The following is a 72089-nucleotide window of genomic DNA, read 5'->3' on the forward strand; positions in this document are numbered from 1 at the left end:
GCTGATGCTCTCTTTTAACTTGCAACATCCAAATCTTCTCAAAGGCTTCCTTTCAAAGACCTTTTTTTCTAATTCAGCTTAATTGAACTCCTTAAAAAAAGAACAAGTATCTGAGGACTGCTTTCTTGAGAAAAAAACATAAAGCAAAGCAGAAATACAATAAATACTGAAACATTAATTTATTTACATTGCTATACTTCTGCCACTAAAAGAAAACATCTAGGCAAAGCTCTTATGATAAGCAAGCATGATTTATTTCAGCTTATTAACAGGAATAACAAAGATCCTTAAGTATATCATATGCTACACTAAAATTTATTTAAGTTTCAATTATTTGAATAAAACTTTTTTTTTTTTTTTCTATAAATATGGTCTTAGTATTGTACTTCTATCATTTGGTCTGTCATGTTTTGCAGGAGCAGAGATACACATCAACAATGTATAACAAAACAATGGTATAATATATTATGAATTTGTGGAAAAGAAAATACCTCACCAATGTTCTTCAACTTTTACCTTTTTCAGTTGGAACCCAGAACAATTTTCACAGTGGAAACTCAGCCAATCTACAGGATGCTTGAGCACTTGTTCCTTTAGAGCACTGATCAATGTACTTAAATATTTTTCAGAGCAACATTAGATTAGAATACAAATTAAATTGTCTGTATTGGAACCACAATGCAAGTAACTGGTCACGTTACATTGGAGCAAGAATTTCATAGAATTTCTGCTACTTTTCTGAGTGAAGTTTATTAAGCTATGTGACAGCTAGCACAGCTGTCTGGAACTGCTCCGTGGTTATGTGTCCTCTCTGCCAACCACTAAAATAACAAGGAAGGATAAGATTTTTCAGTGTACCTAAAAATACTATTACCACAGCATCTGAGCATTTCAGAATTATTAATGTAATTCTTTACCTCTGAATCAATATTACTTCCTGTTTGAAAGTAAATAATAAGTATAATAATAAAAAAAAAAAAAAAAAAAAGACAACTCTGGAGAGAAAATTTATAAACCTAAAATGTTATGGCACTCATTTTCAAAGGTGATACTGGGACTTGAACAAACTGAGCTCTAATGATGCTTAAATTCTGTAGTAGTACATGACAATAAGATTTAGATAGCTGTGTTGTTCAGGTGGCTTCAAAAGCTTTATGATTCTTCATAATCTTGAGGATGCTCAGAAAAAGGGAGGTAGAAGAAGGAAATGAATCATTGTTTACAAGGCTAGAGGATTTGCTAGTGTAGCACAGCACAAATAATCTGTTGAAAAAAGCATCAGTCCTCTTTCTCTTCTTAGAAATGTTCTAATTTCTGCAACATCCTTTTTCATTATTTTGGTAGCCCATTTTCAATTCTAAGCAATGACAATCTCTTAGTACTTTTACCAGACACACATGAAAGAGTGAGAAAGTTTGAATTCATCCAGAGACATCCAAACCTGGCAAAACAAAATAGCCTGACATGGTTATAAGTGAGGTGTAGTAACTGAAACATTTCATATTCAGGAGCCATTTTCCTCAGTTTAAAAGAAACAAAGATAACTATTCTGTACAAGATTTCTTTTTGTGTAAAAAGATTAGTTATTTCAGTATTTAATTTTTTTATTATGTACTCTTATCTTACATGAAATTACTGTTGATATTTAACTCATTGGAAATGCTGACTCTTTCAGATGGAGTAGTAACTGCTTTTTTTCTGATCTTCCAAGATTCAAATTAAAAATTAATGTAATGAATCATCTGAACATCTTTTCTTGATGTTTATTAACTTGCAGCATAGTACCATATATTCTTTAGAATTTTTTTTTTTATTTTAATATATAAACAAGATTATTATTTTGGGGGTGTTAATATATTCACCACTTACCTGTCATTCAAGACCAATGCATTAACCATCAGAACCTTCTTTTGTTCCTTCACTGTTGAAGGATGATCAAGATGTTATGTCCTCCAAACTCACCTAGTTTTGCTTCAGTTTTGTTTCCACACCTAGTGAAATGATATCTGAATGTGTTATATTTTCATGACAAGTAGGATCATAGTGTCTGCTGTCACAGAAAGTCCATCTGGCCTGGTGAAAATGGGTGTAAGTGCTACTGCAAATGGTTTGACCACAATACCCTTCATCTTCTCTTTCACTTCTGAATGATTACAGACCTACAATTCATGTGATCTGGAATTCGAAAACTTCAGTGACCCAAATTTATTAGTGAGAAGCCAAAAATTATTTCTGAAAGGAAATAACAAAAATGTCTGGGTTTTTATTTTAACAAAAATATTTTTTATTTTAGCAAGATTAAATCAAAAGCGGTTTTCTTTTAAGGAAAAAAAATGAGGATGAAGAGAAAAGAGAGAAACTAGGCATAATCTTAGTCATATCACCTGTTAGGTAATATTTATCTTCAGCTTATGGTATGAAATTTAGTTTTAAATGTCCTTCAGAGGAAATGAGATTAACACTCATTTCTGTAACCTCATTAGACACATAATGAGATTAATACTTCTGTTTCCACAAGCTAAGGAATTACGTCTGTCTTTTGCATATGTTCTTTGAGTTCTTATTTGCAAAACAAGTAGGAAGTAAAATTTAGATATTTTCCAAATACATAAATATATTTGTTTTATTATGGGGGAGAAAGTAGTTTCTTTAAATATCATGGCATCAAAAGCTATTAAATTAATATAGGTTTATCCTCAAGAAAGTGAATTACTAACAAATTGACAGTGAAAATGAATCCATGCATTTGTATGTAAGCAGAAATTAAGCAGACATTTTCAGAAATAAAGAATGGGCTATAATAAGGTCTCATATGCAGGAAAAAGTCAAGTATGGCAAGGAAAAAAAAAAAAAAGCAACACATAAAACAGTCACTGTGATATAAAAAACCCTATTCATTTGCCACAGTGTAGGATAGGCCTATGAGGGCAGGAATTCCAACTCCAATTATTCATGTACTTCTATTATAGATATTACCTTTATGAAAATTACACATATAAAAATTTTATTGTAAAAAATAATTTGTTTGTTTATAAGCATGGGTTTAGAATGGACTTCGTTGAAAGGACAGTTTTTTATGAACTCATAAAAAAAGTTTAAAACTGTAGTTTTTGCATAAGTTTAGAAATTGAGATAGATAACATGGATATAATACATCACTCTCTTTGCCTCATAACAGCTGAAGATATAGAACAATTAATTGAGTCTAAAACCTCTCATGTAAGTCTACTACATTAATGATAATGTATTTTTTAATGCAATTGGCATCTTCCACTTTTCTCTTTTTTTTCCTGTGTATTTGGTACAAAGTGCCTGAAAAATGTCCACAAATCATATTCAGTAAATGCAGCGACTGACCCAAATATAGAATTATAATTAATATTCATTACTTAATTTTTTATTTACTCTCTAACACCTTGCCAAGGAACTAGCAATCCTCCTAATCGTCCTCCAATAGCCATGTTCTACCAATTCATCTTCTATGAAGTATGTCAATGCTGGATTTGATTTCAATATTCAAACCAAAATGAACTTCAAAATCATCCAGAAGAGATTTTTCTAACCTGAAATCTCTTCCCAATATCCACGTCTTTTATTGCTTTAACTGACCATAACTACATTGGTGTTAAAGCAGTAGGCTCAAGAGATTAATGACTTGTATGTTGCTCAAGCTTACCTCTGAACTAACAAAAACTAATCTACTTACTATACATTGAAAAAAAAAAATGCAGAAATCCCACTCAGTAATGGTCAAGTTCCCTTAAAATAGTCAACATCTATGAAGACACTTTGTCCTGATATGAACACATTATGAGTCATGACAATATTGTAAAGGGAAATCCTTATTAGGCATAGAGGCAAGTGAAATGTATTGTATATACATGCAACAAAAGAAAAAGGATAATATTCTAGAGACGGCAGAAGATGCATTACACAGGTTTTGATTTTTGGGAGGCTTTTCAGCATAAGCAATTTATTGCTTTATATTCCAGGGTCAAAGTTTGTGAGACATGCAGAGCAAAGTCAATCAGCTGTATGCCTTTCACCAATCTTCTCCTATGTGCTTTTCAAATAATAGCACATCAACGGATTGACAAATCTAGGTGTGTCAGTTGTCCTCTGTTATCAGCTGGTTTTGTTATGCAAGAACTCATCACAATTATCTCAAGGAAGCTGGATGAGAATTGTAAGAAATTAACACAGTTTATGTAAAACATTAGCATTATTGTCCAGCTTTTTTCCTTGATCTTCAGAGCATGAAGTTGAATCAGACAACACAATGAGAAAAAAAAATGGGCACAGAGAACTGAAAATCATGTATAAAGATTAATCTGTACTCAAGGACAGTACATGTGATGAAAAAAATCAGAAAGCAGACACAAAATAATCAGGCACAATAATAAAAGAATTAGTCATCATAATGAAAGACAGCAGTAAAACTGACTGTCTTTTGGATAATTCTTTGTCTGAACAAAAGGTTTTAATGTTGTTAGATTGTTGGCTAAACATCAGGAGAGGCAATAAAGACATCTCTATGAAAATTTGTTTTCATTTCATTAAGTTAAGCACACCTATATGTTTCAGTGAGGCCCCTAAAACATGGGAAAAATCTGTTGTATCATGGCATTTTTATTTCTTAAAACTTGTATTTATAAAAATTCTACTTTAGTATCATAAGACTTTGAACACTAATGACTGTATTTTTCAAAATCTTTATGCAATATGGAATAAAGAAAACAAAAAATACATGCTATAGCTGATCATCATGTCAGTTTCTCAAGGGTCAGTGTTGAGCCTAATGTTGTTTAACATCTTTGTGGGTGACATGACCAGTAGGATCAAGTGCACTCTCAGCAAGTTAACGACACCGAGCTGTGTGGTGTGGTGACACATCGGAGGGAAGGGATGTCATACAGAGGGATCTGGATGGGCTGGAGAGGTGGGCCCATGCAAACCTCATGAAGTTCAACAAGGTGAAGTGCAAGGTTCTTACCCGTGGACTGGGGCAATCACAAGCACAAATCTAGGCTGGGAGAAGGGTGGGTTGAGAGCCATCTTGTGGGTAAGGACATGGGGATATCAGTGGATGGAAAACTGCCTGTGAGCCAGCAGTGTGCGCTCACAGCCCAGAAAGCCACCTGTGTCCTGGTCTGCATCCAGAGCAGTGTGGGCAGCAGGTCGAGGGAGAGGATTCTGCCCCTCTACTCTGCTCTTGTGAGACCCCCCCCCTACAGTGCTGGGTCCAGCTCTGGGGCCCCCAACATCAGAAGAATACTGACCTGCTCAAATGGATCCAGAGGAGGCCATGAAGATGCTTAGGGGGCTGGAGCACCTCCCCTGTGAGGCCAGGCTGAGAGAGTTGAGAGTGTTCAGCCTGGAGAAGATAAGGCTCCAAGGAAATGTTCTAGTGGCCTTCCAGTACTTAAAGGGGGATACAGGAAAGATGGAGAGGGGCTTTTTATCAGGGAGTGTAGGGATAGAATGAGCAGTAAGAGTTGAAAACTGCCAGAGGGTAGATTTAGATTAGATATTATGAGAAAGAAGTTCTTACCTGTGAGGATGCTGAGATACTGGAAAAGGTTGCCCAGAGAAGCTGTGGTTGCCCCCTCCCTGGAAGGTTTCAAGGCCAGGTTGGATGGGGCTTTGAGTAATGTGATCTAACGGAAGGTGTTCCTACCCATGGCAGGGTGTTTGGAACTAGATGATCTTTAAGGTTCCTTCCAACCCAAACCATTCTATGAATCTATGATTCTATAAATACAAAGATACATCTAAATATTTATTAGATTTTTATTCCAAACCAGGTATCAGTTGTGTGTAGATATAGGAAAAATAGAACACTTCATTGTGTCTTACATTATTTTCCTGTACTAATCTAATTTCAATTGGTGTGCCTTCTACATCACCATAATACTTTTGTTTTCCCAATACTATATATTAAGTCAGTACTGAATATAAAACTCTGATGTAACACCAATCTAGAATATTTGTCTTACTGTTAGAGCAAATCAGAGTATTTAGGCTGGTGTTCTGCTAGGATCAAGAAGCAATTTTTTGATAAAACTTCCTTGTGGAAGGGAAGTGTTTTCTGAAATCCTAAAACATTCCCAGAAAATATTTTGTTTTACACTAACTGGTGCCAAAATATTCAGGGTTAACCACATAGTTCCTTGACATTTCATCTGTTAAACTCTCCATTGCCTTTTTTACAAATTATTGCCAAGGCACTGATCGCCTCAGAAAGTTCAATGCTACCAGAATTTCCAATAAAGAACAAAAAATCCTGTAAAGTTCTGTTGTAGTGTGAGCACTAACTTTAGAAAATTAAAACCTCTAAAGACTCAGGACTGAAATGGGCTCTGAGTGATTCTTGTTTCTGTGCTGTAGGGCTGAAATCCAGCAGTACAAGGGTCCAGTAAGATATACCCTACACTGCTTACTGCGAGAAGAAATATCTCTCTGGAGAGATGAGTGAGCTACTTCTGAGTCAGGGGTAGACTCTTAACATACTTAGGAAAGTCATAATAAATATTTTCTAAATTCCTAGACTGACCTTCCTAAGGAGATATGTGAACTAAAGCCTTTCTTCATAGTACAAAAATTTCTTACGGTACAGAGAATCATAGTTTCAAATACAGCCACTTATATTTTTTCCAAGCCCAGGGGTGGCTATTCTCTCTATGGATGAGAACAATTCAGAAATGATCTAAAAACTGTCAATCCCAACTCTCCCGTCAGACTCATAGTAGTTAGTTACCCAAACTTCCTAAAGAAGATCTTACAGTAAAAGAGGAAGATCCTTAAAAGTTAGAACCTCTGTCATTTTTTTCCTTAAATTCAATAAGGAACTATGTTGAAAGGTTTTTTCAAGCAAATTGAAAGAAGGCATCCCTCTCAGGGCTTCAGTAGTCCAATAGCATAATCTTTGACCTTTTATTTCATGAAGAACTTCAGTGCAGATTTTTTAGGAATAAATGAATCACAAATCTGTTCTGATTATTTTTGTCAAAAAACTGTTCTTGTGTTTTAACATAGGTGGCAATTTGCTTCTTGAGGAAAAAGCAAAACATATTACGAGATACCCACAAAATTGAAATTATCTGTTTGGGGAATAACATATCTTCTGTGCTCAGCAGCATATTTCTTACGATAAGTATGTGTGAAGTTCTTTAATCAGTGTATTTCACACATACTTTTGTTCTTCTCTACTTAAATATGTAGTTGTGGGTTTTTTTTGTTTGTTGGTTATTTTTTTTTATTCACTTCAGATTCTTTTGTCATAATCACTAGTGCTGAAATCCACTAGAAAAGGAAAAAAAATAAACCAACAAACTGAAAATTATTGCTATTGAAAATATCTGTTCTTTACATAATCATTGTGCATTTTATTCTGAGTTTTATACATCTCTAGGTGGTAAAAAAGTATGAATAACAGGAGGAAAAAAATATTTTTTTGAATAAAAGGATGCTGCTTCAGGCTAACTCCAGGACACATATTGTTCATAAGACATAAGACTAAGGAGCCAGCCCTAGATGAATTACTAGACATTTCCCTTTTCCATAGAAACTTTAAAGGAAATAATTGAGAATCACAGCAGGTGGAATCCACAGTGCTTGGACAGATAAGGGCATCCCTCAGAGCTAAAAGACACAATAGCAGATGCCTGGAACTGTACACATCATATACCAAAGCAGAGGACTATTTCACTCATAAACATAGAAGCATAATAAGCAGGATTAAAAATATTATCTTGTAAGAATAATTACTAGAGTAATATCAGCTTGTTTTGAACTCAGGCAAAGAAATACAGCATAAATCTGTGTGTGTGGGTGTTTGTTTGTTTGTTTGTTTGTTTGTTTTTGTTTGTTTGATTGTGGGGGTTTTTTTTTGGTTGGTTGGTTGGTTTGGGTTTTTTTTTTACCTGGTGGTCCAGTAAAATATATTATTATCGTTACTAGGAAGTGGCCTTGGGTCTTACACTAACTATGCCTAATGCTAACTGCTCATGGCTCCAGTCCTGTCCTGTTAGGCTTGTTATCAACCTGTAGCAAGAAACAGAGCTTATTATCACATCATAACAGTGTGTAGCTTAACTGTGGGACAACAGAGAACACCTTAAAAATATGGACACAGAGTCAAAACGGGAGCCCAGAACTAAAATGAGGTCCATTTCCGGGTTGCATTGAAGAAATGGAATCTTGAGAACTGCAAAAGATTTTAATCATGACAAAAAAAATAGAAGCAGCTAAGAAGAAACACGAACAGCTAAGCCATACAGTAAGGCAGCTGTCCTGGCCTGGAAAACACACACACCAGCACTGTGCAGGGCAGAGTCTGGGGAGCAAAAAATAAGGGTTAAGAACCATCTAAAGACTGAATCATCTTGTAAATAAGACAATCTCAAATTAAGAAGGGAGGGAGAGGAAAGACGATTGAGATTCACTACAGTTTTCGCTTCCTTCATCAATGAGCCTGATCACTGTGACTTCAGCAACTAAAGCCACCAAGATTGATACCAGCCCTCTTTTAAAAAACAGGGCCATCTGGCTCTGATATCTTCTCTGATGGGCTTTGTTCCTCTTTACCTGTTCCCAGACCACTATTATCAATACTTTAATTGCAGAAATGAAGTTGGAGAAGAAAGCTTTGTTCTGTTGCCTGAAGCCATGATTTGCTAGTCTTCATCACCCACTCTTTTGAGGATAGTCTTTAGCTGTCCTTCCTTCCTCACATCACAGGAATCAAATTCTTGGCTCTGCATGCTCTCTGTGAAGACCTTATAGATCTCCTGTTTAACTTCCCTGATATTATACAGTCTTCTCATCTCCTTTCATGTTCCCTCACTTGATGACTGAGCACCTCAGCAACAGCACACCTCCCACAGGGGAAATAATTTTTGTCCCCAGCATAAGGTAGAGGTGCCAGGCACTCCCTCTAGTCCAAGATGTGGAGTCTCTCTGGAGCTCTGTCTGCACTGAGATCTCGCATATGTTAGGAATATTTGTTTCAGCCAGCTGCAAAACCATGGACGCCATTGTTTTGCAGCCTCTAGCAGTCTCACAATCTTCAGCAGAGTTTCTGGGCCTTTCTCAACAACTGTTCTTTGCACCATGGGAGCTTCTGGTAACAGTTAGATAGTGGATCCCCAGGCTACAGCTGAGTAAGTGCTTGACATGCTGATCAGATATCAGCTGAAGAAGCAGTTGAAGACAATGCAAGTCCTTACTCTCTAATCTAGAAAGTACTTCCTGTTAAGGCAGACAAAAGCAAAATTCTCCAGAAGCTACCTTCAACAACAGCAAGTCTCTGGAAGATGATTCCTGAGAAATTGTTTCCTGAAGAAAAACTTTGAAAGCTGCTGCAATAACTGTGATGTCTCTTACCGCTGCCTCTCTTTGATCTGTTTGCTGCAAGATCCAAACAATATTTCCTATCTCAGCTACAGGGAGTAGTTACAAATAAGTTTTTCTATCTTCTGTATTAAATAAAATTCATCTGTTACCATTTTAGACTATGTCAATTATGCAGGCCTTTCCTGCCTCTACTTCCAATCCAAAATATTTATATTTATAGAGAGGAAAGGGTTGAAATACCCAATCTGAATATATATCAACGAAAAGGCCAGGATTTAATCACTGAATCATTCTAATGATCTTTGGATCTGAATATTTACTCAGTGAAAATGTTACAGTGAGATGTGTTTATGAATTTAGAGCCTCTTGTTAGGAGCATTGAAATTTCCCTTTTACAAATTCCTGATATTAAATATCTCTCCTGTCTTTACTTTCATATTAGAAATAAGGAATCAAATATATGTTTTAAAATTCAGATTGCTGTAAACGAAGCAAAATATTTTGGCTGTAGTAGAAGTTTTCTGCAAAATCTGACTCTCTCCATTACACAGATAAGACAATTAATAATAGATAAATCTCTCAGAATACGGGGTTATTTAAATTTCTAAAAGATGCTTCTATAATGTAGAAGAGAAAAAATGGGTAGTTAAAATGTAAAATTTTGGGTAATCATTTCTAGAGACAAATGTATCTGAAAAATCTTGTGAAAATAGTGAAATTTTCCAGAGACTTGCCTCAGTGTGGTGAATCACTGAAAGGAGAAAAAAAATATGGAACTATAAATGCAAAATAATTAATTCATGCTAAGGTATTTTCTAGAGATATTTTTTAGGTAGAAGAAATAACTTAAAATGCATGCACATGAAAATCTTCATATTTTATTTTAAATGAAGGAAGATGAGTTTAACAAACTTATCAAACACTTACTCAAATAAATTAAAATAAGGTTCGATACCATGTAGAGACAAAAAAGAAAGACTTAAAGCACAAAATAGCAGTCATAGTCTAGGGTCTATTGGAAAACTGAGTTCCCAAATTAAACATTATGACTTACAATATTAAGAAGTCGAAAAATGGACTGTGATTGATGGAGTCCTTAATTAAGACAAATAGCATTTCATGTTAGCAAAAGTTTCAGTTTCCTAAATAAAAGCCTTACGTACGTCTTCAATGGAAAAGAATATTTTAAGAACCTGTAAATAACATTACACTTGATCTAAATTAGATAACAACATTTATTTATTTTTGTACCCTCATATTTGTAATGACACAGCACAACTTCTGCTTTAACCTTCCAGGACCCAGATGGTTTTAATTCAAGCTTAACTTCAAGTCTATGATCTGGTTTTAATTCTGATTTGGCAGATTTAAGGCAATGGCAGGTTGCTATTTGTCCCAAGAGAAAAAAAAATCATTACATTTAAGCTTTATCTGCTGTAACCTGATGAAGAATAAGAGTTAGAAATTGAACAGGTTTTACATATTTCTAGAAAATAATTGGTCTAGACACACTCAACAACTATATTGGAAACATAAGAATATATGGGTCACTATTTGTGTTGGACAATCTATCTATTTCTAAGGGTAAAAAATAAGAATCTATCTCATTATTGTAGTTTAGTATACAGAGTGAAGTAATCCACTTCAGTGTAAAGTAAAACCATTCTTTTTTGAGACAATTATGCAAAGAGAAAGATTCTTGTCAAAGAATCCTATTACTCTAGAAAAACAGGAACCCTGAAAGCATATGCAAAATTAAAAAACAAAACAAGACAAAACAAAACAAAAAAACAAAACAAAATTAAAAACAAACAAACAAACAAACAAAGCCAAACTTAAAGCAGTAAATCTAAACTAAAAGGAATTGTCAACTATTGCTGTTCTAGAAGCTAGACTAGAAGGGTCAGATCTGATCACGTAAGGATTTTCACAGAATCACAGAATGTCTATAGTTGGAAGTCATCTTGTCCAACCACCCTGTGCCCACAGATCCACCTAGAGCCAGTTGCCCAGGACCATGTCCAGATGGCTTCAGAATCTCTCCAAGGATGGAGACTCCATAATCTCCAAGAGCAACCTGTGCTATCGCTCAGTTACCCTCACACTAAAATAGTGATTTCTGTTCAGGTGGAAATTCCTGTGCTTCAATTTGTCCTGTCACTGGACACAATTTCATAGAAAGAATTTGGTTTGGGCTCAAAATTAGGATTCTATTTGTAAAAACAAGTCAAACTTCTCATAAAATATATATGATGAGGTTTTATTCTCAAGCTATATTAAACAAAACTTGACTTAAATCTCATTCCATTGAACCATATTTCAAGTGTTTATGGGGGCATAGTTACAAAAATAATGAGGAACATTATGAGTTTATTCAACTGTTTGAATTTATTAATTAGGTGTCATAGTTGATTGAATTAGGTTCAAGACGTTCTGTGTTCTTCACACTGAAACTTCTAATGAAACAATAATTTTAATTATATTTTTCTGCACTGCTGCACTATTTTCTGTACAAAATAATGGACATAAAGCCAATCTTTAATATATAGATAAATATATTAATTCTTATATACATATATGTGTGTGTGTGTGTATAATTTATTTGATCTCCAACATAATTACAATTACAGAAAGTTGCACTGGCATGTATCTCAAAGTCTCAGTGTGTCTAGACTACAGCTGACATTTCTTTCACCCCTCTCCCCATGAACCTGGAATTACACAGACTCTTCCTCCCTATCCAAATCATTTAACGTTGTGGCAAGAAACAAAGCTTTTTTGTCATGATAGACAGACTCATACAAGTTTTTGATTCCTCCCACTATAGCTAATTAACTATTTTTTTTTATTTTTAAAGGAGGTAATTTTGTGAATTCTTTGTCCTCTGCTTCTAGTCCTGAAAAATCATAAAGGCATTCTTTTTTCTTCACCCTCTTCCCATGACCTATCATCTCTTCTCTAAGTGTAATTGTCAGAAATCTAATATCCAAGCAGATGGAGCTCCTGCAATGTTTGAAATTCACCCTACAGTTATGCTAAGTGACAGTTTCACCTGAGTGAAAATAAAACAGCTTCACACCATCTGATTCTGGCTAATGTGACAGTCCTTGCTTTAAAGTGAATTAATGTGAAGTTTCTTACATCACAGGAATCAAAATTAGGGCCTAGAGAAAGGGTAATGGTAATTTGATTTCATATATTACAGATGCAGAAATAAAAGGATATTTCACTTCCCTTTTACACAAAACAGTCGTTACCCTGGACTGAAACCAGAATTCAAAGCAGTGCCAAGAGCTGGAAATCTGGTCCAATGAAGAGGTTTAGTACATTATTAGACAAATGTACATTAAAAAAAAAATCTCAAATGTAGTTGTAGACAAAATAAAATGTGTCAGAGAGCTTTTAAAATCCTCAGTTTTGACTTCTTTTGATGATCAAGGCAACTGTATGTATATAAGAATATGCGGAAAAGGATTTTTTTTTTTTTTTTAATAGTACTACTTTATATTGGAAATGATAGCTGATTGGTATGCATTCAGGGAAAGATAACAGTAAAATTATGAGGATGGCCTCCATCATACATTATGGAAAGAAAGAAAATAAAACCTACACATTTAATGAAACCTGAAAAAAATAACTAACAAAACTTGTATTTCGACCAAGTAGGATGAAAGCTGAGGAGATATTTTGGGCTAGAAAAAATATAGATAAAAAGCTGTTTAGAAAACAGATTTCATTTCACGTGAAACTCCACCACTTAAGATTTCTGAAAACTAGAATCTGATTTTTTTCTAAATTCAGTGGCTACACTGAATTGATTCAATACCATAAAAAATCTCATTACACAAATTGACAAATAGTTTTTTTAAAAATATTTTAACTTTTTCATGTATTCATATATAATGTCAAAAGTTTTTAGACTAAATACTACTAATGTCATATAACATCTGCAGACACAGTGTGATAAAATTCACATTTTTATATTGATATGCAACCTAAAAGAAAGCTGAGACAAACAGATCTTTTTTATTATTATTATCAAATTGTGTAAAGGAAACAAATAAAAAAGCATTTTTAGAATTTTCCCCTGTTGTATATGTTAAAGCAAATCTAGTTCCTAAAAAGTTTTGGTTTTAATGAAATTACATTTTCAAACTAAAAGTTCTTATGTTGAAAAATATATTTTTCAGTTGTGTTTTGGTTGTCAGAATACAGGTTCCTACTGCTGACAAGATAGTCAAAACATATCCTATTGAAACCTGTATATTCATTTAAGTCAGTAAATACTGCATTCCATTGTCAGATTGCTTCAGTCAACAAAATAGGTTTGTATACTCCTCCATTTACATAAGAAATAAAGAAAAAATAGATGTAACCTGATTTATTCTAGGGTGATAAGCAACTGTAGTAAATAAATAAGAGTTAAATTACAGCACTTTTCAATTCTTTCCGTTTCAATTCCTCTAGTGTAGTTTGCAATCAAAATGCATCATTTTAATGACTTTAAAGCAGAAATAACTAAAGTCACTAAAATACAGGAACCCCAAATTGAGCCTGTGGAGCTGACCATCTTGAAATTCAGAAACATAGCATGTGTGGCATGAAATAGAACATAATGTTCTTTACAACTGTTACAATTCATGATAAATTTCCTAAAAGTTATTAACAAGGCACTTTTGGGGGAGATTCTAAAAAGCAACAAAAGTCAAACTATTTATAGTACCGATTGGATTTAAGTGCCTTTTACGTGTTCCTTTGAAGATTGTTTTTCTTATCTTACATTTAGAAAACATATATTCCTTTACAGTAACTCTTTGACATTCCTTAATTACTACATGATTTCTTAGGCTAAGATCAACTGACAGTATTACATTGAAAATTTTCATAGAAAAAAAAGGGATTCAAAAATTTGGTACTGACACTTCAGTACTTCTGATACATAAAGAAAATACTCCACTGATCTGCACAGATATAGCTTTCAATATTAATATCATCATAATGTTCTTCTCAGATGCTGAGAAAAGCTAGCTGCAAACTTCTCTGTAAAACTAATCTCCTAAGAGAAATATGCTTTCTATTTATTTATTTAGTTATTTTATTATTTGGTGATTTATTTTTCCTGACTCACAATTGTTCCTCTTTAGAATCATATCAAAAAATTTTAGTAGGCAATTATGACTTAAGTCTGCCCTGTGGAAAAATTGTTCCTCTTTCTCAACTTGTAATTTAGCTAATGTCTTTGTAATATGGTCTTTTCAATATATTAACCACTACACATTTTCATTTTACATATATATATATGTAGTCACTCTATTAAACTCTTGTATTCTGTGAGATCTTGTGATGAGTATCATTGTCTCTATCTGCTATACATTAAAAAGCCTTTTAAAAAAATAAATGTTCTTTCTCCTCATTTCATTGAAAATCTCCTATGACATACTCACATTCAATTATTTTTTATTCATCCTGATCTTCTTGGGAGCATTTTCTAATTGCCAAACACCCTGCAATGGAGCATGGTACAAATATCCTTTCAAAAGCTCCAAATAAATTGTTTATGAAAGTTTATAAATACAGTAAGTTCATATGGTGCTGTACAAAGACATCAGTTTAGGGTTTGTCTGATCTAGTGGGCCATACTTTTCAGCAGACCAAGTGAATCGATACACATCATTGCACTGATCTAACTCTATGGTTTTCAGTCCTTCAGTTTGAGAATGGACGGTGCTGGCTTTCACAGCATTATCTGTTGTTCCCTGTACATTTAAAAGGAAAACATCTTACTCTGTTGTGGTATCAATTTTCTTTCAGGAGCAATTAATGCTGTTTCCTCGTAATAAGAAGGATACATCCATTTTCCCATCATGCAGTCCCGCAGGAATGCTCATTGTTTGAAAGGAATGATTTACACTGAGAAGTAAAGGATTATATGGAATATATTGGTAACTAATGCATGTTACTTAGTTTTGGTACTAATAAACTAAACCAAACCAAAAGCAGTTCCTTACATATAGCATAGCTCTACATATGAAACACATAATATACAGGACATAATGGAAGAGCTCCTACAGAATTTCTGTCATATATAATATGAATGAATTCACATGGATATTTTTGAATCCAGTTATAGCAAATGTATGTGGCTCTAACTAATGTCACAGGATTTTACTTATATACATATTTATCTGTAAATCTAGAATCTACCTGTACTCTGCTAATGACTTCATTTCAAGCAGTTTAAAATATTTCCTTTACTTTTCAAATAATTTTCACATACAGATTTTAACTCATTCAAATTTCCTTGGGTTGTTTGGGCATTTGCTTTTCTGTTAATAGAAATATAAAAGTGTGCTTAAGAACAGAGAGTGAAAAGTGTGATTTGACAAGAGAGACCATAGAAGCTCCTAAGGTCAGGGCAAATATATCATACACATAATGTAACCATCTTTTCTATGAACAAAAGTGTTAACTTTTTATTTAAAGCTGTAATAATTTATCAGGTAAGTCTGCTTGTGACTCTATTATCCCATTGATATATGAAGGAAGTGCACATTAAAATCCCATTAATAGTCTGTGCCATTGATAAAATGGACCCATTTAGCTTACAAATCATCAAAAGTAAAAACAATCATGCTCCATAGACTCATTCTAGAAAACATTATTATTTTGTAGTGTTCAACAAAGTGCTGTGCAAACAAGAAATGAAACAAAGGTCGTTGCACTGAAACATTTTACAGTATAAGAATGGACAGAAAAGCTACATGACTATATACAATGGAGGATTTTGTAAACACAACCATATTATCCCATGCTACAAGAGGCTTATCCTCAGGTTTTTACGTTTCTTGTATTCTAAGCCTACAACAACAAGTCTGCATATGTTCTACAAATTGAGAAGACTTAACAATTATATTCAGTAACAATTATATCTTTCTAAGCTTTGATCCAATTCTGCTGAAGATAAAATAATAGGAGTATTTCTGTCGTGGTTTGAGCCTGGTTGGCAGCAAACCACCACACAGCCACTCGCTCACTCTCCCCAACTTGGGAATGGGGAGGGAATCAGAGGGGCAAAGGGAGACTCTTGGGTTGAGATAAAAACAGAGTAATAAAATAATATGGTGACAATATGAACAGATAATGTACAATGCAATTGCTCACCACCCACTGACTGACACCCACCTGCTCCCGGCTGGTGATCCTGAAACATAAAGACACCGCGACCGCAATCCCAGAAGTGAGAGCACGCTCCATCATGCCCACCCCTCCTTTATATGATGAACATTATGTCACATGACATGGGATATCAGCCAATCCAGGCCCAGTGATCCAGCTCTGTTCCCTCCCTGCTTCTTGCTTGCTTGCACACAGGCAGGGAACGCAGAGCTGGAGAGTCCCTGAAATCTCAGTGTGTCATCATCACTCCTCCAGCTACCAAAAGCGAACACGAAATCTATTCCTGTCTGAACCAGGACAGTTGCATAGACAACTCCTATTCTGCAGTAATTTTCTGCTCTTGAATATCTGTGAAGACAATATCATTAAATTGGAAGGGCTTTCAGGAAAGCACAGAACATAGATAACTTTTCTGAATAAATGAACAGAACAAGAGACAATGGATCTGAGGGTTTAAGTAAAGGAAAAAAAATACATACAAGGGAAAAAAGAAGAGGTAAAGGCTCCAGCATAGGGGCCTTCACAGGATGCAGTGTGAGTATCTGCTCTGGCATGGCCTTCTTCATGGGCTGCAGGAGAACACCATCTCCACCATGGACTTCTCCCTGGGCTGCAGAGGAATCTCTGTTCTGCTGCCTGGAGTACTTCTTCATCTTTCTTCTTCACTGACTTTGATGTTATTAGTGCTGTTACTCATTATTTTTTTTTTCCCTCATTCCTTTGCCTATGACATGTTTTTACCCTTTCTTAAATATGTATTCCCAAAGGTACCACCAGCATCACTGACAGGCCCAGCTGTGGCAGTGCTGGAACAATTGTGGAGCCCCTGGTTCCAACTAGAACCAACTGGAACAGGCTGTGCCTTGATCTCCCCTCACAAAGGCTTCAGCAGCCCTCCTTGCCAACACCTTCCCACCCACACTCAATATACCAGTCAGATATTGAAAACCAAGGACTAAGATGACACAACATTTGTGACATGTTCTAATTCTTAATTAGCATGATAGTGACTTTTTTTCCTCTTTATATCTGTCCAGGGTTTGAGTGAGTGCTGGGGGTTTTGGGTAGCAGGGGAGAAGGTTACAGCGGTGGCCCCCTGTGAGAAGCTTCTCAAAGCTCCCCTGGCTCCAAGCTGTCCCCACCTCTGCACCAAGGCTGAGCTAATCAGCTGTGCCTCTAAGGCAGTTTATTTAAGAAGGGACCTGGGAGGAGGAGTTGGACTTGTGAGGAGGAGTTGTGACATCTGAGTGAACACTGAGGTCAATGGAGGAACAAAGGAAGAAAGAAAGGGGAATGTACCAGAGCAGAGACCCTCCTGTTTCCTCTGGTGAGACAACATGGTGGCCCCCCTCTGCCACCCATGAAGTCCTATGGTGGAGCAGATGCCTGTGAGGAGCCTAATTCAGTAATTTAAGGTGACTGAGACCAAATTCAGCTGGGAACCTCTGGGAAGAAACAGCCCCACTGTTGTAGTTCAGTGTTGGGAGGATTGCAACATGCGGGGGTGTCTCACGCTAAGGCAGATTGGGAAACTCTGTGGCCTGTGGGAGGGACTCAAGTCAGAGAAATTTTGTGGAGGACTGTCTCCTGTGAGAGGGGGACCACGCTGGAGAAGGGGGAGAAGTTCCAGAATTTCTCCCCCAAAATGGAAGAAGTGGCAGCACTGACTGCACCCCCCATCCCCTGCCTCATGTGATACTGCGGGGAGGAGATAGTAAAATCAGGAGCAGAGCTGAACCCCAGAAGGAGGGAGGGGTGGGGGGAAGGTATTCTCAGTATGTGGTAATGCTTCTCACTGTCCTACTCCGTCTGTTAAGTGTTGTTATTAATGTCTGTAATAAATTCAAGGGGTTTTCCTTCCCTAGCAAGTCTGTCTTTTGCCCATGACCGTAATGAGTGATTAATCCCTCCCTCTCTTATCTAGAATCCCAAGCCTTTGTTTATTTTCTCCTTCTCATCACTGGGGGGAAAAGCATAAGTGAGCGACTGTGTGGTGCTCGGTTGTCCTCTGAGCTTAAGCTACAACAGTATCAAATTGGAACAACCTTTATTTCAGTTTATACCTGTTTTTTCTTGTTCTGCTATGCACCTCAGAAAAGAACTTGCCTCTGTTTTCTCATTAGCAATCCCACAGGTACTGACTCATTCCCCGCCTGCCTCCAAAGCCTTCCCTGTCCCAGCTGGAACAAGCTTCACTCCCTCAGGCTATGCCCATGGGACATACAGTCAAGCCCAGGACCCTCTTGATGTCTCTTTCCCAGACTTCCTTGCTTATCAACATTTCTATTCTACTGGGGACCCTAAAACTGTACACACTCTTCCAGGTGCAGTCTAATGGATGCTGAGTGAGGAGGAAGAGCAACTTTCTTGACCTTCTGGCAGTGCCAGTATTCATACAGCCCCAAGGCCTGATGGTGTTCTTTGCTGCTAGGGCACACTGATGCCTTATGTTTAGAGATTCCTGTTGGTCCACTCCTCTATCCTGTCCAGGTCCTTCTGAATGATGGCTCTGTCCTGGATCATGCTGACTACATCCTACAATTCGTTATCTGCAATTTGGTTGAGGTTATCTCTGTATCCTCCTCCAACTTATTGATAAAGATATGAAGCAGATGCCTGAAGAACTCATTTGTAACTGAAATACCGTACAATATAACCAGTTATCCTCACCCTTTTAACCCACTGCTTTTCTCTCACACACATGGCCAGTCATTTCATCACAAAAGGGAAACAGGTTGGTGCGCATCATTTACTCCTGGTATATCCATGGTGGTTATTCCAATTCACCTTTTTCATATGCCCAGAAGTGTCTTCAAGAAGGATGTGATAAAGATTGTCTAATAGATGGAAACAAGGCTTGCTAGTCCATTTTTCACCTGGTCATTCCTTTGCCCTTTTTGAAGTTGGGTGCACTATTTGCCCTTCCCCATCATCTTTGACCTTCTCTATACAACCTAGAAGAAATGACAAAGAATGATGACAGTTGCCATGAAAGCAGCCATCTTCCTTGCAGTACTTGGATGCAACCCATCTGTCTTCTTGTATGGGCTTCTGAAGAGATCCCTGCTTGAGTACATCCTCTTCCACTGCTGTTATCTCCTCTATTCCCAAACCCTGTCTCTACACACGAAAGTCTAGGACACCTTGTAAGTGAGTATTGAAGCAAAGAAGGCATATATTACCTCTGCCTTCTCTATGTTTTCTGACAGTAAATCACCCTCCCCATTCAGCAGCAAGTCCATAGTTTCCTTGTTCATCCTTCTGCTGCTGATGAAGCAATAATAGATCTTATTACCCTTGAAACTCCCCCAAATTTCAGCTGTAGCTGAGCTCTCACTTTTCTAAGATTATCCCTTCATATCCATGTATTTCTATATCCCATCTCTGTCACCTGCCTTCATGTCCATCTCTTCTACATCTACCCCTTTCTACATTAGAGCTCAGTCTGAAATTCCCTGGTCAACCAAGCCAGCCTTGTGATACATCTACTTGATTGTCTGAATACTGGGATGTAGCAAAGACACAGGGAAACAAAGGCATGTACAGTTTTTAAAGTATATTTGGTGAACAATTTTCTATGTCTAAAATTCCAAAATATTTTTCAGTAGAGGAATATATTCTTCAACCTCCTTGCTATGAAAACATAATTAGTTGTTTAAATTATTCAAAGACTGACACCCCAAAAACTATATTTCAGTACATAGTGGAACTTTTTTATTTTAATGAACAGTTTTGAATCCTATTAATTTTGCAATAGATATTTCCAAAGGTCACTTTAGTCAACAGCTGACACTGCTGAAGTGGAAATAACAACGTTAACAGAGGGAGGCAGATAAGTAGTTGAAATATGACAATCCATATTTATTTTTTTAATATCATTAAAATTACTCAAAAGAAGAAGATGTCTTGTTTTGGTTTTCAATTAGAGGGTTTATATTCATAATCGTATTGCACCTCAGCATTTTTCATTAAATTTGGAACACTGACTTCATTTGGAGACCTTTCAAGCCTTTCACTCAGTTATCCATCAAGCTATACTACATTGAGTTGTCAGAGAAAGCATGAAATGACTAAACTTTTAAAAAACCCAGATGTTAATGTCTCTTGACAAGGAAATATTTTTTTATCACAAAATTATGATGCCTTTAGGGCTGTTAGTGAGACATAAACAACATTCATCAAACTCCTTTTTCATATGACAGAGAAGCTGCACATGTTGCTCTCCTTTCTGTTGTTAATATGAATTAGCATATAGCTTAGAATACCTATATGTTAATTCATGATTAACATTCTAGTAATAATATAAAATGGCAAAAAATGGTTTTAATAATTAGAATTGAGAGTAAACTGTGTTTTAGCTGTGTGTGTGTGTGTCTTGTTTTGCTTTTTTGTGTCAAGGTTTTTTTACCATTGGAATAACCCACCTAATGAAATTTAGATGTAGCTAGAGCTTTTAAACTAAGCTTGGATTTTTTTTCTAAAAGATCTGTTCGTGCTTCACTGGAGTTTATCATTCTTAGTAATGCTCTCTTACATAGCTAGGGAATACAAATCCCTTCACTATAAAAATCACTAGGTAAAATTCTAATGGCTGCTTGTTATGTAGGAATTCAGATTAGAAAGTCATAGGTTTAGTTAGTTTTAAACTGAGAAAATATAAATTTGTTCTTACAGAAGAATCTCTCTCTATAAAAGTTACTCTCGCATAAAAAAATAAATAGAGGAAAAAACCCATGGTTTTAGAATCAAAGAACAACAAATAAATTATATTCTACCTCTAGTATTGTGACTCTTGCATTCTTGGGAACAACTTAGTGAAATTTATTAGTTTGTTATTCAGAGGAAGCCAAACTAGTTTTTTATTTATTTATTTTTTAAATCACTACTGTTTTATGATTGATTACAACTGAGAAAATTCTATGTCTTAGTTTTGCCAGCTGAACAGGCTGGATGGAGCAATTCATCATAACACATTCCTACAGAAACGTTGAACCTTCCAGTGATAGTTTTAAAATTATTTTGTTTGCTTAATTATATGTAAGCCAGGAGGTATACATAAACTTATTTAAGATCCAACCAGTTTTGTTTCAGGACACTATTGGCAACAGGCTCAGTGGTTCTGACTCCTTTATCCTACAGTAAAACTTTCTAGAGGGCTTCATGCAGAGACTACTGCCCTCCAACTGTGATTCATCTTGTTTTTTTTCACTCATATACATGTTGCTGAAGTGTCACTGCTCTGGCACTGGAACTAAAATTTCCTTCAATGTTTCTATGTGCTCTCTAATCACAGTTCCAGAGGCAGTGCAGCAGAACCTAACCTTATGCCATTTGGGAATGTTACAAAAGTTTTACCCCAAAAAAATTAGGAACTTGAAACAGCAAGTTGTTGAACTTAAATTTTGCAGACTTCTTTTTCTGATGTCATATAATTTTAGCTCTGAATTAAATAAATGCATTTCAATAAAAACTTTAATTTCTCCATTCAAAATAGTTTGTGGCAATTAGCTGACATAAAGAACAGAGGCAAGTACAGAGTCATAGCATCCCAGAGGAAAATTTGAGATACCCAGTCCATTGCCCTCTATCTTTATGTAAGGTATATGAATGACATAATTTAGAAGTTGTCATTGTAATCCTAATAATGACTTAATGTATTTCATCTTCATTGTAATATCTATCGGCATTTTTGAACAGGAATGTCATATGAAAAGAAAATGCAATGCTTTTTTTAAGATTTTAGCCCTCTTGTAAGAAGTGTCCGGAGGTACTGATCCAGATGGATCATGATCTGGATCTGGATCCATGATCCAGATGTAATTTAATGTGAAATGTATTCTAACATTAATAGCTAACTTCTTTCCCCAGATTTGCTACCACGACGTTTTACAAAGTGTGTGAATATTTCACAAAATTTATATCTGTTTTATCCTCTGAGCACTGAACAGATCTTGGTTTTAGATCTCAGCTTAGCATTACTTTCTGCTACACATGATAGTCCTTTGCAGTAATTTAACTGATGCAAATCTGGCAGCAGAAATCCTTGGACTCAGATGCTCAGTTTTATTCATGGATCCATCCCTCATTATTTGACAATTAAAAAAAAAATACATTTGATATAATAACCCACCACCACTACTCTACTTTTCAGAAATAAAATCCAAATTTTCTTTGAAATCATTTTATTACTGGCCATGCAACAGTACAAGCTAATAAAAGAGCACAATGTTTTATAAAGGGAATTGGATTTATAAGAATTTCATATGGCAGATTCTTCCATAACTTCCTAGTGAGTAATAAATACAATGTGTTCACACAAGACTTAAAAAATGGTTACAGAGAACTGAGTATGTGGCAGTAAGTGAATAATGACAGGTCCACATTAACAGTAGTAAACAACCAATCTGGAACAACATATGCAGAATTAACTGAAGTTCAATTATCTGCATTAAAATGCCTCCTAGGAACAATGGAGAGAGACATGATATTAAAAAAAAAAAGAAGAAAATTGTCCACACGTGGCTTTTGGAAAACAAGAAGTCTGTATAAATAATGAGAAATGAGCATCTAGATCATTATATGACTGTTTTACTGAGAGATTTTTCCTGGTAGGATTTTGCCTTTGCTAAGTTACCTTTCTTTTAGAGGAAGAATTTTTGTCTTTCCTTATTGGAGCCAATCTGTTATCTTGAGTAAAAAAAAAATAAAATAACATAGCTGTATTGAATAATACACAGTATAAATTAGCTCATGCTTTTTCCTACATATTCACAAACTAACATCAGTAAGGATGTATTTAACTGTTAAGACTTCTCTGTTGTGACTGTAAGAAAGGAAAAATACAGGAAAGCAACAAGGAAAGAAGACCATAAATAGGTCTTTTTTTTTTTTTTTTTTTTTTTTTTTTTATATATAAAATGTGTAATTTATCTACTATTTCTTTTATGCCTGAATTAACAGTCATTCACATGGTTCAAGAAATTGCATGACTTTGGCTGATTCTTATCTATCTCTAATCAATGATCTTGCATTCAGATGACATGGCTGAAGTAATTTAACTGCTACTAGTCCCAACGAATGAGATGAGTTTTCTTCCCTGACAATTTTCTGCTGATGTTAATGCAAGTCCTGCTGTCACTCACCAGGTTTGGTACTCATCTGACACTTCAGTGAGCCTATGAAATGCATTACTTAGCTTTCTTGTTTTGTTTTGTTTGCCTGGCATAGTCATCTTCTACATTAGTGATTTAAATTAGTTCACTAAAAATTGAAATGAGTACTAGAGTTAGCACAAGTGAGGCTACAGGAGTATGTTACATGCACAAATCACGTTATGAGCAAAAGGGAACTTATGATGAGTATGTAGCTAAGAATTTTCTGATAACCTAATTAAGTTCTTAACAACTTAAGAACTTAGTAACAACTTAGTCATAACAAGCAGTTGATATGACTACAGAAAAACCTCGTTACAACACAGTTAAAATAGTTATACAGAAAGCCTTCCTAGAATCTATGTGGTTTTGGTGTTATGTTCACCCTTCTCTGACTCAGTGGGTCCTATGGCTGACATGTCAGACCTCAAGAACAGAGAATGGTGACTACAGGCCTTTGCTGTCCTGAAGTCTTCGTTAGGAAGGTTATAATCCTCATGGGTCTGTTGTTCATTTAGATGGTGTGTGTTTTGGGGGTCTTTGTCTTGGACAGCAGTGTCAGAGACCTCACCGAAAAGGGACACGGTTCCACAGGAGGACCTAAACAAGAAGAGCAGAGCAGGATCTGTGAGGGTAGTTGAAGTCAGCCCCAATTCATAATGATAAGGCTGGGCCACAGCCAAGCTTCAGTCTCTTAGAGATGTCTTCAAACATAGACAGCCCTAGTGGGGTGTGTGGGTGTGCCAGGACATGACAAGTCAAATGCTGAACAATAATCTTCCTGGCCTCATTTCACATCATTGGTGCCTTTTTAGTTCTCAGAAAAAATAACTTGGCAGTTTTAACTAAATAACAATTGACTTTCTTATGACTTGGGCTTTAACTCTTAGTTATTACTTATTAGCTTCTCCAGTGCTGTAGTGGTATAAATTCTCCCAGCTCACTTCAGTGCAAAGCCAAACAATGTATGCTAAGCCATTCCTAACAGTAATTTCTGCTAACTGGTTTTATTTAGACTGGGAGAAACTGGGTTTGTTTATATAGTAAGTTAAAAAATAAAGACAAGTTTGGAGGATGATATGCAGACTTAAGATCTAAATATGGCTTTTAAGGACATACGCTATGAACTGAATACATGGGGCTGCTAAAGAATATTACTTTCCATTGCGCTTAACTTATTGCTAAATTTATTAATCAATTCAAAGCATAAGACAAATGACAGAAGAAAGTTGACATAAACGTGACTAGGAATTGATTAAATGTGTGGAGAAAGAGGACTCCAAGATTCCTTGGATTCATACTGATATAAACGTGAGGTAAAAAATGAGAGGTAAACCTCTCCTACTTGCTGTGTAAGGGTTGATACATGCAGGAGCGCATTGAAGTAATGTGAGAAACACATCTACTATCAAGTTGGAAGGCAAAATAGGATTGAGTTTGAGGGGTTCTCAGATGACATGGAACTAGAAACCAGCCCTTAACCATCCAACATGACCTTTGGTGGAGTTGTTACACCCTCAGGTGCCAGAATATATATGTGAGTGCATGTGTACACACAAACACATATGCACATACATGGGTAATATGCATTCACCTGTATATAGCATGAGTTCAACCAAAGCAAACTAAGCATAAGCTGCTACATGAATTTCTAAGCATTTTGGATCACTTTCTATTTGATAAACATAATTTCAGGACTTCTTGGATGCCAATGCTGACTAGTGAGACCCAAAGGCCAAAGGCAAATAAGAAAAGCAAACCATAGAAAGAGGAACTAACATTATTTTTTGGGGTGATTTTGACAACATATTCCTAAGTACTCGAGATATTTAGGAACATTTTCTTTAGTAGTTCCAGATAATATCCTTAATTTGGATTGAAAGCTACTAGAAATCCAAGTCCTGCACTAGATGAGTAAATATATATTGCTTACCAATACTGTATAATATGTGGTACTTTTATTGTGCAAACAGGATACATAACTTAATCTGTATTCAATTTATTTATAGCTAAGATGAGTCAGTTTGGTACATAATAAAAAGCATTATTAACAGAAGTGGGGATTTATGTTATTTCTTGAAAATTAAGTCAGCATGCAAATTTCCTAAATGACATTCAGGTCATTCTTCTATAATATAGAGAGCTTGTTCATATACAAGCTAAGAAAGGAAGAAGAATGCTGTTCATCAAACAAAAAGTGATCAAAAATGCTTAGAAATTAGTGTAGTATATTAAGTTTACATGGGTTGAACACATGCTCTGTGCAGGTGGGTGACATTATATGTATATGTGTATGTCTGTGTGTCTCTGTGTGCACATGCACTTGTGTCTATATACCAGAGATTTTCTATTATGCAAACTTAGATGTACAAGTTAATTTTTGCATGTTTACAAGAATTCTACAAAATAAAGTTCTACCATAGCAGCAGGAGCTCCTTTAAATACACATTCTAAAAGGCATGCACAGTTAATTTTAGGCAGAAACATTAAAAGTCCTTATGGAAACAGAATTAGTAATTAGTAGGAAATAGTGAAGACTGAGATTCTTTGTATCTTTCTATTCAAAGTCCATTAACAGCTTAAGCTTATTTTCTAAATTCAAAGTAATGAAAAAAGTTCAATAAGCAATGAAGTCTGAATGCATTAAAGTAGAATCACATCTGTTTTTTACAAATCTTAATGAATAGAGCTAACCCAAAATAAAGAAAGAAAGAAAAAATGGAAGAAAACTTACTGCATTCTATCTTTTCTAATTAATGTAAATGCAGAGGATAACATTCTTGTGTTTTTATACAGGAACTTTGGTGAGCAATCATTATAAGAGACTCAGCATCTCACTGACTGTAAATGTGAATAAGTATTGTGCAACAAGCTGTACTGAGCAAAACTGTCTTCAAGCAAGTCCTTAATCTTTATGTCACTGATTTCTGTAGTATATGTTCTGAATTTTAAAATAAATCCCAACTTCCACTCTGTTAGTCCTAAAGATTATTAATAAGAAGACAGGAATAGTTTTGGCAATAAACATCAACCCGATTACCTATTAAATATTCCAGAACTTCTATGGGTCATGTTCTGCCTTTGGCTATAATAATGCAAAAATTTCCTCTGGCTTCCCTGTTTGTAGCTCACAATATGACTAACCATCATTTTTGTAACTGTTCAAAAAGAACAAACCACAGGTTACTTTTTGCACGTATGATGACTTAAAAATAATTGTAAGAATGAAAACACTAAAAATATCATTCAGAGATGACTTGGGATGGTCTTTTGGATGCTGCTGTATTTATTTGAAGTCATATCTGAAGTGAGTTCTGTGAGTTCTGTTAAGGTCACTTTTACCTTTAGCATAACTTTTTTTTTTTTTTTTTTTTTTTTTTTTCACTTTACACATAGGGAGTGAGAAGACTGATCCAGAAAAAATAAGGACCTCTGCCTTTTAAATAATCTTTTCCTGAGTTTCCTCAGAAAGTACAGTATGTCATATAGCTTTTCAGCCTGTACTGCAAGAATAGGTATTATCAAATATTTTAAGATAAATGCATATGCTTGTCTTTATTTCTTCTGCTGTTGGCTCAACCTACATGACACAGGACACAGATTATGCCTCCATCTCCTCTCTTATCTCTTGGTGTGGGGAGACCAAAGGTAAGAACTGGTCTACTGAGTAGTCCTTCTGCCAGTAAAGCCTAAGATACATTTCATACAGCAGTGCAATTTGTAAAGGACTACACCAAAGACACATCTACGGAAAAAAAAAAAAAAAAAAAAAAAAAAAAAAAAAAATCAACTTATCAGGGATGAGTTTTGAGTAAAACCTGACCTTTTGAAGACTGGTACTACTTTGGACAGATAGAGGAAGCCCAATGTTTCCTCATGATTTTCAGTGAGCTGTTCTGTAAATTGGAGTATCTATGACACCTCCTCTTCCTGAAACTCTTTCTACTTTCTCCTGCATTCTTTAATACAGTGTATTATGAAATACAGGTGTATTTCTGTGTGTATGTGGTTTATTCTGATTCCGTAGTGAGAGAATCCATCACAATTCAGTTGAGGTTCCTTTTCAAACCTATCATACAGCTCATTTAGAAAGAGATAAAGGGCTAGTTTTTCCCAACTCTCTTTTGCAGTAAGTAGGGACCAGTCACAGATTACTATAACACATCCTTCAAAATCCAGTTTGTTTAAAATGTTAGGTCAAGTATTTCAACATTTGAACGTATCTCCCTTTGCTCTTCTCATTTTTTATGCAATAACAGGAAGATATGTAACCAGGATCAGCTCTCCCTGTGAATCCCTAAAATTCTATTGATAGATCAATCTCTTAATGAAAATGTGATGCTTCAAAATGTAATTTAGCAATATACTGGAGGTATAGTCCAAATTGTAATTTCCTTCCAAGAACACTGTTTAATGTGTTAAAGATCCAAGTATATAAAAGACATCAGAGAAACCTAAGGTCAAATTTAGGTGGAATTTATGCAACTAACTCCAAGAATTCCTGTACGTATGTAACTCAAAACATGGTACAAGCAGCTGGTTTCCTGATAAGCCAGTATGAAGCAAAGCCAGAGAAAGGTCATGTCTGTATCAATTCAAACAGGTCTATCTTAATTCTCTTATGTTTGTCTATAAAATTTGTTCCTGGTCTTTAGAAAGATATATGTTAATTAACAGTACAAGGACAGAAAAAGGATCATAGCATTTTTTTATTTTTCAAACATTTCAGCCATACAAAGACAATCCTGAGTTATTTTTTCATAGTGTTCATTAGAATTTTTTTAGGCATATTAATCCCTACATTGAGAGTTGCACTGTGACCTCTGTAATCTTCTGTAGTTACTACCTAAAACTCTATATGTTGCATTTTATAAGTTAATTCATCACATGCATTGTCATTTGTAAGGTGGAAGCCACAGATGATATTAAATCCCCTGTGGAATGCACTTAATATTGTAGTAGTAACTAGTACAACTATGTCATTCAAATTTATAAAAATAATAGAATAGGAGCAAGAGCATCACAGAACATCAACATATATGTTGTAGAGAAATTTTCTTTTGTGATCTAGCCTGCTTGCTTTGAGGTTTTACAAAGCATTATTCTTACATGGTCATTAAAAGAAATTATAAAAGATAAGTAGAACTCTAAGAAAGATAATGCAATAGGAAATGTAAGGTTAGGAGAGAAATCTTAAAAATTCCAAGAATATATGTGGTTTTTTTCACTATCCATTTAATCTACTTCCTGTTAATTTTGTTTAAGAAATGTTTCAATTATATTTCTCAGAAAGTGTATGGACACCCAAAATTGTAATTTTTATAATGTTATTTAGATAGACATAAAATAATCCTTCCCATAAGAGATACATGACCTTTTTAAATTACTATGATTTAAGAAGTGTGTAAATGTAGTTATTTTATAAAATATTTTATATTTTGCATTTATTTTATAAAACAAACAATATCTGAAGCTGCTGGAGGAAATACTTCTTCAGGACTAATGCCTCCTAAATTTAGGCTCACCAGAAAGGTCTATCAACATTCATAATTAAATCACAATTTCTGAAATAACAGACCACTTATGGATAAGACACTCCTCAAAATTAATAACCAAAACTGTTTCTTGTGAGATTCAATCTGCAGTAGCAGTCACAGATGGAGTGAAACATTATGAAATAACACACACAAAATTCTTTGTCTATGAAACACGAATATTTTACTTATAAACTAATAACAGATAAGAATGGGTCTTAGAAGATTTGTGAAGCTGGTATTAGTTATGAAAGAAGAACAAGGTGCAGTGTGTGTCAGCAAATATACAAAAATTATGCTGAACAGACCCAAGTGTGAGAAGGAAGGTGCAACATCAACACCCTACATATTCCACAAAGGATTCGAGATACTGATGACTTGTCTGTTCCCCATCCTCCCTTCACCAGACTAAGCCATCAACTCTGGGACCCAGTGAGGTGGTGGACAAATGAGCATAAAATGAGAGGAAGTAGTAGGTACTAGGAAGTTTGTATGTATAGTTTGATCTGAATATAATTTGAACCATTGAGGTTTAGTATCATTGTAACTGGGTGTACTGATTTGGGATAGCATAGAGTTAAATTTCCTCATAGCAGATAGTATGGGGCTGTGTTTTGGATCTGTGCTGGAAACAGTGTTGATAACAGAGGGATGTTTTCACTTTTCCTGAACAATGGTTACACAGAGCTAGGGCCTTTTCTGCTCCTCATCTCACCCCATCAGTGAGCAGGCTGGTGGTGCACAAGGAGCTGGGAGGGGACACAGCTAGAACAGCTGACCCCAACTGACCAAAGGGATATCCCATAGCATATGCCCAAAAGTAAATACTTACACTTAGGTGTGTAGCACCAAGAACAATTCATTAGGACCACACAATTTAACAGTAACCTCTCTGCTATCTTATTTCCCGACAGCACACCAAAATTTGGATCAGATTTGTTATGTTGCAAAGTGCAATCAGGTCTATAATCTTTCAAGTTCGTTTCTTGCTATATCATAGTAGCATCACACGCATTACATGTGGACTTGTTTGTGCTTTCTTTCATGTTATGTGCACACTACGTGATGGCAAAAGGATTGGTGAATTTCTATAACAGGCTATGTGATCAATCCGGCCAAAATACTGGGAGCACTTCTCACAGGACTTTAATTTGTTGGTGAAATGAGACTGGAAATATTTTCCTTGTTTGTCTTTATTCATGAAGTTGTTCTTACTTTCGGTAAGGCCTAGTTTGGAATTAGAAAGTAGACTATTAATTTCCTTCTAAAGACTCCCTGGGAGTAAAGTCCATCACTCTCCCCATCATCTCTGGGATAGCTGAGAGGCACAGCTGCAATAACCAGACAGGGTGTTTTGAAGATAAGTAACAGATACCATGTGTAGAAAAGAATCCTATATTCTTCCACTTCAGTAATTTTACTTGTACCAGATAAAAAGCTTTGTCTGATTTTAGATGTGTCATAAAACATAGCCTGTAAAAGTGAACTTGGATTAAGGAATTGGTATGTGTAGCCCTGAAGTTCAAAGGGTTTTTATTTCTTTTTTTGAGATACAGATAATATTTAATTTAAAAAGTCATCAAGCAAAACAAACAATAAGTGGCCAGTCAGCAAGTTCTACTTACTTCCAAGAAAATGTGGGGAATTTCCGTTTCTTCTGTCTGTCATGTTGTTTTAAATACAAATACAATTGGTTACATAGCCAGGTGGAAACCTGGTCATTTGATCTCCAAAGCTGTGAACTTGTTTTCTCACATATTCCCTTGCCTGTTTTTAAACAGTATAACAGAAACATATAAATACTTTTTCTATTTTTTTTTTTTGTATCTATTTGCTTTATTGGTTAAAGACTAATTGTGAGAGGTACAGTAGTGAAGGGAGCCAGCCATTTCTGAATCACCATTGCTTTAGACTCAACTTTTTAAATTAAAGGAATGCCCCCTGGCAGATTGTTTTTGTCCTAGTTCAAAGAGCATTTGTAGAAGCATGTCTTACTTTTCTTTGGCACTTGGCTAGCACTAATCATTTTCATAAGGATGACCAAGAAGGCTGACAGCTAATCAATTATTTACTTTGTCCTTAACTTGTTATGCTCTAAGGAATTTAGCATGTCGATCATTGAAAAATGATGCACTAACAGCTTTCATTTACCCATTTGTCTTAAACTGACAGACTCAAAAACTACATTCCATGCAGCGTCACTTTGAAAGTTCTGATTCCATATCTTGAGGGATTTTTAGGAGGAAAAAAAAAAAAAAAAAGAGCTTTATAAGAGTGAATGCATTTTAAGTACAAGAACAGGAAAGTTTGTAACTTGTAATATATACATAAATATACAGCTATCACCAGACTAACTTGGAAGTAGCTCCACTGAAGTCAAATGAATGGTGCAATATAGGAAACGGTAATGAAATAAAATCAGTATTAGATATTGGATATAGAACTGTGATTAGAAATTGGTGATTTTAAAATTTTCCTTTATCTCATGTGTTTCCTTTATGGTTGTGAAAAGGAACTAAAGCAATTAACACAGTCCTGTAAACAGCAAATCTGCATCACAGATTTCCAGTCTAACCCCTTTCTCCTTTCAGGGTTTCTGTTATTCATGAAATTCAGATTCGAGTAATGCTCTAAATAGTATTGTTAACAAATATAGAGAACTTTTATTAAAATACACTTAATTTCTGTATTTGCTGTAGGATAGAAACATCTTTGGTTTTCAGTCCTTTAAGGTACTTAACTGAAGCATAAATCAAATGGGGTATATATATTCTTAAAACTGAGCATGTCATGAACCAAGTCTGACAATACAGTCATCTATAGTGTGCATCTGTCAGATATAGAATATATTAGAATGTTTTGGAACATATTCCTAAGAAAGTTAATGATCAATACGTTCTTTTACAAAAGGTCCAGAAATAAGATAGTTACAAAATTTAGTAAGATATGGATATCTCAGTGCAATTTAAGAACTTTCTGGTATTTCTATTTCTATTTCTAAGTTTCTAAAGCTTTATATTTCCCTCTTGTTTAAAACAATTTTGTTGTTATTTCAGGTGTGCTTATACTCACTTCTACATTTTAAGTTAACTAACTTCAAATGCAAGCAGGCAAATCTATTTGTAAGGTTATCTGCATACAGATAGATTTCTCAAGGTTTTCTGTGGTGCAGTATAATTGTTCAAGTGATATAGGAACAAATGTAGCTTTGAATTAATCTATTATTGAGTATCTTCAGAGCTGGAGGGATTCAAAAGACATTTTAAGTTTCAGCAGCTTTTCTTGATTTCTCTTACAAGTCACAGCATTATCTAGATTCTTCACAGGTTATTATATGGCATCTTTGTTCTTTACCATCCTTCTTCATCGGTACATATCCTATCCATATTCAGCCCCCATCACTATCTCTCACTGTAACTGTTTAAAACACCTGGAAGATCACATAATGATTGGGAGGATTCACTAGATAGAACAAAAGATTTTAACTCCCTTTCACGTTGCTTTAGGCATTACTACAAAGGGGTAAGGGTGGGAGGTAAGGATCCAAAATACCATATTTAACAAGAAAGCGTTCCCTGTTGAGAATTACTCAACATTTCTGAAATCTCACTCATACTCAGGGTTCAGCCAGTCTAAGAGGAGGACACAATTACAACCAATTCAAGAGCTTAATTTCAGTGAAAGACTTCTGTGCTTTAGAAGAAATAAATAACAGTATTTTACATTCTAGAGTACTCAGATTTGAGAAACAGCCTTTGATAACATTTATGTCTTTATGTCTAAGAAATTACAAAAAGACTTCCTTCTGAAATGCAGTGAGGTACAACCACTCAACTAAATTTAATTACCTCACTATTTGTTGTGTGTTTTATTTTCATATATTACTGCAAAATAAACAATCAAATAAATAAATACCAACACAACTTTTGAAAGGGATGGAACTGGAAGGAAAAATTCAGTTAAACTTTCAAATAAATATGACTTTTTTCTCTACTCAATAATATTACTGACATTTCTGTGTGGAATTTTCAGTGAACTGATTACTGCAATATTTTAAACATATAGGACAGCTTGGCATTGACCTCATTCATATCACTGTAAATGATGCTATACTACTGACATTGACTAATGTTGATAATTAATAGCAAAATATAATAAACAGTAAAATTTTGAAATTCTGTCAAAAAATCAGAATTATATCAACATCCATGGTAAATAATGGATGTATACAACCTTAATTCACAGAGATTCCCTAGAAAAATTATAATAAAAAAATGGCAAAATACAGCATAAACTTAATAAATTAGTCACTGGTATACATTGTAACAGCATAATTACATAGATTATCAGTACTGCTACAGGAAAGCCATTCTACCCAAAACCTTAATGTATTATGTGCTTCAAAAAATAAGACACAGTTATTGTCCTCACTCACAATTTGCTAGCTTAAATATACAAAGAAAATCAAGCATGGAAAGATGGAACAGGGTGAAAGAATTTAGCAAAAATTGCACAATAGGTCAGTATAGATCCATGCATATAAAAGCTTACTCCTCAGCTGAGAGAGACAAATCTTCCTTCCTGATCCTGAGGTCAGTAACACTGAAGGCCCATCCAGGACCAAGATCTTTTGCATTAATTGTTCAACATGTAATGATCTGAAGACTTTTTGGTCTAACTAAACAAAACAGATGAAACGCAGTGTGAAACTGCAGCAGATAAATGAATGAATTTCAAACAACATGCCTTCATCTGACATATTCTAGAGCACAGAGATTCTTCTTTATATGATGATCCCATGAATGATGGGGAGTTCTGCTATTTTAGGCTATTTTCTACATACCTTTAGCCTGTGTAATACAGAACAGCTGAAAGCGGGATAAAGCATATGCCTCAGGATTCTCAAGATTAAATTCTGGTCCTGCCTGAAATGAATGGCAGCACTGCAGGCTTTCTACCGACTTTAGGGCTCTACAATGAGAATTACTTGATCAGAAATGAGAAATCCCAATTGCCTGTTCTTCCAGAAACAGATAATGATCCATGAAAAATGCAAGGACAAGGAGTGTCTTAGTTTCACATCACAGCCAACAACTCTTACATGTAGACATTTTCTGTGTCTATGTGTGAGTACATGAATGTGTGTTTGTGTGTGTATACATACCTAAGATTATGTAACACCCAACATTATTCTAGACTTTGGTAACTGTGTAAACCTCAGTTCTTCTCAGTTACCATAGCAACAGGGCACTGCACTGAGATATGATTAGTCTTCCCTTGATATGATTTTGATCAGCTCTTTCTGTTGCAAATTAATATTAAACTGGAAGTCAATAATAAATGAAAATACCTTTCTAAGCAGCAACTAAGGATGTTAACAGATGAACAGCAGGAAGTATTAAGCAATTTAGCAGTCAGATACTTCCTCTAGAAAACAGTGTAATACAAAAAGCAAGATACTGATTTTTATGAAAACACAGTGGAAAATAGCTTCCGGGAGCATTTTAATGCAGAACCAGTCATTTAAACTGCACGCAAAATGATAAACTACAGTCTTCTCTTTTGCATCTTAAGGCCTTCATTCCAAGCTTTTAATTAGACATTGCTTAACTTACTCTTTGTCTAAAGGACCTGTCAATTAGAGGTGACACATTGATATAAATCCCCTACACAAACACTATAATCTCATGTAGGTAAAACTATACTTACAAGCTTCTATGTAGAAAAAAGCAAACAGCCTACAGGAGAAAGAAAAAGGTCAATTACAATTAAAACAATGGAGGATTTACATTAAAAATATACAGTTCTTGATGGTATCATCTGCCTGTTAATTTATAATTGTTTAATAAAATGTGAATTGTGTTAAAACTGCAAAAATACATGGAAGAAATCTAAATGTTTAATGTAATCTCGTAGAAAAGTGCTTATATGACTTTGGAGCCAGAATGCCTAGGTATTGAAATAGAAGTCAGTGAAATGTATGAAACTAAATTGTACAGTAATTTTTGGAAACGGAAGGTATCTTGTTATGCAAGATTTACATCTAAATAGGCAAGACAACCTCACAGAACCAAGAATTTCCCATTATTACAAGGTTTCCCTAAACATATATTCTTTTCCTTTTGGAAATTCTGACTATATAGCATGTGAAGATTTTGTACACATGCTGCTGTTCTGATTGTAAAACTCCTGTCATACACAGGACCAAAACTCGTGACCATGGACATACACACACACTTATTAAATACAGCATATGCCTACCCACATCTCTTTCTTAGCATGAATTCCTGGTGGCTTAAGAAGAAAATTTCCAATGGAAATAAAAGCAACGATCTCAGTTTAGCAATATATTTATTTCAGCAATATGCCTGGTTGTATATGTTACTTACCTAAACATGAATGATCACTTTGTCAAAACAAGAGTCATAGAATTACCACTTAGACTAACATTCTTTCCTTTTGAATATATAATTGTTCATTTTCTACCAGATGAACTTTATTTTAACTTCTAATGTTTAAAGCTCAGGTTTTCTGTCCATGAACAGATCTGCTAAAATATATTCTCCAGAATGTCAGAAAGACTCAGCACTCTACCCCGATAATGTGAAAAAGACAGCACAAACTGTAAAGTTCTATATGCTCACTCTATTTGAGTTATCCACTAAAATAAGGAGAAAAAAAAAAAAAAAAAAAAAAAAAAAAAAAGAAAATTCCAGATAATCAATTCTGAGTTGACTTTTTACATGAGAGACTACTCATGAAAAACTTCACTGCATGGCATTCCCTGTCTCTAGGCAGACATTTTAAAGTTGTCTCACATCAAATGAAGCCTGTGCACCAGTTTTATTAGCTTCTTACAATATGCTTTGCCAAGAAATGTGAGACTCAAACAGCTATGTAAATTCATTAATCTTGTAAAGCAATTAGTGTAAAATCCAGTGACTGCTTAAATGATTCCAAATGAATTAGTTGCAACATAACATTTAATTTTCCGGAGTGTGTTCATTTATTTATGTTATATGGCAATCTTTAGAAGACAAATGCAAATATTTAGACCCTAATCGTGCAACTGCCACAAAAGAAAACAGTTTTTCTTCACTGTTATATCAAAACTGAAAGACAGGTTCCTAAGGACCAGATATCGTGTAACATATCCCACAGTTAGGGAGAGATTTCAGAAAAGCTCAACTGCTCTTTAGGCACTTCAGTGTGCTCCAGATTTTTGTAATTCTTGAAAAGAGACTAGCTACACTAAGGACATTTGTAGGCACATTTAAAAAATTATAATATTGCGCAAAGCCTTGAGCTCATCCAGAAATGTGATCCAGTCTCTTTTCTCAGTCAGGACAACTATACTAAACCAGGCAACTATGCATGACAAGATCAAGACTCCTGTAAAATGATACTAAAGGAAAAACAAATGCGGAGCCGCGGACGAATGACACGCCGAGACGGGTTCAATGTGGAAGATAGAGCATCAATCACGTGTGTGTTTATTAGTCCAGGGTACATATATTTATACAGACAATGATAATTATTATGCCTACTAGTCACTAGCTGATTGGCTTAAGCTCTAAAGGTCGTATTCGCACAGTCCACCTACTTGCAGTTAGCTTACAGCACAAGCTTCTCATAACACTAAGTTTCTCATGCTACTATTTCTGATTCCTCTTGACTTGTTTTCGATACACGACAGTACCATAACACAATGTTTCTCAGACCACCGTTACCATAACACTAGGTTTCTCAGACCACTCTTCCTAATTCCCCTTAACCTGTTTTCGACACACCACGGTACACAAGGCCGAAGCGTCCTTGACATTCCTCATGTATCAGCAGCTGCGAGCAGCTGCAGGCAAACCCTAGTGAGGCCCAGCATCAGCGAGGCAGCATCAGCCCTTAGAACAGGCTCTGATCGTACAATTGCTCGGTGGGCTCAGGACTCTTGTCTCTGAGCCATTCTCCAACAAACAAACTTGAAAATACTGCAGATCACCTGACTTTCAGATGAGCACAAGAAGAAAATTCTGTCTTAACTGCTCAAGATCTACATTGAAGAATGGGTAACTACTCTGTAGTGGCTGAATACGATGTTCAGATTAACAGCAATTATTCTGAGAGTCTCACACTGCTACCATACGTATTATTGATAAGTAAGATAATTGTTGCAGACTCATAAGATGAGCACCTGATCCTGCCTTCAAGTTGGCATGAAGGTAAACTATGTTGAGCTGTCAGTGATATAAATACTCAAGGGTTACCCAGACATAATGCAATTTTCCTAGAAAAGGTATGAAATAGGAAAGCCAAAACCCACCTGGAGTCAAAACTGGCAAGGAACATGCAAGGCAACAATAAGAGTTTCTATAGCTACACCAGAAGCAAAAGGAAGACTATGAAAAATGTTGGCCTGCTGCTCTATAGCGAAATGGACCCCACAGAATGGGACATGGATAGGGCCATCTCTTCAGTACTTTCTTTTTCTTAGTCTTTACCTGTCAGACCAGCCTTCAGAAATCCTGGGCCCCTGAGACTGGACAGAAGGAAAGTCTGGAACAAGGACCACTTGCCTTCAGTGAAACAAGATCAGGTCACAAAATGTTTAAACAAAGTGGACATGCACAAGTCCAAGGGACCTGCTGGGATGTACCCATGGATACTAAGGGAGCTGGCTGATGTCATTGTGTGGACACTCTCAATTATCTTTGAAAGATCATAGTGTCCACAATAGGTTCCTGAGAACTGGAACAGAGCAAATGCCATGCCTGACTTCAAGAAGGGCAAGAAGGAGGATCTGGGGAGTTACAGGTCCATCATCTTCAGCATAACAGGGGGAAGGTGATAGAGTAATTTATCCTGGAAACAATTTCCAGACATGAGAGACAAAAAGTAGACTGAGAGTAGTCAACGTAGGTTTACAAGTAGGAAATCATGCCTCAATAACCTGGTAGTTTTGTACAACAAAACGTCTAGTTAAGTGGGTGGGGGGAGAATAGTGCATGTTGTTTAACTGACTTCAAGCAAGACTTTGGACACTATCTCCAGTAACATCCTCATAGGCAAACCGAGAAAGTACAGACTATGCAGATAGTGAGGTCAACTGAAAATTGACTGAATTGGAAGGCTCAGAGAGTTCTGATCAACAGCACAAAGTCCTGCTGGAGGCCAGTTGCTAGTGGTGTATCCCAAGGGTTCTGTCAGGACCCTGCAAGTATAATAGGTCTTAATGTCCCTGTGCACCTCACCAGGGCTTTCGTCTCTGCCCATGGGCCCAGGGCCCCCTCTACTCAGCATCGGTGAGATCACATCTGGAGTGCTATGTCTAGTTCTGGGTTCCCCAATGCCAAAGAGGCATGAACTTACTTGAGCAAGTCCAGTGAAGGACCACAAAGATGATTAAAGGATCGGAGCATCTGGCATATGAGGAGAGGCTGAGAGAGCTGGGACTGTTCAGGCTCAAGAAGATAAATCACAGAGAGATTTTACAAATATGATTGAATATCTGGAGAGGGGGGATAAAGGAGATGGAGCCAGACTCTTCTGAGTGGTACCCAGTGGAAGGACAAGAGGCAATGGAGACAAAGTGAAACACAGGAAATTGCATTTAAAAGATTGACTAAAAAGCCTTTTTTATTGTGAGGGTGGTTGAACACTGGAACAAGTTGCTCAGAGATGTTGTGTTGTCTCCATGCTTGGTGATATTCAAACCCCAACTGGACATGGTCTCGGGCAACATGCTCTAGATGACCCTACTCAAGCAGGGTCTTGGACTAGATGATCTCCAGAGGTCTCTTCAGCTTTGTAAATTCTGTGATTCTACACAGTTGATCCAAATCTGTCAAATTCACCTGCATAAGCAAAATAATTTTATTTTACAAGTAGGATATCTCCTGTTACGTGTTCTTTTTCAAAAGTCATATAATCTTATTTCCAGTGAGGAACGGCAAAGAAACCACTTGCGATATTCAAGTGAAGGCAATGTCTGTGTAAGACTGAAAACGAAGTTATGTATACTATTTCTGTTCAAAAGTCAACACATTCAGAAGGTATTTCATTATTCCCAACTTCTAGCATAACTGAAATAAGAAAATACTGCGAATCTTCTTTTATGAATCCTGCTCACCTCTCAACCCAGTCCAGCAAGATACTCAGTGAGGTCCTTGGAATATGTTACTAAAAGCTATGGAAAATTCTAATGGTTGGTTGCAATCACTTCATAAATGTTATGAATTTATTTCAGACAAGATATATCTTTTTGACAAACAATTGCTACAAATCTACTGTCATCAAAAAGATGACAAGTGTTAGACTAAATTCAACAGCTCTAATAAGCCAACTTCCTGATTTGTGTTACATGGGTAGTCTATAACATTTAATCACTAAAATGCTTTTGCAAAAGGAGGATTGTTTTTTCTACAATGAATTTTATCCGCTTTATGTCAGAAAATGGCCTCAGTAGGATTAGGTAAACAGAATTTTAAAAGAACTTTGAGATAAATAAAATATATAAAATGAGTAGATGAACAGGAGAAGAATATAAGCAAGGAGGAAGACACACAATGAGGGTGACAATAGACATCATTAAGTAGAACATACAGTCAGTGACTGGGGTCTTCTAATCCAGTGGTTCAGCAACTAAATTTGGCAGAGGTTTGGCAAGTAGGAAACAAAAATTAAATCTGTATAATACTAGGAATCAAAGCAACAAAATGGATGAGTAGAAACTACTAGTGCAATATGAAAAATATTTTTTTTTCAACAAATCACGGAAACAGTGAGATAATAGTATTGAGACATCTATCTTTAAGATTTCTATGACAAGATAGGAAAATCTAACTTTTCTATGGTAAAACTGAATGAAAACTGAAAAAACACCAAAAGATTGTAAAGAATGTACAGATATGGATACTTCGGAAATTATGAAACAGTATCTGAGACAAAATCACCATGGAGACAGACTGCAGTTCTTTAGGGCTAATACCAGTGATCTGCTAGCAATTTCTAAGGTTGAGTATGCACGGAGATGTCTAGAATGCCATCATAAGCAAATATTACCAAGAATTGTACCATTATGGAAGGATAAGTTACCATGGATGACCTGGGAAACTAAAGTTGAGTGTAATGCTTGAGATTAGACACTGTCCAAAGGAATGTATATAACTTCATCATGGGGAACCTAAGGAGATTATTTTTTTGTGATTTCAGAAAAAAGTTGTGCAAAAATAAAGGTGCACATGGTGAAGTCACATATGGAGATGTAGTGTCAGGGAAATTAAGATGGTTAGCAATATACTGATCTGGATTTGAGGGAAGCAATTATATGCTCAACAACTCTTAGACTGAATCTGCAACACTGTGTCAAATTTTCACATATACACACACAGTGTAAGAGAAATGTTTATAAATGGGTAAGTTCATCAGAGGACCCCTAAGACAGTCAGGGGCTGGAGCACTTGACCTGTAAAGAGAGGCTGAGGGAGTGGAGTTGTTCAGCCTGGAGAGGAGAGAGCTTCAGGGGTGGTAGTGGTGGTGGGGCCTGTGCTGGTTTCAATTGGGATAGAGCTAATTTTTCTTCTTAATGGCTAGAATGGTACTGTGCTTTCAGTTCAGTATGGGATTTGGTATGAGAAGAATGTTGATAACACACTGATTTTTTTCAGTTGTTACTGAGATTTCAAGGACTCTCCAACTCCCCATGTCCTGCACATGTGCAGGTGCACAAGAAGCTGGGAGGAAGCACGGCCAATTAAACATTCCATATCATGTAATGTCATGCTTACTATATAGAGGAGGGATGGCCAGAAGGAGGGGGCTCTCTCTTGCTTCCAGGATTGTGATTTTGGGATCTTGTCTTTTTTGGGATCACTAGCGGGGAATGGGATGGGTATCAGTTGGTGGGCAGTAAGCAATTGCATTGTGCATTACCCATTTGTACTTTCTATTATTGTTATAATCGTTTTATTTTATTTCAATTACTAAACAGGTTTTATCTCAACTTATAATTGTCCCTACCTTTACCCCTCCAATTGTCTCCCCCATTCCGTGGACAGGGGAAGGTGAGCAAGCGGCTGCATGGTGGTTGGCTTCTGGCTGGGTGTAAACCATGACAGGCCTAACATCAGTCTTCCTATACTTATAAAGAGGTTACTGAGCAAAGTGAGACAGACACTTCACCGTGATGAGAACAAGACACAGTGGATGAAAGAGATCCTGGACAAGTGCAGACACAAAAAAAGAATTCTACAGAGGGCGAAAGCAAGGACAGGTAGCCTGGGAGGAATAAACTAAAACTGTGTGAGCAACCAGGGATCAGGTTAGGAATGCCAAAGACTTGGCAGAATTAAACCTGTGCGAGGACATCAAAGACAGCAAGAAAAGCTTCTACAGGTATGTCAGTGGTAAAAGGAAGACGAGGGAAAATGTGGGCCCTCTTCAGAAGGAAACAGGAGACCTGCTTACCAAGGATATGGAGAAGGCTGAGGTACTCAGTGACATTTTGACCTCAGTCTTCACCAGAAAGTGCTTCCACCAACACCGTCCAAGTGACAGAAGGCAAAGGTGGGGACTGGCTGAAGGAATAACCATCCATTGTAGGAGAAGATCAGATTGTGGACCATCAAGAGCTTTAAATTGCACAAACCCATGAAACCTACTGAGATTCATCCACAGCTCCTGAGGAAACTAGCAAATGAAGTGGCTAAGCCACTGTCCATCATATTTGAGAAGTCCATCATATATGTGTTTGGCAGTCCAGTGAAGTTCCTGCTGACTTGAAAAGGGAAACCAAAACCTGCATTTTTAAAAATGGAAAAAAGGAGGACTGGGGAAAATAAAGGCCAGTCACTTTAACCTCTGTGTCCTGCAAGATCATGGAAAAGAAGGAGGTAATTGGTGACAGCCAGCATGGCTTTACTAAGGGCAAATTGTGCCTGATAATTTTGCTGGCCTTCTACAACGGGGTTACATCACTGGCGGATAAGGGAAGAACAACTGTCATCATCTACCAGGATTTGTGCAAAGCATTTGACACTGTCCCACACAATATTCTTGTCTCTAAAATGGAGAGGCATGGATTTGATGGGGAGACCACTTGGTGGATAAGGAGTTGGCTGCCTCATCATACTCATAGGGTTGTGATCAATGGCTTGATGTCCAAGTGAAGAGCAGTGACAAGTGTCATTCCTCAGGGGTCTGTGTTGGAACCAGCGCAGTTTAACGTCTTTGTTGGTGACATGGACAGTGGGATCGAGTGCACTCTCAGCAAGTTGCCTGATGACAATGAGCTGTGTGGTGCAGGAACACGTGGGAGGGCAGGGATGCCATCCAGACAGGTGGGCCCATGCAAACCTCATGGAGTTCAACAAGGCCAAGTGCAAGGTCTTGCCCATGGGTCGGAACAATCCCAAGCACAAATCCAGGCTTAGTAAGGAGTGGATGGAGAACAGCCCTGAGGAGAAGGACTTGGTGGTTTTGGTGGGTGGAAAACTGCCTGTGAGTCAGCAACGTGCACTCGCAGCCCAGAAATACAGCTGTGTCCTGGGCTGCATCAAGAGAAGTGTCAGCAGCAGGTCAAGGGATGGGATTCTCCCCCTCTGCTCCACTCTGGCGAGACCCCCCTGCAGTGCTGGGTCCAGCTCTGGGTCCTCAAAATCACAAGGACATGGACCTGTTGGAGCAGGTCCAGAGGAGGCCACGAAGATGATCAGGGGTCTGGAGCACCTCCCTATGAGGACAGGTTGAGAGAGTTGTGGGTTGTTCAGCCTGGACAAGAGAAGGCTCCAAGGAAACATCCTAGTGACCTTCCAGTACTTAAAGGGGGCTACAGGAAAGATGAGAAGAGGCTTTTTGTCAGGGAGTGTAGGGATAGGATGAGTAGTAAGAGTTGTAAACTGCCAGAGGGTAGATTTAGTTTAGATATGAAAAAGAAGATCTTCTCTGTGCGGATGGTGAGTCACTGGCACAAGATGCCCAGAGCAGCTGTGGCTGCCCCCTCCCTGGGAGGGTTCAAGGCCAGGTTGGACAGGGCTGGGAGCACCCTGGGCTGGGAGAAGATTTCCCTGTCCATGGCAAGAGGGTTGGAACCAGATGATCTTTAAGGTCTCTTCAAACCCAAACCATTCTATGATTCTACAACAAATTGTGGGAAGAGTTTTTCCAGTTTTATATAAGGTGAAAAACCTCCCACACTATCAAGTTAAATAAGCACTGGAACAGGTTGCAGAGAGTTTGTGGATCTCCAGCTTTGGTGGTTTTCAAGATCCAAGTGACCTGTATGCAGTCTCTAAGATTTGACATGAAAACATTTGTTTTGAGAAATCTTTCTGACTTTTGTAACTTATCTTCATGGCTTTGAGTCCCCTCTCATTCCATTCTCTATTTTCCTTCCTTCTTTCTATAAGTCTTGATCCAGTAAGAAATTTATGATCTTAACAAGTAGTTTGCATTTGAATACTATGCAGGAGAAGGGTTATCCATACATGCACATCACTGGATGTGATGTTATTATTGATCACATTTTCTCCTAATTTCCAGACAATTAAAGTGTAATTATATTATTCTTAACCCAGAATCCCTTTGGTATTTTTGAAAAATGTCCACGTAGTTCATTGAAGAAAATTCTTAGGCAATATAACTCAATATATTACAAAGTAACTTGAAAGAGATAAGTTGATCTGTACTAGTATGTATTTTCCTTTACTTTTTTGGAGAAAACAAGTAGAGGAGCTGTTCTGTGATGCCTCTTTTAATTTAGAATGTGTATTTTAGTATTTATTGAATATTTTAGTTTTACCTAGTGCAATAATAGTTTATTCATTGGACACTATGCCAAATTAACTGTAAAGTAGGAATGAGACATTAATATTTAAACAGCTGTTACATTATTCTTAAAATACCTTAAGTCAATGTGTTAAACCAACAAAGCAATGGTTAAATCAACAGTTTCCATCTTTTAAGTCCAGCTTTAGGTTAGAGCCATACTACTAGTCAGATAATTAAGCATTAGTACATTTGCCTTTTGGCTAGTAATAAATTAGAATGTACAGCAAATACAGCTAAGAAAATATCATAATATATTCTTTTAAAAGCTGATATTTTTGAAATATGAATAGAAAACTATAAGAAACCACTGGAAAAAATCTTAAAAAAAAAAAAAATCCTAAAATTATAGCATAAAACAGACAGGTTTTGTTCCTATGATTCATTTATGTATTTATTATACACTTACAAAACTTCCCCTGGGGCTGTTTCAAGTACACATATTATCTTATGTCAATTAATTTCCCCTGACAGTAAAACTGAAATGCACAGTGATTTCTTCTCTTTATATTCTTTTGAAGAATCATTTCTTGTCTTACAGTTATTGAATTCAACTTAAAAGAGCAGATTATGTACCAATAATGTTTTAACATCTATAAAGGACAGTTTACATTCACTTGCAAGTCTGCGATGGTAAAGAAGAAAGCCTATGTACTTAAATTCTAAGACTCTGGCATTGTTTTAGAAATAATTTCTGGAACTATTTAAATGAACACTTCATATTAGTCAGCTACATTGATGTGTTTCCTATTTAAAAATAAATAAATAAACAAACAAATAAATAAATAGAAGCAAGATAAACAGGCATAAACTTTACCCAGTTTTTAAACAGACTTTAAAGATTATGGCTTCTGTAGTCTTCTATAAGAGAACATGTTAAGTTCTCTGCCTTTGTAGCCACTCTAACAAGAAAATCTGGTTTATAAAACATTGACTGGTTACATGGATCTTTTCACTTCCAATATGTGTTTATGGTCTTCATCTTGAATATGGAAAAGCATAGAAAAGGAATGTACAATGACAGAACTGAATGAATGACATTTCACCCACAGGGCACACCATCATAAAATTTATCACTGAATGAAATGACTAAATGCTAAATTCAGAATACCACATGACTTGGCATAGATTCAGTGCTGTGATAGTCAGATAAATAGAAATTTACAATAAAATATATGTACAGTAATTCTTGGAGGGAAGTCTTGGAAGGAAAGAGGACATTGTGTATTTATAAAGCTGATGAAAAAGAAAGTATCAAAAATAAAGTGAAGGCTTGAAGTTGCATGGGACCATTTCTCCACAACCAGTGTTAGACAAATAATTTATCTCCTCTCCCCTCCCCTCCCTTCCCCTCCCAGACTCAGCTATGGGAAAACTAATTTAATTGATTGCCAGTTAAAATAGGATTGGGTAGTGAGAAAGTAGGATAAATTAAGCAACACCTTCCCCTATTACTTCATTGCCAGGTCTCCTACTTTTTTCCCCCACCTCAAACACTGCAGAGGGAATGGACAATGGGGACTTACATTTAGTCCAAAATACATCATCTCTGTCACTCCTGCCTCCTCACACTTTTCCCATGTTGCAGCATGTGTCCTCTCCATGAGCTGCATTCCTTCAGGATACAGCTGCTCAAGTGTAGGTCCTCCACAGGACTTAATTCTTTTCAGGGTCCTCTCCGCAGGCTCCGGGGAAATATCTGATCCATTGTGGTCTCCTTCATGGACTGCAGGGGAATCTCTGCTCCAGCACCTGGAAAACCTCCTCCCCCTCCTTTTCTGATTTTCATGTCCACAGGTTGTTTTTTTGTTTATTTGGTTTTTTTTTTTTTGTTTGTTTGTTTGTTTTGGGTTTTTTTTGTTGTTGTTGTTGTTTTTTGTTTTTTGTTTGTTTTTTGGTTTTTTTTTTCCTCTTCACTCCTCACTGTTGCTGCCAAAACCTTGACACTGATACACAATAAATCACTGACTCTATAATGAATTACTGTATCTGATAAGAGATACTATCCTCACCCACTTCTTAAGAAAGGAATTATTCAAAGAATTAGCAGTTTAGATAGCAAGAGTTGAAGGTTAGAGCCATAATGAAGTTTCAGGGCCTGAGATCGCAGCTAGAGGAAGAAATTTAGGTTATTTGTACCTGGTAGATCCAGACATACCTGATAGTGAAGAATGAAGAATTAAAAGTGTCTTGTAGATCAGATTAAATAATTTTGGAGAGGTTTCTCCACCTGCTCTTGTTTTAGTATCAAAGTGATTTTTCAGAATAAATAAACAGTCAAAATGACTGAAGTTCTCGACTTACAAACACTTCAAATTGTGAATTCTCTTTATGCTTTTTTTCTGGTTGATAAAGAAGTATTTCATCAGATTGATAGTCAATATCTTTCTAAAAGAAGACAAATTGCAAACTTTGTATCTGTTAGGTTTTGTCCACATTAGCAAGATCAATTGATACAGTGTCCCTCAAATCACTTTAAATTTACCCTGTATCTACATGCAAAACTGTTTCATATGATTGATAGGAAGGCCAAAATTGGCTAAAGTTATGCTAAGCACTTTTGAAGGTAAAGCCTTAACTGACTGGAACTCAATCTTTATGGTAGAAATCTGCCTTAGAGTTTTGTAGGCACAAATTATGGTTTCAAACAGTGCATTTTATTATGTGAACTAAAACTGTTCCAGTGACTACAGGGATTTTTCAGGATGATCACTATCACAAGCAACAGCAAGTATAAAGTCATTCTCAATGTATCCAAAGCAGAGGACTGCAATTCCAATAAATTCTAAGTGTATTAGACAGGATATAATTAATATATTTGGGTTCAGGGCAAATTAATAAGTGTACTAAAATAGTGTAACCAATAACAGTAAACAAGTATTTAATAAAATTGTTGGCATATCCAGACACATTATTTACAGAAGCATGAGTAATGTGACCACCAAGACAGAAATAAAATAGGAGACATAGGAGACATGCAAGTGATAAAAAGTTGCCAGATAAACAAAAAGATGAGCATGAGGTACTGCAAAAGGACAGAACATTCTGCCCAACAGACAAGGACATCTGGCAAAACTGAAAAACAAAATAATATAAGGAACAGCTGAGATTCCCCTTTTGGGGATTTGGGCAGAAGCATAAAAACATCACAAATGTAGTTGAGAAAAAACAGAGAAGAAAGAAAAAAGATTCATGTAATTTTCACCTTCTTTCAGCAAGGATCTTTCTAGACTGAGCACTTTGACTTCTGTGACCAAGAACCACTGAGGACTGTAGCCATCTGCAGCATTTATATGGCATCAACTCTGGTAGTATATGCTTACAAATAAATTAAGATGCATTTTTTGAAGTCTAACTGTTTTTGTAAAGATGATGACAAATAATATGTAAGAACAAATAATTAGTTAGGAATTGTATTAATGAAGGAATTTTGTAAAGTTTTGTTTACAGTTTTAAGACTAGTTTGATTATCAATTTTCTACACACTTCCATCATGTTGATTTCAAATTCTCTAATCAATAAGTAATGCATACACACAAGCGTATATACATCACTTTGCAACATTAACATGAATTTTGGTGTAGGTAAGGGCTTTGAGCTTTGATAGAGAAACTCTTCAAACACATAGATTTCTGTTGGCCAAGATAAATTGCTAAGCTTTCTTGTTTAAAGACAGGAATATTTAAGCTGAATGGCAACAGAGATTTACTGCAATAAAACTTTTGGAATGCTGGTCTATGGAGTAAATTTAGGAAACATATTTTCACACTGAAACTTGCTAACAATCATAAAGATAGCTGTAGTGGATCAGATCAGTGGTAATTTAGGACATAATCTGTTTTTTAACAGTGGGCAAAAGCAGGTACATAGGGGACAACATAAGAAAAAGGCAACAGTGTACATTCCCCTAAAAATATTGTTGTCCCAGTCTCTAACCATATGAGGCTCAGGAGAGAAATCATGCCATTACAGAATTTCTCATTACATTTCAATGTTTTTCTCTTCAATATATCTGCTCAGTTTTCCGTTACGTTTTCATTGCCCACAACATCCTGTGGTAACAGGTCCCACAGCTACCATACCTCTTTTGCTAAAGCTGCCCCTGGTTAATCTTGAACTGTTCATTTTGTTCATTGTCACCCAGTGATTGTCCTGGAAGAAATGGAGAATGATTCCTTTCCACTTCTGCCATGTCATTTTCCCAGCTCAGTAATCTTTTTTCTGCATTACAGGACAGTCCTGGAAACAATTCCTCAACTATGTCATCCATGTGATCTTTCACAGGAACTTTACAATTCCTGTTTCATCTTTTTGATAGAACATCTTTGTAGAATATGCCATTTAAGCAATTTAGCCAATATTACAGATTATCAAATGAAATGATAAATGTTGAAAGCTAAAATATGTTAGTAAGATCTTTTGCCATTTAGCAGGTTTATTAATTTGGGCTCAAGTCATTGAACTGTCAACATAGCTCCCAAATGATCCAGGAAGAAAAAGGTATAGTTTACCTTAAAGAAAATGCTGTGTATCATCAGACACTAAACTGATTTGTTTTGATGATTACAGTAATTATTTCAAGAGAATATTCACTGATTAAGGGCATACATAGACTTGAAATGGATTGAAATATATTTGGCTGTGTATAATAATTTATGTGAATTAATAATTATACCAGTCTGATTGGATTTGCCCAAACAGTGTACAAGTATTACAAATTCAGGGAATTATCTATAGAGAGTGTTCAGGAGTGAAATCCTCTTCATAGTTTCTGAAATCAACTCAGTACAAAGAAGGCTGAATTAATTTTTATCCAAGTATAATACTCATTAGAAAATCTGTGAGTTTTTGTTTGTTTCATGTATTTTCCATCTCATCTGAAAATAAATAATGCAGACGTCTATAAACACTATACTGAAATCAGTGCCAGAAATTTATTTCCTGATAGCCATCTTTATTAAGAGTTGTTAAGACACAAACATGTCCTCCAGCTGCTCTGGCCCAGGGCATCCTGTTCAGCTGCTAGAGCCCAGTGGGTGCCCAGGGACCATGTCCCCTCCTCCTCTGGGTCTGGCACAGGAAGGAGGTCACTAGTGCAGGCACAAACATGACACTCTCAGGATCTACAAACACACACACAGTTGCGGATTTCCCCAACCATTGTCACAGCCCTTCTGTCCCACTGGCAACCCTGTCTGGGTCTCAGCCCTCTGACCTGGCCCATGGGCATGATACTCACTGTCTGGTCCAGCTCAGTGCTCACTACAAACACTCACACACTTGTACCATGGACACCACATACTGGCAGGTCCCCCTGGGTGCCAGCACAGACCTTCCACCTGCCTGATACTCCTGTCTGGACCAGAGGGCCCTACCCTTGCTGGTAGGTCCAGCTTGAAGCTTACTGGTGAACAAATATGTCCATTCTACACACACCCAGTCTGGAGGAGATCCCCCAGCAGCCAGCACCAGGGCCACAGGTCGTGACCTGCGTTCCTGCTCCAGCCACCTGTGCTAGGCCCCTCACTCACACTGGTCCCCCCCAGCAGCTAGTTTTGGGGACTCACACTGTTCCTGCCCCTGAGGCTGGAGGTTAAAGACTCCCCACTGGCTCCAGTAGCTGCACTGGGACCTGCTGGCTCCAGTGACTGACACCACAGGCCAGGGGTGCCCACACCCTTGGTCTGACTCCAGCATCAGGCACTCAGTCCACTCCCAGTGGTCACCCCAGTAGCTGACACATGGTCCTGAAGCACACCCACACACCAGGTTGAGAGGGAGATACATAGAGAGGCAGTTAAGAAAAGTTTTCATAAGAAGGTAGAGGATGACAGGACAGACTGTGGTGATCAGATGCAGGGCTCAGTCAGACAAATGCCCTTACTGGCCCCATTTTACACCTGCCTGGCCACTGTTGCACACCTTCCTGCCTACCCACCTTGTTCCTCCTTGCTCCCCTCCCCTGCATTGTCCCCTCCATTTGTCTGGCTCCATCCTGCCTGATCCCACTCCCTCCCCATCCTCATGACCAGTTTGCCTCACTTCCCTCTGCCCCTGGGGCTACATTTTAGTCCCCACCATACTCCCCATGAACTGCCCTGTGATTTGTTGGCAGCCCAGGCCTTGCGTTCCTGTTTGACCTTGAAGTGCCCCAAGGCAAGGCAGTGCCTCCATGAAGAGCTATAACCACAGCTCCTACAGGACTTCAAACTTTGCAGATCATATAGAGAGAAATTTGGAGGTTTAAAATTAAATAAATTCTGCCTCTACTCAGAAATCTGTGTGGAGTGGAGGGAGTGTGTATCATGTGAGGGACTCTAGAACAAAATAAAGATTTAAAAAAGGTTAAGAGCAGATATTCAGAGATTAAATTTTCATAGCAGCTGAAAGTGGGAAAAGATCAGATAACTATGTACCAGATAGACTACAGTCACACAGCTGTCAAGGGGGTGTTTTTGAAGGGTTTCAAAATATGAAACAAAATTAAAGACATCCTCACTGTGAAAGGGAAATAAAAAAGAAACAGCTGTTAGTAAAACAACGTCTAGTTCTAGAAATCTAATTGTTGGATGGAAGCCGTCCCTCAGTAATACTTAATGTTTGGGGCTAGAGTGGATGAGAAAAGGGATGTATTTTACATCATACTGCCCAGCAACACCAGCACTAAGATTTTCCCCAAAAAATTTTTCCCACACAACTGAATTAAAATTAGTGAAGAGGCAACCTTTGAAATTGGTCTTATGGGAAGAACTTTTTTTTTTTCCCCTGCAGGAGAATCTTTTGTTGAATAGAAAAGGTAATCTGACGTTCAGCAAAGACAGCTTTTGTTTGTACACTGGTTATCTTCTACAACTCACCGCATGAAGTTCTTCAGCACACCTTTTGACAGCCATGTCAGTGACCAGGAAAACTTGTCTCTGACAAGACTACCCAAGGGAAATCTGAGCCTACTGTTCCAAGACATCACTGACTTATCAATCTTATTAGCTAGAGTAGACATGTGTCTGTGGACTATCACAAAAGTCTGAAGTTGGTCTAATTCTTTAAAATACAGTTTTAAATGTCACTTCATTGATAAATGATTTCTCCCCACCTCCAAAGAAATATATTGGATAAAAATGTTCATTTGACCATCTGGTTGCCATAAATAAATACTAAATAAATAATTGTTTGCAACATCACACAAAATTTTATTCCAAATTTTTGGGAAAATAAATAAATATACATTCAGGTGGATGGACCTGATACCACATTGTCCTGGGTTTGAGTGAGTGGTGGGTTTTTTGGTAGCAGGAGAAGGGATTATAGGGGTGGCCCCCTATGAGAAGCTTCTTGAAGCTCATCCAGCTCCAAGTCAGCTCCACCTCTGCACCAAATCTGAGCATAACAGCTGTGCCTCTGCGATAACGTATTTAAGAAGGGATGTGGTGAGGAGGAGTCAGACTTGTGAGGAGAAGTTGTGGCAGCTGCGTGAACACCAAGATCAGTAGAGGAATGGAGGAAGAAAGGAGGGGGTAGGTGTGCTGGAGCAGAGACCCCCCTGTATCCTGTGGTGAGACGGCAGGGCGGTCCCTCCCACCACCCATGGAGATCTACAGTGGAGCAGACACCGATGTGTGGCCTGTGTTTTTTACCTGGATGATCAAGGTTCTGTGCCTGAAGAAGGCCAGGATCTTGTGGGAAAAGGTAGCCCAGCTGCTGTAATTCAGTGCTTGGAAGATTGCAGCATGCGGGGGTGTCCCATGCTGGAGCAGCTCGGGAAGGGCTGCAGCCGTGGGAGGGACTCCAGTTGGAGAAAGTTGGTGACCCATGACGGAGCAGTGTGGGGAACGCTGAGGCTCATAGGAGGGACTCATGTCAGAGAAAGTTTGTGGAGGACTGTCTCCTGTGAGAGGGGAACCATGCTGGAGCAGGGGTAAGAAGTTCCAGAAGCTCCCCCCACTTCAGATGGCAGAAGCAGCAGCACTGACTGCACCCCCCATTCCCTGCCCCTGTGCTGCTCAGGGAAGAGGTAGAGATATCAGGAGCAGAGCTGAGCCCGGGAAGAAGGGAGGGGTGCGGGGAAGGTGTTCTCAAGATGTGACAATGCTTCTCACTCTCCTACTCTGTTATGTGTTGCTAGTGTCTGTAATAAAAGTATGTTCTTTTTTTTTTTCCCCTAACGAGTCTGCCTTTTGCTCATGACCATAACAGGTGATTTTCCCCTCCTGGTCCTATCTCCCCCCAAGCCTGACTCATCTGTCCCTTCTCATTGCTGGAAGAGAAGGGGGAGAGAGTGGCTGCGAGCAGGCTCAAACTACTACACACGTTTAGAAGCAGATTAATTTTAGATTGTTTATTTCTAGTAACGATGACTTCTACATTATATATAAACCTTTTGTAATGTCACTGACATCTAATCAACTCTTTTCTTAAACCAACTACATAGGAACTAGGTAGTGCATGTAAAATGCATGCATACACACAAGACACATTATGTATATAAATAAAATATGTATTTAATATGTATCTATGTATGAATGTATATATCTGCATGGGATCATAGAAAGAGATCTTTCAAATAAAATAAAATCTCTCATATTTTGATTCCAAAAGAAATCACGAACTTTGTAAGAACACAGTGTAGTTAAATTCTCTAATAGTATTGTACTTTTTATAGTGTATGTACATATATCCTTCAGAGTACCCTTTGTAACAATTTTCAATACCAGATATGTGCAAAGCCAGAACTTCAATTTTGGAACATATATTTTTACTAACCTTCTAACAAAGATTTTTTTGTTTAGAGAATCTTTTTAGAACTGTCAATGAGTTTGTTACAAAATTCAACATATAATTGTCAACTGCTGTTAGAAACTAACGGGAGAAATTTGTATGCATGCCTAATTTACTTCTATGGAAGTCACATATTTTAAAAGAGAAAAAGTAAGAAAATAAAATTCATTGTGTGAATAGTCCCAAGACAAAATCCACTGAAGTAAGTAAAGAGTCTTTTGAATCTTGGAGAGCAAATGGGTCAGAATATGAATAGTGGAAAGGAACAACCCCTAAACAGTACTAACAGCTGAATGAGAACAAAATTCATCCAGTATGTTAGAGAAAAAAATTTCCTTTTCTCCCCTCTCCAGCTGTCACTGTCAAACTTATTCATGAGAATGATTGTGCACTACTAGTATAAAAAAGTATACAAGTGACAAATGAAATGTGTATGATTAGTTATACCTTCTGTGCAACTTAAAAGGCAGTGGTCTCACAATTGTACCTCTTTGGTAACAGAGTTGATTGTTTAGTGACAAAATCTGGAAGTATTGAGTGATATAATTCCCAGGTTCTGGTTCTGCAAGTTTTAAGAGTATTTGAACTTCATGCATCAGTCATAGTCATGCACTAGGCAAACAGTATAATTTTGTAGAGGACTATATATTTGGAAATACAATATTTGAATCTGTGAGAAAGACTCATCACTGAAATTAATACAACCAGATTGCTTCACCATATGTTTCTCCTAAATTTCCCAAACTATAGCAAACCAAACTGTAGCATATTTTAACTTGTTTATTTCTAGATGCAAAACTAATCTAAACAGCAAGAGACGTGTTGTTTAGTTAACTGAATATTGTGCAGTTCTTGCATGAAAGGTACTATACAGCAGATCATGGAGTGGAACCTCCTGGAAACTATGCTAGGGCACATGGAAAAGAAGGAGGTAATTGGTGACAGCCAGCATGGCTTTACTAAGGGCAAATTGTGCCTGATAATTTTGCTGGCCTTCTACAACGGGGTTACATCACTGGCGGATAAGGGAAGAACAACTGTCATCATCTACCAGGATTTGTGCAAAGCATTTGACACTGTCCCACACAATATTCTTGTCTCTAAAATGGAGAGGCATGGATTTGATGGGGAGACCACTTGGTGGATAAGGAGTTGGCTGCCTCATCATACTCATAGGGTTGTGATCAATGGCTTGATGTCCAAGTGAAGAGCAGTGACAAGTGTCATTCCTCAGGGGTCTGTGTTGGAACCAGCGCAGTTTAACGTCTTTGTTGGTGACATGGACAGTGGGATCGAGTGCACTCTCAGCAAGTTGCCTGATGACAATGAGCTGTGTGGTGCAGGAACACGTGGGAGGGCAGGGATGCCATCCAGACAGGTGGGCCCATGCAAACCTCATGGAGTTCAACAAGGCCAAGTGCAAGGTCTTGCCCATGGGTCGGAACAATCCCAAGCACAAATCCAGGCTTAGTAAGGAGTGGATGGAGAACAGCCCTGAGGAGAAGGACTTGGTGGTTTTGGTGGGTGGAAAACTGCCTGTGAGTCAGCAACGTGCACTCGCAGCCCAGAAATACAACTGTGTCCTGGGCTGCATCAAGAGAAGTGTCAGCAGCAGGTCAAGGGATGGGATTCTCCCCCTCTGCTCCACTCTGGGGAGACCCCCCTACAGTGCTGGGTCCAGCTCTGGGTCCTCAAAATCACAAGGACATGGACCTGTTGGAGCAGGTCCAGAGGAGGCCACGAAGATGATCAGGGGTCTGGAGCACCTCCCTATGAGGACAGGTTGAGAGAGTTGTGGGTTGTTCAGCCTGGACAAGAGAAGGCTCCAAGGAAACATCCTAGTGACCTTCCAGTACTTAAAGGGGGCTACAGGAAAGATGAGAAGAGGCTTTTTGTCAGGGAGTGTAGGGATAGGATGAGTAGTAAGAGTTGTAAACTGCCAGAGGGTAGATTTAGTTTAGATATGAAAAAGAAGATCTTCTCTGTGCGGATGGTGAGTCACTGGCACAAGATGCCCAGAGCAGCTGTGGCTGCCCCCTCCCTGGGAGGGTTCAAGGCCAGGTTGGACAGGGCTGGGAGCACCCTGGGCTGGGAGAAGGTTTCCCTGTCCATGACAAGAGGGTTGGAACCAGATGATCTTTAAGGTCCCTTCAAACCCAAACCATTATTTGAATCTGTTTAATATTATGATATTGTCTGGTATGATAGTATATCTTTTCCTTGGGAAGACTTATTTACTGGAATGTATTGTTTATCGATTATGCTAAATAGCATGTTGTTCATCACTGCTTCCCCATATAGACTCCCTGACATGCTGTCAACTTGAGATTTGTTAATTGTCCATTTTGAATTGACCCTGGCACTGGAAAAGCACTTGAGTTTAAGTTTGACTTTGAGAGATAAATCCATGAAGAAGAATAGGTAGAGAATTAATTTAACGAGCCTTTCAAATAATCAGCTTTGTAAACCACTGATCTGCAAGAAACCAATATCATGCTTACACAATGCTTTTAATTTATCTTCATAGCTGTTATTTTTCTCTTTTCACTTTCAGCAGTTTGAGAATGGTTAGTTCCAGTAATAATTCATAGCAGTTTCTTTTCCTTGACAAGGAGGAAGAATTTGTGATACAGAGTAACATAACATGATTTTGCAATTCAGGTGACTGAATATCATCTTTCAGAACTGGGTTGGACTTCAGCAATGAGTGACTGAAATCAAACTTTGTGAAGCTGGGTAGAAACAGATATGGTCAAAATGTGCAAGCCACAGTATGACTAGTTTAAGTTACCTAATATATTTTGGAGATATGTAACAGAGATAAAGGAGGGAAAAAAACAATTTCTGAAGATTTTTAAAAGTAGCTGACACTTGTAATTTCATACACCATATTACCTTGCAATAATTGTTAATTTACCTGTAACTCCTCACTCAAAACAATAGCTCTAAATCATATGAGCCCTTGCAGTTCCACTAATATTGCTTGAAGTAAATAAATAAAATGGAAAAAAAGCAAAATCTAACTTGACAGCCTAGCTGACTGGACTGAATAGAAGAACATGCAAACTGCTACTTCTTTTCTCCAATTAAAGTGATTGATAGAGATTGAACAACTGAAAATTCACAAGACCTGGCAAAACCTAATTACCTAAAATCAGAAAAAGTATTACACTGAGAGAGATCTGAGCAAATAATTGATTTAGTGGAAAAAACTGTGTGTTCAGTGGAAGAATGAGGATAGGCTTTGTGCAAAGTAAATATTTTGGTGATTTCTGGTGAAAGAAAAGAAGTTGATTCACATAAAGCTGAAAATGATCTGACATTCTTTAACATTTTTTTCATGATTCTTACTTGCTTAAACAGAAATATTTAATTCTGAAATAAAATAAAAAGTTAATTTTGAAAATGTCACGAAAAAAATATTTAAGTCAATACTGTTCAAATATATACAAACCAAGCGAGCTGAGTGCAATCTACTCTATGCCATCAGAACACTCAGCATTACTGTCTGCAGATTCCCATTTGGTTCTTCAGTTTTGTTTCTCCTCATTAACATTACCTCTTTGAAGCATATAAACACATAAATATACTTTATGCTAGCAGTTACTTTAAATGGTCCTTCCTGATCAAGGACAAAGTATTTCTGTAACATACGTAAGCATCTTTAAAACAGCTTCCCTTGAGATCTTGATTTTGCTTCTTAGATCTTTTATGTTCAGTACCACTCTAATTTCAGAAGTTTGTTATGCAATATGTGAGAGACATTGTACTAAAAATAATGAGTTGCCTTCAGAACCAACAGGAAATACTCCATTAATCAGAGATAGTCACTTAAGCATGTCGGCATCATTATGGGAAATAAAATGAGCTACCATTGTTCTGACTTCTAGCACATATGACTACATGATTCTGACAATTAAGCAAAACCTCAAATAACCAGTCAAATAAAAAAGAATGGATTTCCTTTATTGATATTATTATATGGATAAGTATATTGTAGGACACTAATAGTTTGGAAAATGGTGTGAATATAAATCTAGTGACGGAAGGCTGTCACTAGTCAGGCCCTTCAAGAGGAGCCCAGTTATATAAGATATAGTTTTATTTTATAAAGTTGGTTTTCTTTTTCACTAGAGCACTACAGCTGAAAACTTGTAAGGTTTTTAAGCTTCAGCAATTAATTTTGATAGTTACATTCCTCATACCCCAAAGGGACATCCAGTTTGATCACACAGAGATGAGGTTAGAAAAGATAAAGCATACTAGGAGTTGAATCTGGAAAGGGATGTGAAGAGCAACAAGAAGGGCTTCTAAAGGTATATTAGTAGCAAAAGGAAGATTAGGAAAAACGTGGGTCCACTGGTCAATGGAGAAAGAAACAATTCAGTGATTCTCAAAAAAAAAAAAAAAAAAACAAAAAAACACAAAAAAAAAAACCCAAAGAAACAGTAATTTTATTATTCCTTGAAAGGTGGTTTATTTCAATCCTTATTTAGCAAACACTGAACATATAGAAAATCACACCCAGAACCCAGACAATGACTGAAACTAGTTTGAAGCAATTTGTATCTTATGGGAAAAGGTCCACATGTTGTATTGGTCTAGGCCCACTTTGATATTTTATTGTCCACTGCCAGACCTTTAAAATCCTGACATCCTTAACACTGTCTTGGTAATTACTCCCTGAACCTTACAAAAGGCAATTCCATTTTCACTTTTAACTTCTCTTAGTAAGAACTAGAAGCCTTGTCTCATTTCCACCATAACTTCCTTAGATCCCAAGCTGTCAAACTTAGCTTTCTGTGTCTCTAGCAGTGTCCTGAGGATGGCAGGTCTGACAGGTCACCTGTGTAGCAGGTCTGCTGCTCATTGTCAGTATACAGAGCAAAATCTACTGACAAAACTCAAATTCATAAACGTAAGAGTAGCCCAGCTGTTAATAGCCACTAAAAATTATAGTCTGAATAAAATTCAGATAATCAGTTGTATTAGTAACATACCCTATTGACTTCCAAACACTTAATTTTTAAGCTGCTGCAATTTAGATGAGCAGAAGGCATGCAATTTAACAGGTCAGCACCTGTTTTTTTGCTAGTGGCTTGTTTGGTTCTCTTTTCCCAAGTGATCACAGAGAGAAGAGTGGAAGGATGGCAAGATTGGTGCTACCTTTAGAGGCATACCAAGGAATAGTATTCCCTTTGCTATTTTTCCATACTTTTTCCTCCTGTGAAAAATGGTATTTCACAAGCCTCTAATAGATTCAGAAATTCATTTGAAATAACAACCCATAAGTTACCATTTTAAGATTCCAGGCTCTTCAAATCTGAAAAATTGAACTGGAAATGTTGTAAGGATGGTGTCTGCCCCAGGATTTATGCTAACCAGTTCTGTCTCATCAGCTAGTTAGCTTGAAGAAAATCTCTGAAGTATATTGACATGTCTATTTCTGTCTGTCTTGACGAAGAAGGATCGAGAATATGTAAAAGTTTCTCACTGAAGTTATTCAGCGTTTAATACATTACTAAGATGCTATTTTGTTTTCTGCAGTACTTGTTCATGAAAGCAATGTGTATGTTTATTCCTCCCTTGGTGGAAAGTACAAGTGTCTTCTTGTAAATGGCCAGTTTTAGGTTTACTTGTAATAGTACAGCATGATGTTTTTTTTTCATGTAAAAGCATATGTTTCAAGTGTAAATCTGTTTAGTTTGTCAGTGCCTTCACATAAAGGAATAATATTTTTAAACATGCACATGACAGCACCTCCTCCCACTTGTTCAGGGAAGGTGAATCCAGGGAACTTTGGGATCCGGGGCAGTAGTCCTTCCTAGCTCACTAACTCAAAGTCCATGGGCTCTCAGACACAGAGACTGCTCCTGTCTCTGCTAGAGCCTGGCAGCAGTGATTCCCTGGCCCTAGGTCCAAACAGGAGTGAGGATAAACACAAAGCCCCAACATACCAAAACAGAGAAGAGCTGTACCTTTACAGGCACCATATAGACAAAAGTGACATTCATGTAAACATGAAGAGTACAAATGGCCTGAGCCTGTTCTCACCTGTCATCTGATCAGGCTTAAAGCATGCAATCATATCCCACACCTACCTATTCTCCCACCCAGTGGGTCTCTCAGGCAATTGGTGTGCACTTGTGATCTACCCAGTGGTTGATTCCATGGTCCCAGCAGTATCCTACCCCTAGACCAAATGTGCACCAATTGATTGCTTGCACAAGTTTGCTTGCACAAGTTTGGCCATATTTACATGTACAAGTTGTTTACTTGCAACAACATTCTCCTCTTTATCACCCCTTCTCTTAATTTTTCTATGTTAATTACACCCCAGTGCATCCTTTCCCCCAATGCTGGCTCTTACTCATAAGAAGTTTTATCAATTCCACAGTCCGTGTGCAACATCCTTTAAGCTTTTTCCTATGAGACTTATGACAATTTTGTTTCCCTCCTTTAAGTCAATTACCAAGTTCTGAGTGAAGCACTCCAAGGCTATGCATGAGCAGCTCCTTCCCTGGCTCATCCATCTGTGTCCTGTCCTGAGTCTTCATTGTCTCTCTTACCTGCAGTTTGCCAGGTTTTATGCATCTCTGTGCTTAATCTATTATTTTTCCATTCTTTTGCTTTGTCTTTTATGCTGAAAACAGATATCCTTAAAAGCCAAACATATTGCTGTCATGCTCAGTGCCTGGGTCTCCTTCCCTTGTGAAGCCTCTTCTTGCTGCTCTTGTATAAACAGTTAATCTCAGGTGTAACACCCTGGTTTCCAGAGAGACTCTTTTCCCTTCTTACCCAAAATCAGGATCATATTTTCTTATATCTTGTGGTGTCTCTGCCAAAGCTCACAAATGTTGTAGTTTAAATTATTAGTACATGTCTAATTTATACTTCAAAGATCTCTACACATTCTGTGGATCATTCCCTGTTTTATCATATTTATCAACACTAATAACTGTATATGCTGACATACAGCAAAAAAGGCAATGGTTTTTACTTTATTACATACCTATTTTAGATTCTAGTAATAAATATCTCTTCATGCAAGTGGTTTAAGCACCTGAAGTCCAAATTTCCTAACTGTTGAGTAGATCTATATAATTGAAAAAGTTCAGCTGGTTCTAAATTGCATGATTGTGCAGGTCATCATTTTGTAAATGTCCATGCCTGCTCTAAACTGGGAAATCCCACTACAAACCAAAGCTCAGAGACCAGAATTAGACTGCTAAACACAATGCAGGTGAGATGTTCTGCTAACATTGAGTGAAGAGAAATTTCCCTAAATCGCCATAAATATCTGGAGTGAAATACTAACCCCATAGCATTCAATGGCAATACTGCTTTTCAATCACCACCTTCTTTTTTTTTTTTTTTTTTTGGTAGAGAAAGTTTTTCAGGTGTAAATTTTTAAATGTGCATATAGATACAATGCAGGTTTCCAATTCTTTCTTCTCAGTTGCTCTCTCTGAATATCTAATGAATAATGCAATACAAGTTGATGACTGGATGTTGTAATGGGGCTTACCAAGTGTATCTTCAAGTTTACAGCCATACACATATCTTGCAACTTTAGCTGCAGCAGCACTGCATGATGTTAGAGGAAGACCAGGAGAAAAATTATCCATATTAAAAAAAAAATGAAACAAACTTTTCAAGTACAGTTAAAAAAGTAATTTTGACACCTTTCCTCCCAATAATCTTTTCTTAACTTATCTTTCCATTATATGAAGTTTTCTGTACTCACTTCTGCTCAAGGGGATCTGTTTTTTCTTTAAATTGGTGCTGATTTATTTTAAAAATATTTTATTAATTTGGTAATCTTTATGCAAGTCTTTCAAAATGCAAACAGAATTGTCCTCTGGGAAATACACTCAGCTGGCTTGGGGCTAAAATAGACTACTTTATAATGTCAAAAGGCAGCAAAAGGGTGAATTTCTTACTGATCTGACATGCCTTGCATAATAGTATCATACCTACAGCCATAATTTTAATGACAATTTATTGTTAGTGAGAAGGGGAAAAAGAGGTCAGATCTGTATATTGGTTCAGCAAGCACGTGCTGTTATTCATTCTTTTACTCAGTTTTTGCAGAGATGATGGAGAGGAAAAATAAAGCATAATGCATTCTCAAGGTTGCCAGGAGCAACTAATGCTTCCAAATTGGTATTCATGTTTTATTACATCTTAAATTTCAGCACCTTAAAAACAATAAAGGAAATTGCATTTTCACAAAGAATCTTCCTTCAGGGAATGTACTTCAAGTTTATTGTCTTTTTTCTGATGTCTTTGTCCATGTATTATGAACTCCTTGTTTCAAAAAGAATATATATATGTTCACGTTATATATATGTGCAAAGATAAATGTGTATAATTCCATGTTCCTGAAAGCTTACAAATTGGATTCCTCTAAAGCCAATACATAAGGTCCTAGTAAGACTTTCAGAGGAACCATATCTGTAAGATTTCAGGAACATGGAGTTATCTATTCACTTGTCTTTGTACAGACCACACAAAATATGAGTTTGATCCAAGGACAACTGATTTGTAGAGGACTTCACTGAGGTAATGCTGAATCCCCTGATCACTTTTCCTTTTTGAGAACCAAATGGTTCTACTTGGCATGGCATCTGACTGTCTTTACCCAGAATCTGCCTCTTCTTGGAGACATAACTAAGTACTTTTGACAGAGCAATAGCCAGAGGGAGGGAAGAAAAAACATTTGTCCACCATTGTTATTAAACAGCCACACAAGTATTTTTAATGAAAACATGTCAGTACAAATTAATTGTTCCAATACAATTTCTATCAAATGAAAATTTTATAGGGCAAACTCTTAAACTCTAATTTGTTCATACTGTATGTGTAGCTGTCACACTGGCATGAAGAATATTAGACTGAGTACAAAAGAAATGGAAATGAATGACTGTAGAAAAAAGAAGTAATATATTTGAAGTTCAGAATTTCTTATCATTCGAGGGAGTTTATGCAATTCACATTGAATGTGGTAAGTTATTAATAACAACTACATTGATCAGAAAACTTCTATAGATTATGAACATCAGAATAATTTTACTTCACAGAGGTAACAACTTATTAAAAGAGATCTTCTAAAGAAAACATTCCTGTTTTCTTACTACATGTTCTTACACTTCTATACATAAAAAAGAAATAATAATAGTGAAAATTTCTCAACTGGGTTTTGACTGTAGCAACAAAACAAGAGTTCTGGCAGCCAACTGTATTATATTACTCTACACAAATATTTTCACTGCACTATTACAGAAGTGAAGTGCAAAGAAACAAAACTTAAGTGCAGAAAATGCTGACAGATTATTTCTGCCAACTTCATTATCATAAATCCAGACTAAGTCCATTAGCTCTCCTCTGAGTTGTTACCAGATATACCTTTCTAATAAAGGAGAGTTGAATACATGACTTGTTAATCACAATAATTATTTAAATTGCATTGATACTTCCATTTGTGACACTGGAAATGTTATGTCTGATTTGATGATTCACAAGAAATAATCCTCTTTCTCTACCTGAAGATCACTTAATATTTTGTTTCCATCTACTCTGTAAAGGAAATTTGTAGGAGTGCTATGCATTTTATTGCATATTTTATGCAGTATGATATAAAATTTTTTCTTCATAATCTTGGTTAAAATTCAAGAGAAAGACTAAAATCTCTTAGAATATAAGGAGTTGTATGAGGAAGGAATAAAGTATTATTGTTCTGTTATCACTGAAAATGTTATTGGAGAATACTGAAAAGTCACTGATTATCTTTCAGAGCATTAAAAAAAGCATAAAATGCCTAGAGAACACTATCTTTTAAGAAATCTTCATTAGTCTTTGTTGACTGTGCAGATTTTTGCATTACTTGATTAAATGTCTGTAAGACAAAATCAGAGGGTGAGGACTTTAAATGTTCTATTAGAAAACACATATAAAGTTTCTTACGCCTGTGAATTCATGGCTTCTCATATGGAAAAATTTAGAGTTTCAGACTTCCCTATTTGAACTTTTATTATCAGTACCATTCAATTTCCCTTAAATACTTGGGAGTAGTAATCTTCTTTTCTGTTTTTTCTCAACATGTTTCCAGTGTACATTTTCTCTGCATTCTCCATCTTGAATGAAGCTATAGAATCTGCTTGTCATCTTCCAAACATGACTTATATTGTTGCTTCTACACAAGTTAATAAAGTACTCAAATTCATCAATATTTCTCTTCTGTACTTCCAAGTACAGTCCCGATGACTGGTGCATTTTGTTCTTTCACCGTTTGTCATTTTTTATATATTCCCATCCCATTGCCTTCACTTGGAAGACCCCATGTGACATCTCCAGTAAAACTACATCTGATAGACATGTTCAGGAAAAAACTTCAGTGATACATGCTGCTTTTGTAGACCTAAGGTTCTGCTCAGTATAATTTTTTTTTTTTTTCCTCCTTATACTTCCTTTGATCCATTGCTTTACTTCTATGTTGTTTCCCATTTCTTCTGATCTATTGTTTCTCCCCTTCTTTTGCACCTGAGCATTTTTCCCTTCCAATCTTTTCTTTCTCTGCTTTTCCATTCCTGTTTTGAGATTCCCAGCACACCTGCCACCTACCAGTCAGGTAGGAGTGATGTTTTTATGCAGTGCGTGACACGCTGAGAAGTGATTGATGCACACAAAGTTGCTGGATTGGACTGTGATCACTAAATCTGTCCAAGTGGGAATGAGCAATTGACACTACCAACTGAAAGAGTGGTCACAGAATAAAAAAAAGATTTTAAAACACAGGTTTAGCAAGTGAGTATATTTGTATGTCTTCCCTCAGAACAGCCACCTGACCTTTTCCTGATATCATATTTTTTTTTTTTTTATTGTTAACATCCTAATTGTCTTAAGATCGGGAAGTCCCAGAATGACCATGAACTTTCTCTGTGACAGTAAATAGTTATCGGTCCTTTCTTGTTATTCATTTTCTAAAAATCTGAGACCTTCACACATTTCTATTTTTTCTCTCAGTTTTTTGTACTAATAATTCTTCAATATAGCTCTTACACCTCTTTATTCTTAAAAATAATTAGAAAAAAAAAAAGTAGTGAAAATAAGATATTGGTATTAATTGTGATCACTAAATGGTATAATAATCCATACAAACTCTTTAATCATTTGCATTTTTCCCTGAATGCCATTAAAATGTCTAAATCATAAAAGTGAATAATTATACAAAAACCTGAGCAAAGCATAACAAACATTACTGTACTCATGTAACTTAAAACCAAACCCACTTTTATTTCTCTATAAATTTCACATGGGATGTAGACAAATGTTTCAATTCATTAGAAGTAGCATGATCAGCCCAGTGGGAAACCATTCTCACTCACAAGAACTGAATATTTTGTAGTACATATCTAGTAGAAAAAAATAACAACAAAGATCACACAAACTAGTTTTAGTCTTCCAGAAATCTATATCCTTCCAGAGTAAGATTCAAACTTGTGTGTTCTTTTCCTTAGGTGATCTTTTTCAAAAATATGTTCTGCATTTTATAACAAAGCAATTATCTTCACAAAAGACTAGGTAGATATAGAAATACAATACAGAGGAATCAAAATCTGACTAGATAAGATTCATTTTGGACTTGCTGCAGCTTAAGTGATTAAAGTGGAAACAAAAATATATGCAAGGTAAAGGAACAGTTCATTATTCTCAGGAAGTGACAGTACAACTAAATCTACACAGGGAATTTATTTAATTGATAGGTGTTATCTCCCAGTTCTAATGCCTGCTTACTAATTACAAGAAAACCAGCTAACCCCCCAAGGCAATTAAAGATGTGATATAAGTGATTTTGAAAGATTTGCTGGGGGACTTCCTCTCATTTTATCCCTACTTCTATTGTCTTTCACTTACTATGATAGTCAGAGAAAACTATGCAGGAGGCCTAGCTAAGAAGAAAATAAAACTTCTGTTAAGCAGGAAGGATCCAATTCACTTCAATACGGTTAGAATTAGGTCTTAATATCTCTTAATTTTAGTCTTACAAATTCCCTCTAGCAAATTAGGAAAGGATTTATTAAATAATATTCAAAATTCAACTGGGTATATTAAAAACTCAGCTGGGTATTACCCTGAGCAACCTGATCTAATGTTGGAGCTTCTTTTGTTTTGAGCAGGTTGTTTGAACAGATAATTATCAGAGGTCTTTCTTCCAAAAACCAAGAAAATACTCAACCCTCCAGAAAAAATACTCAATTACTGTAATTAATTCTTGTAACTCAAACATGAAGTATTATTTATCACATTTCAGAGGGAGAAAGACATTTTGACTCTTCTGAATGTCAGATTATAACCTAAATTTTATATTATGCCATCTTTCTCTTATTTTCTAACTTTCTCCATCCTAGCAATATTTCATGTTTCATGCTCATAATAATCAAAGCAGCATGATACAATAATTCTTGTCTTCATTATTTTCAGCTTTATTTTCTTTAAGAGTTACTATACTCATAAAAGTTTTAATTTGCCCATTGTCATGATGCAAAACTTAAATGTGATAGTAAACCAGATAACAGATGATTGTCATTAAATATGGGGAAAGTCAAAGAGATTACCTTGGGGTGACTTCGCCAATGAGGCCACAGATGGCTTATGCCAACCATCCAAGTTAGAAAGCAATAAATAGTGAAAATATTTTGGCTTGTGGGGAAATCTACCCACTGTAATTTTGCTTCCTGTAGGAGCCCAAGCCTGAACTTGGATCATTACATGCAGAAGCCAGACCACCGGCAAGGACTGGAGACTGAGTGGTCAGATATGAGTGCCCTTACACCCAGGTATGTGTCCTGACTGGGCCAGAGGGGCAGGGCCTACACTGGTTTGAGTGTGTACTCTTCCCAGGATGTGTGTGTGTCACTGAACAGAAATCTTGGAATAGGAATCATTATCCACTTTTCACACTCATGTCAGTTAATAAATAAATCTAAACTTTTGTGTCACCAAGAATTAGAGTTTTATTCTTGTGACTACCTCACTCCTAAATTCTGTTACTTTAAGTCTGGTAGAACAAATACTGCCAGTGCTTCCAACTGCTACTCAATGGACAGACTACTGAATTAATTCAATTTTTTCACTCCTAACTGACTGTTATGAACCTAACAGATGTCAGAAATGACAATATAAAACCTTAAGGTTTCTGTCTATATTGAAGCACCAGATATACATATACCTGCACAATTCTTTGTGGCCTCCAGCTACAAATGCCAAAATCTCTGCTTTTCTAGATAACTGGATCCCAAAGAATATTCTGAAACAACAGGATAGTACTGCAATTTGCTATTTTTTTTTTTTTAGGTATACCCTTACTGTACTTAATAAATCACAATTAGATTTTACCATCAGCTTTGCACTAATAAACATTGACAAACAGGAAATTTCTCATCTTGTCACATTTGACAGACATAAGTCATATCATTATATGAAAGAAGTGCTAGTAGTTGCTATCAGTCTATTTTCTGTGCTAGCTGTATAACTGTGGCTGGTGTGAATTATAAGCTGATTTCTACTGTCCCTTAACAAATTTTATCTTACCTATTATTTGAATAGATGGACTTCCTGTACCACATGTGATTCTTACACTGATGGAAGGATAGAAAGACAATGCAGTGTCACTTTTTGGGGCACAGTCATGTGATTATTGATTATTGGGGCTTCTTAATCTGAGGCAAAACAGGTTAAGGTGTCACAGGAAACCCAGCTGGAAGAATTTTTTTCTTTGTTATTGTACCTTAGATGATAGGCATGATGTTTTTACTGTTTTTGATTACAAATAGTGTCTTCTTCTTTCTGGAAATGCATTGATAACTTTAAATTTTGACTACTAAAGGGAAGGTGTTCAGAATATAGACCTTAATCTATTTTTATATTTCAGAATTTATAGAAACACTGCTAACTCTGGAATGAAGAATACGTGTAAACAAATACTCAGGAAATTTTTTTTTTTATTTTTTTTTTTTTTTACTAATTGAAGCAGAGGTAATAAATACTTGTTTCCCTCACTAGTTAGTATAGTGACTAAATGCATTTTTTATGAAGATACATATTTCTTTCCTGGTAAGTTTTCTATGTTCTCCAGTAGTCACTGACAAATTTGTCAGAAGAAATGCAAAAAAAAAGACTCGGGAAAAATCTGTGTATTTTTACTTGCCCCTACAGAGATTTTGTTCTCACAGAGATTATATCCTGATGTCACCCTACCATTTACCCATCCTCAAAGAATTTTATTACAAAATAAGGTTAGGGTAACTTTTTCTAAAAAGGCACTTTTTGATAGCTCCGGAAGAAATAACCTTTTTCTTTGAACATTACAGTGATAAATAGTCAGCAGGTATAAATCAGTATTAAGTCAGTGAGCAGAACCAGGCTGACATATTCTACTGAAGACTTTCAAATTCTCAATCTGAATTCTATGTAACTGGAAAAAAATTACATAGGAATGAAGTCTTCTCCATTCCATAACATTTTTCCACTTTTCTCAACGCAGAGTTGACATCAGTGTAATACAGAGGAAAAAATAGCCCACAGCGGTCAGTTCTGGGCATCTCCTGAAACATACTACTGCCTTGGCTCTCACAACAACTATTATGCTATTTTTTTCTCTCTCTTTTTTTTTTTTCCTTTAAAAAAAAAAAAAAAAAAAAAAAGGAAAGACACAAGTAATTTAGATCCAGGTTGGCATAAATTGTTGACATTAATAAAAAGGTCTATGACCTCATTCAATTCTTTCAGTTAAAATACTATCCAGATGTTTTTATAGTGTGAACTTGGAACAAAAGTGACATACTCTTTTTTAATTATTCTTTTCTAATAATAAAGTTTTTCCTCATAGTTTACAATAGGGAATGTTTATCAGATTAGTCCTAAAAACAGAATTAAAACTCTTATAACTGATAGGGCAGAAAATAGGAATCAAGAAAGTATTTTAACTAGATTGACTCTCTACTAGCAGATTGGAACTGCGTTTATCGTCAGACTCCACGGCACATGATATATAGGGCATTTTGCACAACAGATGGAATAAAATCTAATGTAACAGATGAGGAAGAAGGAAGATTTTTCTTTGCCATTCCTGTTGTCTGAATCAGGTTTTCCAACAAGGCATTCTGAATAAGTAAAACAGTTACTGAATCATTCATATTTTTCTCAAATTACCTACGTAAAATCTAAGAACACAAGAAGCAGCTCTATGATTGCCTCAAGCCCTTCAATAAAAATTGTAAGGGCAGAAGCTGCTGCTACTACCTCATTTCAGTGATCCTTTTTCCCCTGAACTAACAATTTGCATTTCCACATAAATCTGTAGCCCTTCTTTTGGAGCTATGCAGAAAGGAAATGCTGCATCATATTTACATGCTGGAAGTATACTCATCTTTGGACAAACCTATCTACACAGCTGAATGCATCCTAGACAGATGGATCCATGACTTTGTCCCCCACTGCTTACCTTAAGGAACAAGGTAGCAGATCTGCAGTCTGTATCCTTGCCTTTGAGTAATGAGCTGTCACGAGAGAGTATCTCAGCTTTTTATAGTTCAGTCTACGACCATGTTGTTGCTTAACCCCGGTAGACAGCTCAGCCCCACACAGATGCTCACTCACTCCCCCCAGCAGGATGGAGGGGAGAATTGGAAAAGTAGAAGTGCAAAAACTCGTGGGTTGAGATAAAGATAATATAACTAATGGAAAAGCTGCACACACAAGCAAAGCAAAACAAGGCATTCACTCCTTCCCATCAGCAGGCAGATGTAATCTGTACAGTAATCTGTAAATCTGCATCATAGGTTCTATGCCTTGTCACTGAAAGAGCTGCAATATCATTATTTGTCCTTTCTTATGCCTCTTACTGCTGTAATACATGTCTCTCATTGTTAGCTATGATCCTCAGAGACGGTCATGACCACTGGTGAAACAACTTGGCTAAAGTCTCAAGTACTCTATGATTTTGCAGTTTTGATATTTATGGGTTTTTTTGGTTGGTTTCTCACTACAACACATTTGTTTTCTACCTGTTATTTTTGGTTGTGTGTTGCACAGCTATCCAGTTAATTAAAACAAAATATTCATTATTATCAGATTTTGTTGTTCTTAGAGTGGCTTTCTACCATTCTGTCTTACTCTTTTCCAGCAATATTTCTTTTTCTGTCCAGTCCCATACAGTGTGTTTTGAAATTAGTAAAATGATGAAATGAAAGAAAACTGATGAAAGAAACACTTGATTTATGAAGTATAAATGTCAGAAGTGAGTTTTAAGAAAATACTATTAAGAAAATATAGAATTTTCTGCTGAAGAAGTTCATCAAAAGTAAAAGTAAAGTAGCAGAACATCCACAGTTATTATTGCTGCAACTTGATCAGAAAAATACATGTGCAATATCAGTAAGCTTTCAAAGAGTAGTCCTCTTACTTTGAAACGTTTTTTCAAGAAACAAAAATATTCTTTATGAACACTGATATTGTCAAGAACTCAGTATGTTCATGTGAGGGTGGTGCGTTCAAGACAATACTAGCTGTAAGTTTTCACAAGTTAAGCAAGGTCATTTATGCTCGGTGTTTGAATAGAAGTCCTCTTTCAATGTCACTAGTAGTTGAGCAGGGAAATTCTATCCTGTAAGCCAATTCTGAAAGAAGTGTCAGACAATATTTAAGGAAATTCTGTTGTTTCTGAGGGTCATCAGATGGAATGCAAAGCCCAAGTATTGATGGTACACAGTAGTTAAATACCCCTTTGAGGAATTAGCTTATTAACCTTGTGTCCTGGCTAAATCCCAATTTCAGCAATTAAAAATTTGCTTTCTGAAATTCTCTCTGCAGATTTAATGCAGCACATGATTAATTAGCCCCTGTCTTAAACGACAGTTCTGTTTTTACTGAGAAATGTTTAAGGGCAGTTGTATTCCACTCTAGGGATGAAGAAATGAATTCAAATTTAATTTTTCAGGAGGTACAGCAGCTGCTATTGAAATAGAAGACACTAACAAAACATCATCTTCATGCACATAAGAATCAGAAAGACTCTGCAAAGTTTTTAAGAAACATTTACCATGTAAGCCTAAATGAAAAACAACAAAATCATAATAAAAGCAACTGTTTGATTAAAAATACTAGAGTTTTAACTGCAAAATTGTCATAGTTATTACATTTCTAAAATCATATCTGCATTATTTTTATGTCTCAGAACAATAAAACACAGCAGAATCAAAAGAGTAACTTGAGAATAAGTAGTTGATTCACTTACAATAAAGGATCGCACTGTTTATGTTCTGTTTCTTTGCATCTACTACTTTTTTATTTTTTATATAGTCAAAGGAAAATGGAGGAGACAGAAGCAGCTATGTCCCAGTCTAACAAATTATGAAGTTATATGAAAGAACATTGAAAGTTTCTTATTTATGACATTACAATTTATATATCAGTTTCGTCTGAGCAAAGGTTATGTGAATATCTTATTTTATTAAGTACTACACTCTGAGTTCATGTCTAATTCCTCTCTGTATCAAATTAAAGATGGCACATAGTGATAACTTTGATTCCTTAATTTCATGAAAATTACAAACCCAACATCTGGTGTCTTAAACAAATTAGTTATGTCAGTGGTTGATTACAGATCTTCAAAAATGTTGCAATTTCTATTAAAATTTGACACAGTAAAAATTTTGGAAATTTAGTTAAAAAATAGGAATACTGAATGTATTCTTTCAAACTTTTTTAGCACACATGGCTACTTCATAATAAAATTCCTAAGAATACTTAAAAACTTTTAGGAGAAAACCAAAAAAAAACTGTATTGTGGGTTACAGAATTGTTAAACTACTGTGTATGGGCTGATCTTTCAAGTACAGCATGAAGTGACTGCTAATCAAATGTGCCTCAAGGCAGTAGACACTAAAATATTAAAGCTAGTTTATTCAGGGTCTCTCAATTTTTTTAATTTAACTTTGGCTGATACTAAATCAAACTGCCTTTAAAAGTATTATTTAAGCAACCCAAAGCATGAAGAAAAAAATCCATCATGATCTGGGTCTATATAATTAAAATATATTATAAATTTTGGAAAATAATAGAATAATTTATCAAATCTGATTTGCACGATAATGCCACTGTGTAAAAGTAATAAAGATGTATATGCTCTCTGCATCTTTTGTGTGCTATTAGTGGGTTCACAGGTCTGTCTAGAAGCCAGGCGGACCATAAATATTAAGCCAGGAAACACAAAAAGTAACTCATCTTCATGTTCAAGATGTCAAATGAGGTTCTGACTGAATAAGTTTGTATACCTAGTAGATGCCGTCTTTAGGTACCATAATAAACTTTAAGATTTGATTCTTGAAACACATTAGGCAACCTGAGATTCTATCATATAATGCCTCATCTGAGCTGCAAACTCTTTCCAAAACAGATATCCTTTTCTGTGGTCCTTTCTACCCAGTCATTCATTCTAAGAAAGTAATAAATAGGAGAGTTCACTGTACTTCACAGCTTTTTCTTGTTAATTTTGCCTATCTTAATCCCTTAGACACTGCTTATTATATTTCTGGTAAATTTTTCTACCTATAATCAGATAACTCTTTCTCATGTAGAGATCTGTACATTAATCAGTTCACCTATTTGTTTTATCTTGAGCAAGTTAGACTTTCCTAGGTGTTTTTACTATGGCACATTTTCCTGAAACACTCTTTTTGGACCATTTTTCAGCTGTATTCTTGAACTGTAAACACCAGAGCTATGAACACAGTTTATGTACCTATCACTGTACCTAAGATTATCATCTCAGTCCTATTCTTGCTGTTATCCTACATAGTCTACGAGGGCCAGACTGACTTTTGTACTTGAAGCTTATGATCAACCAGTTATATGCCACAATTTATACTCATATATCATTGCTTCTGCATTACAGGGTAGTATCCCTTTTCCCTGAACTTCATTCCCAAATGTGTTCTACACTTTCTCCTCTCTGATGTATAATCTATGCTACATCTGGCAGCCTAAAGAGTCTCCTGAGCCCCTTCTTAACAGATAGATCACCATCATCATTTTCCTGAACACCAGTAAGTGAATATTTTGCACATATTGCTGCAATCAGATGCTTGAATTATATTATTTTTAGTAGACTGGTCTTTTAATAGCCTGTAATGTAAAGATGTTATGGAGGTGGCTGTGTGAAAAAGTGTCTGAGAACTCCTACTGTGGATTGCCAATTCAAAATCCTCTAAGCACTCATGAA

This window comes from Tyto alba, unplaced genomic scaffold, assembly GCF_018691265.1.
Source record: "Tyto alba isolate M040663 unplaced genomic scaffold, T.alba_DEE_v4.0 Super-Scaffold_1000006, whole genome shotgun sequence".
NCBI lineage: Eukaryota > Metazoa > Chordata > Aves > Strigiformes > Tytonidae > Tyto > Tyto alba.